Source organism: Notolepis coatsorum (genome assembly GCF_963971535.1).
Source record: "Notolepis coatsorum genome assembly, contig: SCAFFOLD_727, whole genome shotgun sequence".
NCBI classification, from domain to species: domain Eukaryota; kingdom Metazoa; phylum Chordata; class Actinopteri; order Aulopiformes; family Paralepididae; genus Notolepis; species Notolepis coatsorum.
The window spans coordinates 2,917-75,005 of NW_028174670.1; the positions used below are offsets into that span (position 1 = coordinate 2,917).

The window sequence follows — 72,089 nt, forward strand, 5'->3', positions numbered from 1 at the left end:
CCCCCACACCACACACGCACGCACGCACGCACACACACACACACACACACACACACACACACACACACACACACACACCACACACACACACACACACACACACACACACACACCACACACACACACAGGGTAGGATTAAGATATTAACAGAGGTTTAAGGCTACATTTGAGGACATGTCTTTGCTATAGTAGTCACACTGCCTGACTATTACAGCAGAGATCTTGTCAGCGGCTTGGTCCTTCTTCCTTACAGGACCTCAAACCAGTCTATAGACACGACTAAGGCTGACAAATATCGTTATATTTCGTATGGCTATCGCGTCCCGCTCTAGCCTATTGAGATATGGGTTAGAGCGGACGTGAGACCCGACAGATGTACCCCCTGAGGACCCGTAAGCCCACGACAGCTGTTCCAAGTGTAAAGTGTGTTTAGGTGTTCTAAAGTGTGTAAGTGGGTGCTGCAGTGAGTTGTTTGTTTAAAGTGAGTGTGTGCGTGTGGATGTGTGTGCTGTGTGCATTTGATGGTTGTTGCATAGTGTTTATTGTTCGTTTAACGATACGATATTAACGATACGATATTATCCGATATCACACAGTCTGCCACGATACGATACGATTCGATTCAGGTGCCTGCGATCGATATGAGACGATATTATATGCCCATTTAACACAATCAGTAACATTTAAATCAACAAAAAAAAAGGCAATGGAAATATCATTTGACATTTTTATTTTGAGCTCTTCCAGACATTTAAATGAAAAACAATATTGTTTTTAATACAAATAGACCTCCTGTTCACTGTTTTTGGTTCGTTTTTATTTTTTTTCGATATTAATATCCTATTCACTGTCAGAGCTGTATTAAGGTGCCGTACCGGCCAGATCCTGTTAGTGGGGCTATCCCCGAGAATGCACCCTCCTTCCCAATCCCCACTTCTCTCTGCCTATGGCTCTGGGTTAGCTTGTTAGCTTACGCTAAAGTAACGTTATCTTCGATCTTTAACGCGACGTGGGCATAATGGAGTGGCGAGGATTGCAAAGCAGGTTAGATACATTGGACCCGTTGCAGAATAAAACAGCAGGGACATGTTTTGGGTCACAGAATAGGCACAATAGTCTTGCTCTAGTGACGCTCTGTGTGCTGTTGATGTTAAACGGAGTTTCACAACACTGGGCGCGGGGCGATGACGTCGCCGGATTTTCAAAATAAGAGTATCACAATATGAATCGATCTTTTTACGTTTCATCGATCCTATTTGATTATTGATAATACATCGATATATCGATCTTGTAACTGAGGGGTACAATTCCCTGACTGTATTGTTAGATATGATACTTACTACCACTACCTCTTGTACTTTAGACTCTGGCCACCCAGTACTAGGCATAAATAATTATGGTAAACACTCCCACGTAGATGAAACGATCCAACACAAATGTACCAAGTCGAAAGTCTGCGTTTAATAATAATTAATACATAGCAAAAGGTATGTAGAGCAATCACTTAATTACATTTATGATTTGAAATAGGATGCACTTTTATGGCAAATGAGTATTCGTTGGTATATCAATAGAGAACGTCCAATCTCTGGTGGCGCAGGCGGTAAATATACAACCTGGAATATTTAAGGAATAATAGCAATGATACTTTAATGATTATAGAACTGGATACACTAGGGGGGAATTCCGGTCGCTTGTAAGACAACTGGAGAAGGGGGGGGGGGGTAGAGTCTGGCTGTATCCGTCTGGCCGAGGGTATCCTGGGAGAACCCACGGTTGTGCGGCTCGGTGCCTCAGCGATCCTCGATCCACAGATGAAAGCAGTTGGACTCTCTGTGGGCCGGCTTCCTCCGGTCCACGATGGAGAGACGTGAAGCGACCTCGTCGTGTAGAGCGTCTCCTCACCTGTCGTCCTCTCCGGGGGGGGGTTTCCAACACACGGCAGTGTTGGTCTTTATCCATAGAATAATCACTGTATACAAAGCATAATCCGTGCCTGGGAAGGCGGGCTGTCGTCGGTAGAATAATCCGGTATGCAGGTCCACTCGCTCGTCGGCTCTGGGGCTCCTCGGGTGCAGCCTCACATGGGGGTCGGCCACCCTGGATAAGCAGCCAGTTCTACCCGAAACGATGGGGGTACTGACTACGATAGTATTCTCACCGCACGAAGCACTACATATGAATAGACTATTATCAGCTTAATAGACTACGTCCAACTCAACGATATAGTGCCAAATATGACTATTCAAATATTAATATACACGATGTCTCAATACCGATGGTAGGCCGAACTTGGCCTTACTCCCACACGTGGCGTCGCGGGGAGGCTTTACGTCTGTCACTCTATTGGAGGGTAAGAAACTGGACTAAAAAGGAAGTCCTACTTTAGTAGCGCAGTATATATACGCACTATGAACAAATAGTACCATTAGTGGTGCGGTAGCCAGATTCCTACGCGGAACTAGGACTTGTTCGTACATGTTGAGCGGTACGTTTGAACTGGGTCTGGGGGGTATGGCAGCCTGGCACCAAGGTCTCGACCAATAGTAGAATGGAGACTATTATGGGATGTTCAGTAGGCTAGAATGGATATTCAATGCATATTGTACAAGGAATATACAAGGGATATCAGGGAATATTAGAGAATATACAAATACAATTAAATATATATATATAAATAAATATATATATTCGGTTTAATCTGGCCCTTCACAACAGCCACCCCCTGATTGGTCCCAGACCTAATCAGTTAAGCAGAGACAGATTAATCGCGTTGTCTATTTACACATAAGGGTTTGCTGTAGGGGTCAGTCAACTTCACAAAGTCATAGGGTTATAGGGTCATGGTCATCATCGATTGTGTCTGGGAGTCGGGGCAGTTCTATGAGCCTCGCCACGGGACGGGTGTAAGTGCGACCCTGGACAAGCACTTCGGCTGCTCGGACCTTGCCGTCGGCACCGGTGATCACTTTGCTTACGCGGCCGGCCGGCCACATAGCTCTGGGCAGTGATTGATCAATAATCATGACGACTGTTCCTTCTGTCAAATTGTCTCTCTCCTTTACCCACTTCTGGCGGGTCTGTAGAGACGGTAGGTAGTGCAGTAGGAATGTCCTTTGTTGTGCACTCTCTATGGTAGTGCAATCATCTATGTTGGGGTCTGCGGAGATAACAGTGCTCAATCCACAGAACATAGGTTTCTTATTCTCAGCCTCCTCTTGACTGGCTTCCCTCGGGATAGGCGTGGGCCACTCTCCTTCCGGGAGCTTTAGGAATGCTGGGCCGTCACTGTAGACATTGCGACGGGTGAGGTCATCTAGGGGCATTCCCCGGGTGATGACGTCAGCTGGGTTCTGTTTTGTATCAACGTAGCGCCACTCTGTTTCTCCGGTTAACTCTTCGGTTAAGTCTTGAATCTCGGTGACTCTGACTCCCACGAAGACTTTGTACTTGCATGAGTCCGATTTGATCCAGGCGAGTACTGTCGTGGAATCTGACCACAGGATTGTTCTAGACACCGGTATGGTGAGCTCACGTTGGATGAGCGTGGCTAGGTGCGCTCCGGCTAGGGCTGCGCAGAGCTCTAGACGTGGGATAGATTGTTGCTTGCGTGGGGCTATTCTCGAGCGGGCGAGGACAAATGCTGTGTAGATCTCTCCCCCCTCTTCTTGGGCCCGCAAGTAGGCTACTGATCCGTATGCGACCTCTGAGGCGTCACTGAAGACGTGTAAGTCCATTTTACATGTCTCTGGCCTCACCGTGGGTGGGAAGTAGCTTCGGCGCATATTAACGCCTGGGAGTGAGTGGAGCTCCATCTCCCACTCTCTCCAGGTGGATGCAAGGTGTGCGGGAATGGGGTCGTCCCAGCCCTGGTCCTTGTCCCACAATGCTCGTACAATCATTTTTGCCCTGGTGGTGTACGGTAGAATACATCCTAGCGGGTCATATTGTCGGGCGAGTGTTGTGTACACACTCCGTCTGGTGGTCGGCGCCGCCGCCGGCCTTCCCTGCTCCGTAGTCAGGGGCTTGTGTCTGTAGTGAAGCGAATCTGTTTTGAATCGCCACACCAATCCCAGGGTCATCTCCTGGGCTTCTCCCGGGATTGTAGCCATCCAGGTCTCGCTGCTGGCTGCCTTGTCCTCGGAGGAGAGGCTGCGCAGTACTTGCGGATCGCTGCTGGCCCACTGCCTGAGATCAAAGCCGCCTTTGATCAATGAGGCGCAGAGTTTAATCAGGAGAGCCTCGGCTTCTTCCTGGGTTGAAAGGCTTTGTAGACAGTTGTCTACGTAGAAGCTGTTCTTTACGCTGTGTCGGACCTCTTCGTCCGCTGCTGGGTCCTCTGCTACATGTTTCTGTAGTGCAAATGTAGCACAGCAGGGGCTGCACGTCGTTCCGAAGGGGAGGACTTCCCATTGGTAGATGGCTGGGTGCTCATCTCCTGGCTTCTCTCTCCATAGGAACCGTAACAGGGGCTTGTCCTCCTCTACTAATCTCACCTGCAGGAACATTCCTTTAATGTCCCCGCTGATGGCCACCTTTTCCTGGCGGAAGCGGAGTAGAACGCCGAGTAGGGAGGGGCCGAGTGTGGGACCGGGCAGTAACTCTTTATTCAGATTTTGGGATCCGATCTGGTAGCTGCAGTTAAATACTATGCGGTCTTTACCGTTGTGATGGACCTTGTGGTGAGGCACGTACCACGATTCAGTGGTCTGGTCAGCCTCTTTAATGTCCATCTTTGTGACGTGTCCCGCTGTGATGAGCTTCTCAATCTCGGCGCTGTATACACTCTCTTGGGCGGGGTTCTTGGCTAAGCGCCGCTCCGTGTTCAGCAGGTACCGTTCTGTGGCGTCTGTCTTGGCGTGGAAAGTAGGCATTCCTTCTCGCCGCAGGAGTGGCGTGGCGTATCTCAACACGCCGTTGACCGGGACTCTCTTGGTCCTTGTCTCGAGGAGGTGAATGGCGTAAATGTCATCTTTAGAGCGAATGTCTTTCTTTCCGTTCTTAAAGGGCATTTGTTCCAAGGTCCATAGCCGCTCTACGTGTTGCAGGAGTGCGGTTTCTCCCTCTGTGACTCGGGAGTGGAGACATCTAGTGGCTGTACTTCGGTTGAGAGATTTGGCGAGCGGGCCTTGGAGAGTCCATCCCAAATGGGTCTCGACTGCTGCAGGACAGCCTCGGGGTCCGGTATGGACCCGGTCTATCGGGACAATGAGGTCTGCATGGTCGGAGCCTATCAACAGGGTCGGCATAGCATTGTCTATGAGCGGGATCGGTAGCTTGCGCAGATGTGCATATTTCTCCATCAGCTTGGCGACGGGGTATGTGTACCGCGACAGTCCTATTTCTTGGCTGGTGAAAGCGTCTGTAATCTGGTACCGTCGCTCAGGCTGGCCGCTTGCTGCGATAGAGAATGAGACATTCTCGCCCTTTATCGTCTTCAAATCTCGTCTTATTGTCCGAATTGTCATTTGGGTTTCGCTTCCCCGCAGCCCTAGCTGGGCCGCAGCGGAGGCGAGCATAAGGGTCTTCTCTGACCCGTCATCGAGGACGGCGTAAGTGTCCAGGACTTTATTCTGGTAGCTTAGTGTCACACGCACTACTTTTAGGAGTACTCGGGCTCCACTGCTGCTGGCGGGATCGATGTACATGACGCTCGCTTTGCTGCTGGATGGTGCGGGTGAAGGGCGCCGTCTGTTACTGTCGTGAAGTATGTCCAGATGGGCTCCATCGCACTTGGTGCACCTTTTCTTTAAGCGGCATTCGGCTGCCATGTGTGAGCGCGCACAGCGAAAACAGCGCTTGTTGGACTTTATCCATTGACTTGCTTCCTCCGCGTTCAGCTTGGGGAAGGAGTCACATTGCGCTAGCCAGTGTTCTTTCTCACAGTAGGGGCACACTATCTTCCACTTCTCCGTTCTGGAGGGGGTACTGTGGCTCCTGCTGCTCGGTACTGACTCCGATTGGTGCATCACAGTCACCGATCTTCTTCCATCATTTAGTCGTCTGGTTCCTTCTCTGGAGCCAGGGGTGCTCCGTCCGAATGTATCTAGCCGTAGGCTGCTGACTTCTCTCGCCAGGAAGTCTGCTAGATCGAGGAGGTTCGGTTCGGGGCCATTCGGGTCTCGGTGGTCTCTCTGCCGCCTAAAACGCTCCTGTCGAGCGGGCGGCAGCTTCTCCAAGATCCTTTCCACATTTGAGTTGGCGTAAAGTTCATGCCTCCCCTTCTCTCTCTGCGCTCCCAACATCCCTACCAGGGACTGCACTCTGATGGACAGGTCGTCCAGTGCTCGATTGTCTATTGCTGGGGGTAAGCGGTCGATGTGTCGGATCTCCTGGATCACGTAATCCCATATGCGCCCATACCTCTGGTCCAATGCTACCAGCGCTGCTGTGTATGGGGTGGTGGAAGTCGCGTAGGCGAGCGCTATATTATGTGCGCGGGGTACCTTTAAGTGCTTCAGTAGGATGGCGTATTTATGGCGTTCATCCAATACATCCACCAACATGGTCTCCAGACACATGCGGAGTTCTGTATACTGGGCCCGGTTCTCTTGGGTGAAGTCGGGTACCATAGGCGTGCCAATGTATGACGCTGACTGTGGATACATCGGCGAGCGTTGGGGGAGAGGCCTCCTAGGCGAGTCTCCTCCCGCTCCTTGGTATGGGCTGGTACCGGCAGTGTACCATGGCTCGCTTGTCCAGGTGCTGTTCCTCGGTGCGGGTCGTGCGTCGTGCTCACCCGTGTATAGAGTCGGGGGTCTGTAGCGCAGCTCCGCGGGAGTATAGCCTGGGCTGTACCGGACCTCCTGGTCCGGTAGAGTACTGTGCTGTCGTCGGGCGCGGTTCTCCTCCTCTTCCTCTTCGTCTTCAGTTAGGTCATCCAGTGCTTGTAGTCTCTGGTTTAGCCTCTCCACAGGATATGCTGCTCCTTCCCGGTTGCTAGGTCTCGCTTGGACCGGTGGGGGGAGGTGGTCTGTGGGGGGTATAGACCTCGTCTGTTGGTCAAGTTCAGGGTTGTTTACTCGGCTAGGGGATGCCGCCCTGGAGGTGTGTCTAGACGAGTTCCTGGAGCCTCTGGCGGAGGGAGAGGGTGTTGTCCGTCTGATCAGCTGTTCTATTAGTTGCGCTTGCTGTCTGTCGCGCTCTGCGTCCCGTAGAGCACCAGCAGCTGCTCGCTGGCTGTCTGCTCGGTCTCGGGCCACATTCTCTTCCATCTGAATGCGTCTTATTTCTAGACGTATATGCTCTTCTTCGCTCCGCTGCTGGATCTGCAGTCGGTCGCGTTCAGCAGCGGCGTTCAGGCTGATGAGGAAGGCCTGCTGTAGGGTCCTCTCTGCCTTGCTGGGAGAAGGCGGTTGTATAGGGGAGCCTTCCCTCGGGGTACTCCTTGCGGAGCCTTGGAGCTCTATCTCCACGGTGCTCTCCCCGTCTTCTTCCATGCCGAGTTCTCTCTCGGTAGCGTTGTATTTCTCCCGGGACTCATCGGGGACTACTTCTTCAGTACTGGCGGGGTGTGAAGTCATGTCTGGTTCCCACTGGTCCCCACCGTGAGCTTGGTCAGTTACATTAGAACCCGTAGGGGCCTCTATGGTCGGGGTAGTCTGGGCGTTGGGGTTAGACATACTTTTACTTTCTAGTTTTACCGCGTTTACTGTTAGTAGAAGACTAGGTTGTTGACTGACAGCGTAAGCCTCTAAGTACTGAGGGAGCCGTCGTTCGCGCTGCGGGCGTTGGTTAGGAGGATCGTTTCGTGGAGTGTTCATCATAGGCCATTTCAATATTAATAACACTATATTAATATTACACTAATTACCATCCGGCTCGAAGGACCAATTGTAACTGAGGGGTACAATTCCCTGACTGTATTGTTAGATATGATACTTACTACCACTACCTCTTGTACTTTAGACTCTGGCCACCCAGTACTAGGCATAAATAATTATGGTAAACACTCCCACGTAGATGAAACGATCCAACACAAATGTACCAAGTCGAAAGTCTGCGTTTAATAATAATTAATACATAGCAAAAGGTATGTAGAGCAATCACTTAATTACATTTATGATTTGAAATAGGATGCACTTTTATGGCAAATGAGTATTCGTTGGTATATCAATAGAGAACGTCCAATCTCTGGTGGCGCAGGCGGTAAATATACAACCTGGAATATTTAAGGAATAATAGCAATGATACTTTAATGATTATAGAACTGGATACACTAGGGGGGAATTCCGGTCGCTTGTAAGACAACTGGAGAAGGGGGGGGGGGGTAGAGTCTGGCTGTATCCGTCTGGCCGAGGGTATCCTGGGAGAACCCACGGTTGTGCGGCTCGGTGCCTCAGCGATCCTCGATCCACAGATGAAAGCAGTTGGACTCTCTGTGGGCCGGCTTCCTCCGGTCCACGATGGAGAGACGTGAAGCGACCTCGTCGTGTAGAGCGTCTCCTCACCTGTCGTCCTCTCCGGGGGGGGGGTTTCCAACACACGGCAGTGTTGGTCTTTATCCATAGAATAATCACTGTATACAAAGCATAATCCGTGCCTGGGAAGGCGGGCTGTCGTCGGTAGAATAATCCGGTATGCAGGTCCACTCGCTCGTCGGCTCTGGGGCTCCTCGGGTGCAGCCTCACATGGGGGTCGGCCACCCTGGATAAGCAGCCAGTTCTACCCGAAACGATGGGGGTACTGACTACGATAGTATTCTCACCGCACGAAGCACTACATATGAATAGACTATTATCAGCTTAATAGACTACGTCCAACTCGACGATATAGTGCCAAATATGACTATTCAAATATTAATATACACAATGTCTCAATACCGATGGTAGGCCGAACTTGGCCTTACTCCCACACGTGGCGTCGCGGGGAGGCTTTACGTCTGTCACTCTATTGGAGGGTAAGAAACTGGACTAAAAAGGAAGTCCTACTTTAGTAGCGCAGTATATATACGCACTATGAACAAATAGTACCATTAGTGGTGCGGTAGCCAGATTCCTACGCGGAACTAGGACTTGTTCGTACATGTTGAGCGGTACGTTTGAACTGGGTCTGGGGGGTATGGCAGCCTGGCACCAAGGTCTCGACCAATAGTAGAATGGAGACTATTATGGGATGTTCAGTAGGCTAGAATGGATATTCAATGCATATTGTACAAGGAATATACAAGGGATATCAGGGAATATTAGAGAATATACAAATACAATTAAATATATATAAATAAATATATATATTCGGTTTAATCTGGCCCTTCACAACAGATCTGGATCGATGTATTGTCCCACCCCTAGGTGTGGGTGTATAAATTGTGTTCGTGGTGGTGTACAGTAGGTACTAGGAGATAAGGGGTATCTCAATAGGCTAGAGCGGGACGCGATAGCCATACGAAATATAACAAATGTTATTCTGTGTCCCCATAGTGTTCATTGTCAATGAAGATTTTTTTTTAAATAATCGGATTTTAAAACCAAAACTAATATATATATATACAAATAAAAAAAACACTCAAGGGGAAGCGTATGTAAGATATCGATGGCTGTTAATACCAGGTAAGAATGTTGAAATGTGAGAGGTGAAGGTAAGATCTACCAAAGTGAGATATCCCCTTGACAAGAGTTCAGACAGGGCCACTCTTACAGCAACACACTGCCCCCATGTGGACAGTTAGAAAACATACACCTCATAGGACGCATGGCATGTCCGATTAACCCCAACAAAACTCACGAACTGGGGAGCGGAGGGTGAGGACTCAGGAGGAGACGACGAATTTACCAAAATAATACATGCCCCACACGCGTGTAGCTTTATGCCCATGAGCCATGACGAGTCCCCCGCCCCATAATCTACTACTAGCAAATAAATGTGCTTTCTAAAGTGAAACGATTCAAGACACTATGTCCCTTTATTAATGTACTGTATAGCGTGTGGGACTGTGGGTGTGTAGTGAAATTATATATTCTGATTCATTGGAAGACAGCCCAGAAGACCATTCTCCTACGCGGAGAGTTGGACGACGTTCCACTGTCAAACAGGCTGTGTGACGATGACGAGTTTTGCGTAGGAGTGTGCCAGGGAGACCCTGGCTCTATGATTGGACGAGCTGCACGTCCATCATGGGGGAACGCTGCCGAGAGTCAAAAGAGAAAGGATTGATTGATTGATTGATTGATTGATTGATTGATTGATTGATTGATTGATTGATTGATTGATTGATTGAAAAGTTTATTAACAGATTGCAGAATGGGTACAGTACAGTACAGTACAGCTCAATACATACAATTGTTAAGGGGATGCAGACCAGAGAAAGACTTTCGTCTTGTTTACATCAGGGTCCCCCATTTTCAATTCATCATATGACACACACGACATACAGATAGACAGTACTGCTACGTCTATACATTTTATGACATACCATATTTGCAAATACAGTACTGTTTGTGATACAAAAAGTGTCCAGAAAAAGAGTGTATATACATTTGACGTAGAAACTGTACATTGGAGGAGGTTGGGTATTGGGTAGGGCGTTCCACATTGATGTGGCATAATTGCGAAACGTGTTTAGTCCCTTGTTTGAGCCGAATCTGGGTTTAACATGATTTGTGGAGCTCCCTCTGGTGTTGCGTGTGATTGTGGTATTCACTGACCTTTGGGAAGTATTTTGACATGTACATGGGTACCTTGGTCGTGTAGTGTATCTTGTAGACCAGGCCCATTGCAAGTTGCTGTACTCTGTCGTCTACTCTAAGCCATCCTAGGTTGTCAAAGTGGGCAGGGGTGAGGTGGGTTCTAGGAGTCAGGTCAAGGACAAGGTTGAAGAAACAGGTTGAAGTGGACAACTAGAAACAGGTTGAAGTGGACAACTAGCAGTAAAACAGATAGGATAAAGTTAATAGTTAAAGTAGCAGTAAAACACATGGTATGAAGGGGTTGACATTGGGGGAAGTAGTAAGAGAGTTAGAGAAGGGGGTGGTGAGTGATCAAGAAGGCCAGAGTCAGCCCACAGGAGGCAATGAGTGACTCATAGATTAGGTTTGGATAGGGTGGCGATGAATGAATGAATGAATGAAAACTTTATTTAACAGATTGCAGAATGGGTACAATACAGTACGGCTCAATACATACAATTGTTAAGGGGATGCAGACCTGAGAAAGACGTTTGTCTTGTTTCCATCAGGGACCCCCATTTTCAATTCATATAGACATTTATGACATACACAACATACATGACATTTATGGCATAGGGACATATAGGTATTTAGTACTGATACATTTGTGACATAAACGGTATTCAAATATACAGTAGTTACCCCTAGATCCTGACAGAGTATATACATATGATGGGGAGGGGACTGTACATTAGGAGGGGGTGGGTGGGAGGGAGAGAAATATACATACGGCGGGGAGGGAATAATATACATGCGGTGGGGAGGAGACTGTCTATTAGGAGGTGGTGGGGGTTTTGGGCCTTTTACGGTGGCCAGTTTCGAATTGCAGCCTCCCGTAGGTGCTCTTTAAGAGCGGTTTTGAATGTGGGTAGTGATTCACATTCCTTTACAGCTTTGGGTAGGGCTAGGGTGACCAGATGCAAAAAGTCCAAAAGTGGGACAACAGTAAGATTTTGGTGGGACAAAGTGGGACAACAGTAAGATTTTGGTGGGACAAAGTGGGACAAATAGATAATGTAATTTTTTTTATTAGAATAACTGCCATGGTCTTCACTGAATAGATTTAAATCAAAGGCTAAAGGTTAAATCAAAATAAATACAAATTAAATACCACCTAACATCTGTTTTAAATATTCAAACGTCATCACTTGACAGGAATGTCTTGTGTTTGATATTCCCTGTTAACACAGAACTAGGGAAAACAGTGTAGTATAATACAAAAATAATAATACAAATAAATTGTGTTTCTATATTAGAATAACTGCCATGGTCTTCACCGAATAGATTTAAATCAAAGGTTAAAGGTTACCACAGTCGGCTGACCTGTATGAATGGGAGTGTTGTACTGTGTGATAGACGCTTGTTATCTCAGCTGCAGTGACCTTGTCCGTCTGGCTATCATTGTTTGGTTTAAAAAGAAACGTATCCATAGATCTGGATGTTTCTTTTTGGTGAGCCACTTTCAAGTGAGACTCACGTCCACTGTGGCGCTTCAAGTCGTATTCTCCTCCATGCGCAATTGAAAACGAACTATGACACAAAACACAGAAAGCCTGCTGCGGATTGCCTGACATCGGCCTCACCCAGGCATGTGTCGTTTGTCAGTCTTGGTTGTAACTGCAGGTCCGTTTCTTTTTACTGCTTTCCATATTGAACTAGTTCGCTTGTAATGTTGTTGTGTTTTTTTTTACCAATCAGATTTGCGATATGAGGTAGCGTCACAAGTTCAACTCTCACGAGCAGAGCAGTGCGCTAAATTACTATAACCAATCAGATCTGCGATATGAGGTAGCGTCACGACTCAGTCTCAGTCAGGGGCTTTTAGACGCATGTTTTTTTTTGGCTTCGAAAAGAGGGACATCCTCTCAATATGAGGGACGTGGGACATTTGGTCAAATGGTGGGACAGTACAACCAAAAGGGGGACACCTGGTCACCCTAGGTAGGGCGTTCCACATTGTTGTGGCATAATTGCGAAACGTGTTTAGTCCAGACCCGGCGCCATGGGCGGGCATTGGGGGGCCTGGCCCGCCCACTGAGTCAGCTGTGCCCACCCTGAAAAAAAAAAAAAAAAAAAAACATTTTTTTTCAATCAAAGTCGACTATCCACATCCTTAGTCGGGGACAGCCCTAGTGGGCACTGATGTCAACAACAACACTACTGAAGCTAGCACGGCACTCTGTGATAATTCGTTTTCTACCCTCAAGAACATCTTTACAGAACATCGCCTTAGTATGCTTCATCGCCGCAAGGCCAATTTAATTCAGTTGGCATTTGAGAAGGACTTAACAAAAAAGTTCAGGAATGAGTGGAGGGGCAGTGTTTTAAGAAGATTTCACTCTGTCCCCAAACGCTGCTTGCCGCTCTACTAATGATGGTGAGTAGCCTGTGGAGGAATTTTGTTTGCTTTTTTATGCACCTTATTTTTGTCAGTTCAGTTCAGTTTGTCAGTGAATTCAGAAGTGTTGAATAAATGGAGACTTTTCAAAGATATAGAATAGAATAGAATAGAAATGTATTATCCTGAGGGAAATTTGACACTGCAAATCACTCAACATTAAACATTTAGACAGAACAAGTCACGAATAAGAATAACAAAACAAATGGCCTAAGAATAGAATAAAATGAAATAGAATAAAAATAGAATAAAAGATACAGTAAATAAATACAGTAAAAATATACTGAAGTCTACAGTAGGTGTAATATTGCACAGTGCTGTTTAAAAAGTAAAAGTCCAGGAAGATGGTAACTGTCACTCTGTGCTCAGTGATGCAGTGAGGCACAGTGATGCATTGTATAGTCTGATGGCTGTCGGAATGAAGGACTTCCTGTGCCGTTCAGTGCTGCATTTAGGTAGTGTGAGCCTATAACAATACATGCTCCTCCTGTCAGCCAAGTCTGTGTATAGTGGGTGGGAGGGGTTTTCCCTGATGGCCTGGAGCTTAGCAAGGCTCTTCCTCTCCGCCACCCTCGCTAGGGCGTTCAGCTACACCCTAACCACGCTACTGGCCTTCCTGACCATCTTATCCAGCCTGTCTGTGTCCCCTGCTCTCAGTCCGCTGCCCCAGCAGGTCTGTTATATATATCCGTTCAGTCTGTTTTTGTATAAGTGAATGTTCTTAAGATAGAGAAATTAGATTTTTCAATTGCCTCTCTGCTGTTTAGTTCAGCACCGTGGGCAGCGCCAAGCAAGCCACAGCGCCGTTGTCCCAGCTGAAACGTATAAAAGGGAACCTGTGTTGAAAAACCATTGTGCCCCCCCCCGAGAACATTTTATGCCCCCCCACTAATTTGTTTCTGCAGCCTGGTCTGGTTTAGTCCCTTGTTTGAGCCGAATCTGGGTTTTACATGATTTGTTGAGCTTCCTCTGGTGTAGTGGTTGTGGTATTCACTGACCTTTGGGAAGTATTTTGACATGTACAATCATCATAGATCTAGCCTCTTTATTTTGCTCTCAAAGTGCACCAGATTTATGCATTTAACTTTAAGGGATGGGTTTTTTGTTTTGTGTGTTATGGGGTTTATTGGTTTTCTTTATTGTTTTCTTTTATTTGCCGGGTCTTGTTTATCCGGCCAGTTGCTGGGATGCAGATGTACAGTAGCTGGGATTGCGACCCGACATTAATTCCAAAGAAGAAGAAGAAGACATTGTAAAATGGATTGTACAGTAGGTGGCGGTATGCGCCTTTTGTGGTCGCGATCTGCCATTAAACCCATTGAAGAAGAAGAAGAGGTTACGCTGAACTGCACAACTGTGTGAGCAGCTCGCTAAAGAACCAAATACCGTTCGCAATAGGAGGACCCAAGGACACAAACTGGTGAGCACTCCGATAATATATGTATTATTCATTGGCGAAATATTCTCGAAATAAATTCGAAATAAAGAGCTCTTTAGTTAGGCGAGAGAAGAAATCAATGCGCGAGCTAACTGTGGTCAGTTGGTGGTAACGCTCTCATGATGTAGCTGCTAGCTACTGTAGCTAACTGTATAACTGACCGGCTAACGGTTAGCTACAGTACACCACGTGATTAAACCCACTCCCCATTACACAAACCCACACATGCAGCACACGATTGACAACTGTATTTATTTACCCTTTCATGAATCTACTTAACGTCAGAGTACGTTAAGTAACGTTGAGCCATAAATGTCATGTATGTTGAGTATGTCATAAATGTCTATATGAATTGAAAATGGGGGACCCTGATGTAAACAAGACAAACGTTTTTCTCTGGTCTGCATCCCCTTAACAATTGTGTGTATTGAGCTGTACTGTATTGTACCCATTCTGCAATCTGTTAAATAAAGTTTTCATTAATTCATTCAGAGACGAGTAAGCCAGACAACTTACCAACACAGCTAATAATAATAATAATAATAATAATAATAATAATAATAATAATAATAATAACAACATTCTACCACTTGTCTGTTATGTTTTGTCCTGGCTGCCTGCAAGGTGTGTCTAAACACAACACAACTTTGGCTGTTGCCAGGGACATCTTCTTGCTAACGTTATTACGTTACCAGACACTTTTCTACAACATTTGTAGATTATTTTTAATTGTAAAAATAACTAAACAAGTGCCCACAGTGAATTGTAAAACCCACTAATGGCAATGCTGAGAAGTTGGATGAAGGTTAGCTTGTCATCATCATGCCTGTGTGGTGTTGTCTTCAACGTGGAGCTGCACGTTGTAACAACGCTCTAGTCTCCTCATCTATATCTATAGTCAACATGATGATACAGTACAAATATCTATGTTAGTTGAAAGTTATCCCCTCTCACTGTCTCTCTGGCAATAGCGATTTTGGCTTCTGTGACAGGCGTGTATTCAATACGTTGCCCAGTAATAATTAATTGATTGATTGAGATATTGATGATTTAATGGAGTAGATTTCTAGGTCAGATATTGCCCTGATACACAGGACTCTTATTTCTGGGAGAAGATCAAAGCGTCCTGTATCAGGGCTAGGTCGGCCATAGTTTGATTGGATTAGCCTAGAGAACCTAAACAAGACTGGTTGATCTTGTGTAGTCTATTTGACAGCAGTTTGTTCTTTTTACTGATACTGAGAACTGGGAGCAGCTGAAACATACACACAATTTAATAAGGGTCCTATCTCTGTTTGTATGTTTCTTTGCAGATTTAACTCGTATATCCGTTTCTTGCCTCTCCTCCATTCTGAGAAAAATGGAACAACTCAAGCAGACTCTGGTGTTCTAGTTAGAGCTGCCGCGGTATTGATATTTTCCTTACCGCACGAATTTGCGAAATATTTCCTACCGCCGCGGTTATTACCGCACAGTGCGCACAAAAAAAAAAAAAGGTAACACAGTTTCAATCAATCAATAACAACATTAACCAGACTCTTGTTGCGTCTATTCTGCCAAAGCTAACGTTACCTCTCATTGTGTATTCTACCAAGCAAACCCGGGTTTAACGTTACCTCTCGTGTATATCGGCTGACGGTGGTATTAGGCTAATAACAACAACAAACTTAACACATCAGCGATCTTGTTGTGACACTAAACTCTCCGCTCGGTGGTAAATTGGGTTGATGTCGGTTTTGTTTCATCAATAAATAAGGCAGAATACACAGTGAATCCATTCTTTTTTGTTTATTGCACTTGGTTCTGTCGCAAACAAATCCTGAATGAAATGCATCCTTAGCGAGGCAGTAAAGATGGCGGCGCGGCGTTCTGTTTTTGTTCAGAGGCTACAAAGTCAAAGTGTGACGCGTCTCTCTTCTGACCAGTCAGTGGTCTGCAATGTTTCACATGACTTTTCTGGTACCACTTCTACCCAATAGGGTCGCTTGGAACCGAGTAGGGTATATCTGCAGAGCCGCAAGCCAACTTTATTATTATGATAAAAAACAGCTGTGACGCGGTATTCAGCCTAACTCTGCGGTGAGCGTGATGCAACAGCGATACCGCGGTAATGCGGTTATCGCGGCAGCTCTAGTTCTAGTGGCTTAACATCAGGGTGGAAATAAACATGTTTCAGTCAGAAGGACCTTCATCTGGGTATTTTGTCCTTCATTATCACAGAGGGAAGCGGCTTGCTACTCTCTAAACTTAAATTAAATAATATTTGTCCTCCAAGGTAGACTCGGCATTATTTTCTGCTGTTCATTGGTTTTGAATATAGAGCACCCCTAGTGTCATAAGTATTACACACACTACTGTAATTAGGAAGTAATTTCTTGGATCTTCCCACTTAGGTTGAGAGAGTCAACAGCTTTAAGTACCTCGGAGCCTACATATCCGAGGACTTGACATGGACCACACACATTGACAGTGTTGTGAAGAAGGCACGACAACGCCTCTACTTCCTCAGGCGCCTAAGGAAGTTCCAAGTCAGTCAGAAGATCCTTAAGAACTTCTACTCATGTACAATAGAGAGCATCCGGACTGGCAACATCACCTCCTGGTTTGGGAATAGCACTGCACAAGACCGAAGCAGACTACAAAGAGTGACACGTTCAGCCGAACGCACAATTGGAGGGGGGCTCCCCACCCTCCAGAACATTTACAACAAGCGTTGCAGGGGCAAGGCTAAGAGAATCATTAAAGACTCCAGTCACCCGAACAACTGCCTCTTTGAACTGCTGCGGTCAGGCAAGCGATACCGGAGTCTCAAGGCGAGCACAGAAAGACTCAGAAGAAGCTTCTATCCCCAGGCCATCAGGCTGCTAAACGAACAATGAACACTACACAACAACAACCATCAAACGCACATAGCACACACATCCACACGCACACACTCACTTTAAACAAACACACTGTAGCAGTGTAGCACCCACTCCACACACTTTATAGCACACACCCACTTTAAACAAACACACTGTAGCACCCACTCCCCACACTTTATATTTATTGATGAAGGATTGCACTACAACTCGTACACCTTACTGTAAATTGTACCTAAATTGTACCTCATCCCATTTCTGCTTTGCACTATATAGTACTAGAGCTGCCGCGATTACCGCATTACCGCGGTATCGCTGTTACATCACGGCCACCGCAGAGTAGGCTGAATACCGCGTCACCGCTGTTTTTATAATAATAATAATAAATTACCCTCCTCTCGTTGGGCTTGCGGCTCTGCAGATATACCCTACTCCTCCATCGAGGTTCCAAGCGACCCTATTGGGTACCAGAAAAGTCACGTGAAACATTGCAGACCACTGATTGGTCAGAAGAGAGACGCGTCACACGTTTTTTACGTCCTGAATGTTAGCTCATCACAACACTGCTAATAACGTTAGCTTTAACTCTCCGCCGGAGTGGACTACCATCGCTCTTCAGGAGTACTAAACGAGACATAATGATTTTACTGTCTGCAACGAATGTTATAATAAAAGCCCTTCGTTCTATACACTTGTCTGATTGAAAACTTTATTAACAGACCGCAGAATGGGACAACTCAGCACGCTCTGAGCAAAGAAAGGAACTGAGATATGAATAGAGTATTGCTTGCCTTGATATGGTCCGGTAAATACGCTGATGTTATTGAACGTATAACTATATAATGTTAATGCCACCAAACTAATGCCTTTATTATAAAGTAGTAACTTTATAGTAATAATAATAAGAAAGGGTCGGGGGGGTTAGGGGTAACCACCCCTGCCCGCGACACCGAGTGAACTGCGCACGACCAGAGGGGAAACTTCGAATCCGTGTTTCACTTTCAATAACTAATGCGTGCTTGCCGAATCCCAAACAATATTCATGCTGCAAAGTCATCCTCTAAAGATAGACATTTAGACTAGAGGCAGGCTATATGCTATAAAGAGTAGACTACTACTAAAAAAAAAATGCATTCAAACTTTTTTTTTTAAAAGTAATAACCGCGGCGATAGGAAATATTTTGCAAATGTGTGCGGTAAGGAAAACATCAATACCGCGGCAGCTCTATATAGTACTGTACATTAGTACACTGCATAGTATTGTATATTATATGGTAACTCAGTTACGTCTATTCTGCATCGAACATTGTACATATGTCTAAGTCTGAACACTGACCTCATTTTCTACCTTTTTTTTTTTTTTTTTTTTTTTCCCTCCATTTTCCTCCAATTTTCTCCCATCCCAATGTTAGTCGTATGCCAATTCCCAGTCCCTTCCTGGTCGCTGCGCACTTACCCCCCACAGTCAGATCATCTGGGAGAGTGGAGGCTACCACGTGCTTCCTCCGACACACGTCCAGCCAATCACCGCTTCTTTTCACCTGGCAGCGCGGATTCTCATTGAGAGGGCGTAGCGTGTGGGAGGACCACACTATCCCCCTCACGTCCAATCCGCGCTTAGCAGGCGCCCCGACCGAACTGTAGGAGTCGCTGTTTACAACGACCCGGACCCACCCCGCCAGCTTCTCCCACCCTCTGATACAGCCAATTGTATCAGTGCAGACGGCCAGCCAAGCTGGTGACAACCCCGGAGCTGTGAGCTGGATTCGAACAGGCAAATCCAGCTCAGCTCCGGGGCTGGTGACGAACGCAATCTCCGCTCGGCCACCTAACCGCCTCTCTCATTTTCTACTTCTAAATTATACTATGTTATTTGATACTATCTTGTCTAGCACAGTCTCTGGAGCGTAACAGTAAGAAGCATTTTGTATGAAAGTATTCTGTACTTCTGTATGACAACTATTAAAGAAACTTGAAACTTGAGGAACATGTTGGCTATATATATGCATTTCACCATGGGGTCAGTTGTGCCTCTCAGTCATTTTAGTCTTAGTCAACTAAGGCTTTTAAAAAAATGTTTGTTAATGAGTTATTTCCATTCCAATGATAAGCACATCTCTGGTAAACACACAATTTAAAGGGGTCCTTCTGCCTTTATTCTATGTGTAGAATCTTAGTTTTACAGATGTGTTGATGGAATCAATTAATCGATTCATCGAGAAATGCCTATTGACATTCTGGCAAACCACAAGCCATGATGCCGCACCTATTAATAGCTCATTCCTATACTGAGGATATTGGCCCGGCTAAGGTTGCTCCTCCATCACCACCCCATTGTCAGATCTCAGTGGAATCAACAGACTATATAACATTAGTTACTTTTAAAGTAAACTCAATTATTTGGCTTCATCTTTCTCCTTTCTTAAAGTGTGGCTGACCTTCTTTTTTGTATGTTGTTAACTTGTTTCCCTGGCTCACCGGACCAACTAGTCGACACATTGGTGTTTTAAAAGAAGCAAAATAGTTTAAAAGTAGTTGTTGTGTCTCCTGCTCCTTTTCCTTGCCTCCACAGGAAGGGCTCAGTGCAGCGTGGGTGCCCAGGGATCCACTGCCTGAGTGTAGGAGGGGCGGCACCCGAGACCCCGCAGGCATGAACGACGACAAGGGAGGCCTGGTCATCTTCACGGCCAACTCACACCCCTCCAGCCGTGAGCTGAGCAAGAGGATCTCTGAGTGAGTACTGTTGACACACACACACACACACACACACACACACACACACACACACACACACACACACACACACACACACCAACAGATGCACAGTCATGCACAGACACACACACACACCAACAGATGCACAGTCATGTACAGACACACACACACAGACACATACACACACACAGTCAAACACAGACAGACTTGCACACACATACAAACAGATGCACACACACAAACAAACAGACACACAGACAGACGCACACAGACAGACACACACACAAACAGATGTACACACACATGCACACACACGCAAACAGATGCACGCACACAAACACAGGAGGCGTGTAAACATGCCCTTGTGCTTCAGTTTCATTGATCTATACAATCTTCCTCAAAATCAAACAAGCTAACTGCCTGTCAATCGAAAATGGACTCTGCAAAGGTTATATATGAGGTAGGAAATGTATTCAGCTTCAGCTTGTAGACTATAGAACAACAACAGGTGATATGAGGTAGGAAATGTATTCAGCTTGTAGACTATAGAACAACAACAGGTTATATGAGGTAGGAAATGTATTCAGCTTGTAGACTATAGAACAACAACAGGTTATACGAGGTAGGAAATGTATTCAGCTTGCAGACTATAGAACAACAACAGGTTATACGAGGTAGGAAATGTATTCAGCTTGCAGACTATAGAACAACAACAGGTTATACGAGGTAGGAAATGTATTCAGCTTGCAGACTATAGAACAACAACAGGTTATACAAGGGGGAAATGTATTCAGCTTGCAGACTATAGAACAACAACAGGTTATACGAGGTAGGACCTGTATTCAGCTTGTAGACTATAGAACAACAACAGAAAACTATGTCTATTTGGGTGGAAATGTGAATATAAACAAAAGTGGGCTGTTTATAAGAACCTTTTTTTAATTGGAGTGTGTTTAATGTTGAGTCTGTGTGGACTGTTTATAGAACATTATTTGGCCTTGGTTCTCAGACAGAAGCAGAGGGAACACAGAGCAAGTTATCTGACGTTAGGTATCCTATTAATGTGGCCATGAAATGTTCCTATACAGACCTTTTCCTTGGAATTGCGTTGCTAGGGAACAGCTTGAGCCCAAGTTTATTTCCTGTCAGCTATTTATATGAACAAACACTGCAACAGGAAATACACTTAGAATGTTGTCAAGTTGTAAACAGTCTCTACAGTGTCATTACACGTACTTGCAATGGACCTGTCTCAAACCCTGCCCTCTTTTCTTGATCCTCCAATCACAACTGTCGCTTACCTCGGACAAACCAAGTTTGTCCGAGGTAAGCGACAGTTGTGATTGGAGGATCAAGAAAAGAGGGCAGGGTTTGAGACAGGTCAATTACAGAAAGAAATGGGAACGCTGGATGGGTTGACCGGACCGACAGAGGTTCTACAGTTGCTTCTAGAATACTAGATAGTGATGAGGGAGGGAGACGGAAGACAGTGTGACAACAGGAGAGGGAGGAGACAGACCTGATCCAGCTTAGCAAGAGTATATAGTAGGTTTTCCCAAGCAAGCATACGCATAATCTATAGCAGACAGATGGGACTCTTCTTTTTACTTTTTTCTTAGTTTCTCTCTCTCTCTCTCTCTCTCTCTCTCTCTCTCTCTCTCTCTCTCTCTCTCTCTCTCTCTCTCTCTCTCTCTCTCTCTCTCTCTCTCTCTCCCCCTTTGTCTCTGTCTTTCTCTCTCTCTCCCCTCTCCCTCCCCCTCACTCTCTCTCTCTCACTCTCCCCCACTCTCTTTCTCTCCCTTTATCTTTCTCAGACGGCTAGGGGTGGAGCTTGGCAAGGTACAGGTGTACCAGGAAGATAACAGAGGTAAGATCAACCTTGACCCCTCTCAGGGTTCCTACATAGGTATGGAAAAGCATGAAAACCATGTGATATGTATTAGGGCTGTCACTAACGATTATTTTGTTTTAGATTAATCTGTTGATTATTTTATCGATTTAGTCTATTCATCTAAACGATTACAACAATAATTGATTCTATTTGCAATTGAATATTTCAAAATGTTTAATGAGTATCCTCATCCTTTTTAGCTAAAAAACGACCAGCCAGAGAGATTCTTTACTGGCCAAAAATTATAAATGGCTTTTTAGTACATTCCATGAATTATTATAATGTATTGTGTGTTATCTCTCCACTCCACGCCATGGTAGTGCTTGTGCCAGCACAGGAGATACGATTAAAATAAAAAAAATTATATATAGGCTATATACATATTTAAATCAATATCTTCCTTTTGAATAAAATAGGCTCAGGAATCAGCATAAAGCTAATTAGCCTAATCCATGTCAAAAAGAGTAGCCTATAGTAAATGTACACACACACACACACACACACACACACACACACACACACACACACACACACACACACACGAGAGAGGGAGAGTAGCTTATAGCAGACTTAATGATTTTACAATATTTTTTCGAATGAAGTGAAATACATCCACCCACCCATACGGATCACTCTTATAATAAATAAATACATAATAAATACAAATCTTTATCATTTGTATCTTTATAATGCAAATGACAATGATACATCACTGCTATCACAGACTGAACAGTAGGGCTCGGTATTGTTTGGATTAGTCAGATTCTGACAATCATATAAAAAAAACATAATTTCCAAAAACCATCATTTAAAACAACACCGTTTCCTAAACCATGTCAAAATCAATACTTCCCTTTACTTTTCTTTACCATGCAAACAATGAATAAAGATGGGCGAGATACATGGTATCAATAAATGGGAAAGTACTGTTAATACGTTTGCTTTATCAATTTGGGGATTCCATTTGTGGGTACCGCTGGTCCGGTGCTAATCTGGCTGGTGAAAGAGTCCTTTGATCTTTGTCTGCAAATCCATTCTACTACACTAGCGGCCGTTGTGCTCGGCCCTGCGCCACACGCGGGACACGGTCACGAGACGGAGATAGGTAGCAGCGTGCCGGCTGGTCAGCACGAGGCTATTCCACTTCCTCGCTTCCCCCCGTTAGGGGCTTTTTGCAGTTCTCTCCACTCCTGGCTTTTTAACTAGCACCTCTCTCTTCCTCTAATCCTGATATTATCCAGCCAACTCCTGTCATGTGAGAACCTTGTATGGCGTGAGCTGTGAGCGATAAGGGGGAGGGGGGCGGTTCAATATGCAAAATGTATGTTTTGCAAGTGGTAACCAAATAACATCCCTGCCCAGTTTCTCGGGGGGAATTATTTGTACTTCTATACGGCCGCCCTTACAGAGTAGCGCATGCCAGGGTGGTTCCATACAGCCCTGCTCCTGAAGAGCTTCCCCTGAACAGATGGCAGCATTGTGCTCCTGACTGACTCTGCTGTGCTACCTGGTCTCTAGTGTCTCCTGCACACTGTATATTTGGACTCTACCTCTAAACAGCTTTACCTGAACAGACACTTGAGTTGACGGCAGCACTGTGTTACTGACTGACTCAGCTGCTTGCTTTTTTGCTTTCTCTACTGTATATTTTGGAACCAGCGTTTCTCTACTGTATATTTTGGCACCAGCATTTCTCTACTACTGTATATTTGGACCCAGCCCTACTCCGTAAACAGCTAGGAAAAAATACTAGGATTTCTTAACACAAGCGTGGCAACCCTGTTGACTTTCTTACTATGTTAAAGCATTACTGTGGCTCAGACGTCACAAGTTGCTGCTACTGTAACTACATTAAAGCGTACTGTGGCTCAGAGGTCACAAGCTACTGCTAACTATGTTAAAGCCAACTGTGGCTCAGAAAAGCTAACTGAACAGACATTACAGCAGAGGTTGACCGCAGTAGAGCTCTATTGCTTGACTAATGTCTAATTTGGCTCTGGGCATTTTGTTTTCTACCGGTAATAGCTCTTTTATGTCGGAGGCTCATTGTTGGGATGTCTCGTGCTATAGTTACAGAGGGAGGGAGAGAGAGGGAGAGAGGGAGGGGGAGAGAGGGAGAGAGGGAGGGAGAGAGAGAGAGAGAGCGATCTCTCTCTCTGTTGCTCTCTGGTTCTCACGTCCGGTCCCCTTTGTTTCCATAGAAACGCGGGTGCAGATCCAGGAGTCAGTGCGAGGCAAAGATGTCTTTATTATCCAGACTGTGGCCAAGTATGAACACACGCACACACACACACACACACACACACACACATACACACACACACACACACACACACACACACACACACACACACGCACACACACAAACACAGTTGAAGATTACAAGTAATCATTTTATGCTACTCCCTTATAATTTCTGTCTCTCCTTTTACCAATCCCTCTCAACATTCCTTTTCTCTCTCTCCCTCTCCCTTCCTCCTTCTTTTCTTCTCTACTCCTCCCTCCCTTGCATCGTCAAACCTATTTATTTTCCTCCCTCTCATCTCACCTTGCTCTCTCACTTCCTCTCTGCTTTCTCCTCCCCTCTATCTCTCCCTCCTGCCTCCTCCCTCCCTTCTCTCTCTCCTCTATTCCTCCTCCGTCACCCTCCTCCCCCCCTTCTCTCCTCTATTCCTCCACTCCGTCTTCATCCTCCTCCCACTCATCCTTTTCCCCGTGTTCCCTTTTCTCGTCCTCATTCTCTTCCCCCATTCTCCTCCTCTGCCCTCCTTTCACTCCTTTCACTGGCCCGCTTCCTTATCCCCTTCACTGCCTCTCCTTCCTCCTCCATTCCCTCCTACCCTCCTCACCTCTCTCCCACCGTCCTCTGAGCTTCCCTCTCCTCTCCTGCTTCTCTTTTCTCCTCTCCACTCTCTTTCTCCTTCCTCCTTCCTCTCCTGCCCACTCCCTCCCCTTCTCCCTCCCTCCCTTCTTCCTCTGCCCCCCCCCCCCTGCTCTCTAACAGGGATGTCAACACTACCATCATGGAGATGTTGATCATGGTATACGCGTGCAGGACGTCCTGTGCCAGGAGCATCACAGGGGTGCTGCCTTACTTCCCCTACAGCAAGCAGTGCAAGATGAGGAAGAGGGGCTCCATCGTCTCTAAGCTCATCGCCTCCATGATGTGCAAAGCTGGTGAGACACACACACACACACACACACACACACACACACACACACACACACACACACACACACACACACACACATTCATCTGACTCCACAATATATATCTGGGGGTGACAGTTGCCTTAGAGGTCAGAGAAGTGAGCTTGTTGCTGAAATGTTTTCCAATTAAAATTCCCTGAAGGCTGGAAAAAAAATCTATGCCTGCTCCAGAGGAGAAAGACACTTAACTCCACCTGCTGTAGAGGAGAAAGACACTTAACTCCACCTGCTATAGAGGAGAAAGACACTTAACTCCACCTGCTGTAGAGGAGAAAGACACTTAACTCCACCTGCTGTAGAGGAGAAAGACACTTAACTCCACCTGCTGTAGAGGAGAAAGACACTTAACTCCACCTGCTGTAGAGGAGAAAGACACTTACCTCCACCTGCTGTAGAGGAGAAAGACACTTAACTCCACCTGCTGTAGAGGAGAAAGACACTTAACTCCACCTGCTGTAGAGGAGAAAGACACTTAACTCCACCTGCTGTAGAGGAGAAAGACACTTAACTCCACCTGCTGTAGAGGAGAAAGACACTTACCTCCACCTGCTGTAGAGGAGAAAGACACTTACCTCCACCTGCTGTAGAGGAGAAAGACACTTAACTCCACCTGCTGTAGAGGAGAAAGACACTTAACTCCACCTGCTGTAGAGGAGAAAGACACTTAACTCCACCTGCTGTAGAGGAGAAAGACACTTACCTCCACCTGCTGTAGAGGAGAAAGACACTTACCTCCACCTGCTGTAGAGGAGAAAGACACTTACCTCCACCTGCTGTAGAGGAGAAAGACACTTACCTCCACCTGCTGTAGAGGAGAAAGACACTTAACCCACACTTGAGTTTCATTTGTCACGGCATACAAGTATAGAGTGAAATGCGGGGGGTCTCGCCCGCAACGATTGTGCATAATACAATAATAAGAATCCAATAGGATGAGAATACGACATTTGTGCAATAATACAAGTAATCAAAGTAGGGCATATCAGGTATATGTACATGAGTTTTACAAGAGCATGGTAAGACATGCTAGGTCCTGTGATTAGCTACGGATTAGCTATGGATGAGGCACTTGGTCTTTATGTACACTGCAGTGCTATACAATCAGGGTTCCCACGGTACCACAGGCCTATAGATCATCACTTAATATGGTACCTGGAAAATCAGGAGGTAGTATGGAAAAAAATTTCAAGGCAAGCGTGGGAACCCTGACAATGCTATATTATACAATCTCAAGTTATACTATTTTTTAAAGTGACCTTTCATTTTGTAAAGTGACCATAAGTGTGAGTGTGTGCAGCATGAGTGTGTGTGTGTTCATGTTAAAGTGGCTGCTAGTGTGTGCGCGTGTACAGTGTGTGTGTTGTGTGTGTGCTCATGTGTGCTTGTGTGTGGAGAGTTCAGTGTTCAAGACTCTGATGGTCTGGGGGAAGAAGCTGAGCCGAAGTCTCTCTGTCCTAGTTGCTGGTGTTCGCAGGCGTTTGCCTGACCGCAGCAACTTGAACAGGCTGTTGTTGGTACAATGCTGTACTGATCTGCTGAGCTGACCGCTTTCTAATCTAAACTTGCCCCTGTCCTTACTGTTAATGTAGCTGATTATGTTAATGATATTTTGTGTGTATAATACAAATGGATAGAACCATCGTACAGTGAGCAAGCTCTAGTGAGGGCTTAGGCCAGATCCATCAGTTTAGCTTTATGATCTTTGCAAAAAGAAACTTGTAAAATGTAAGAGCTACCTTTTTCTGGGATGAGCTACCTTTTTCTATCATACATTTGAGATGTTTGCCTTTTGCAGCACTCCTCATAGACCTTTTTTCACAGTGGCTATTTCGACATGTCATAGCAGAGTAAACTAATAACGTTTATTAGGGTTCTGTTCCATGTAGGTGTTCCAGAGCCGTTCCAACACCTGGGCCCCGGGACTGGAACACCTAAATGGATCAAACCCCTAATTAATGTAGTTGGTTATGCCCGTTTACCCTGCTATGATGCGTCAAAATGGCCACTGTGAAAAGGGTTTGTTGGAATCCGCTTTTGTTGAAGTGCATTGTTCTTATCTCTCCGATGATGTGTGTGTGTGTGTGTGTGTGTGTGTGTGTGTGTGTGTGTGTGTGTGTGTGTGTGTGTGTGTGTGCAGGTCTGACCCACCTGATCACTATGGATCTACATCAGAAAGAGATCCAAGGCTTCTTTAACATCCCAGTGGACAATCTGAGAGCATCTCCCTTCCTACTGCAGTACATACAGGAGGAGGTGAACACACACACACACACACACACACACACACTCTCACTTGCACACATACACACACACACATACACACACACACACACACACACACACACACACACACACACACTCTCTCTCTCACTAGCACACATGCACACACACTCAGTCACGCACACAAACACACTTGCACGTTTACTTGCCACTTTTGGGGACATTGCCTTTACTTGCATTAATTCCCTAGCCCCTAACCTAACCCAGTACCTAACCTAACCCTAACAATAACCACTTACCCCAAAATCTAATATTTCCAAACTGGGGACACTGCTTTTGTCCACAAATGGATGTTGTCCCCATTGCAGGCTTGGCATCATTAAAGGTTATTAAGGAGAAAGTGAATCTGTCCATTGATCTGTAGTTTTCTTCTTTGTGGACCAGATCCCGGACTATAGAAACGCTGTGATTGTGGCCAAATCTCCAGCCTCTGCCAGAAGGTAGGCTCTCCTCTAGCAGTGATGCCCAGGAGGGGCTTGTTTGCTGTGATTATGGGTTCTACAGTGATGCTGCCAGGTAGAGGTCTTCATGGGTCTGGTGGTCGTACCCAAACCCCAAAAGACCTGGAATTGCACTTTGTGGATCCGAACCAGACCCGTCGGAAACCCCTGACACAAACCCAGGAAAAACCAGCCCCAGATCCGTTTGGCCAGATTGGTCGGACCCAAGTATCCCCGGTTTAGAGTGGTGTGTGGGGATGGTCGCTATAGGAAGTGGTCATAAGAACACTTTCATCTTACCTGGTAACGTTAGCCTTCTTCTGGCTTTTCCCCTGGTGACATTAGCCTTTCCCCTGGGGCTGCCTGGTGACATTAGCCTTTCCCCTGGGGCTGCCTGGTGACATTAGCCTTTCCCCTGGGGCTGCCTGGTGACATAAGCCTTTCCCCTGGGGCTGCCTGGTGACATTAGCCTTTCCCCTGGGGCTGCCTGGTAACACTAGCCTTTCCCCTGGGGCTGCCTGGTGACATTAGCCTTTCCCCTGGGGCTGCCTGGTGACATTAGTCTTTCCCCTGGGGCTGCCTGGTGACATTAGTCTTTCCTGGCCCTGGGGCTGCCTGGTGACATTAGCCTTTCCCCTGGGGCTGCCTGGTGACATTAGCCTTTCCCCTGGGGCTGCCTGGTAACATTAGCCTTTCCCCTGGGGCTGCCTGGTAACATTAGCCTTTCCCCTGGGGCTGCCTGGTAACATTAGCCTTTCCCCTGGGGCTGCCTGGTAACATTAGCCTTTCCCCTGGGGCTGCCTGGTAACATTAGCCTTTCCCCTGGGGCTGCCTGGTAACATTAGCCTTTCCCCTGGGGCTGCCTGGTAACGAGATATTACGAGGAGTCGCACACACGCTACCAATTTTATTATGTCTCACTCTGTGGACATAACGATGCACAGCAATATGCCTGATGCTTAATGTGTATTGTCAGTCAAAACAGACATTACCTCCGCTCTATCTGCAGCAGGTATCCCCGCTCATGGAAGGGCATGTCCCTAATAGTCTATGAACGCTACGCAAAGTAAGCGACATGTTGTTGGCACAATTTGGAAATGCACAAACACGAACCGCTGTTATTATCTTTTAGATGACGCAAAGCGAAGAAACCTTTTGCGGTAATGTTAAGTGTACTATCCATGCTCCACAGCTTCCAACATCCAGCTTCCTGCAACAACTCACGGGATTTCAGAGCACTTTTGGCGGACGTGTTTAGTGGTAACCAAAAGATTAATAAAAAACTAGCACCCTCAAAAAACACTTGAGTTCAGTTGAAACGGGCGAGTAATCGTGAATTTGTGAACATTTCTATGACAACAATGACCCATCCTCTTCCTATTGCCCTTCAACTGGAACAGGTTGCACACTCAAGTCATCCACTGTTCCATTACCTAGTGCCACCTTGTGGCAACAGATGCACATCACAGTACAACGGTATTACACATAACGACAGACCGGAGACTTGGGTCCTCGCGGCCCTGGGTCTGGTGTCGGCTAATAGGACCTGTGAAGACCTACTGCGTCACCAGAGTTCCCATAACCATGCCCTTTGACCACATTCAGATGTCAGCCATTTTGCTGTTATGTTATGCTCCGTTTGGGATTCCAATCGATCTGAAATCTGAAAAGAGCAAAATGCCCCGCCGTGTGAACATGGTCAATAACTGGCTATTATGGCTCGTATGCAATGGTTAGACAACCCAGCACATGAGAAGATGATGTGTGTAGTTTTTACATAATGGTTACCAACACGTGTACTACCTGAGAAGTCTATAATAATCTTTTGAACATAGTGAACTCCAGGAGAAAACATAAACACACGTTGGTTACCACACGTGGGTTGCTTAGCAACCAGTATCTTTCTTTGCATAGGATACACCACGTCTGAAATGACTATTTAACTAATCGGATTAACTAAACTACCTGTTCATATAGCATCAGCTACAACTTAAAAGACTAAAACTAGCGCTCTCTCTGTGGGAACGCGATGGGATTCATCTGGTGTTAGCAGCACTTAATATTGTTGATTTGACAAATGAAGAAGGTAGTAGTTTTGGAGCTAGTAGTACAACTTATTTTCCGTTTATATATTTATTCCTTTATTTTTTCTTCTTCAATATGTCTCTTTCAAGTCATTTTAATTTTAATTTCATTGTGCTATATTGACATGAATGTTTAAAAATAAACAGGATTGCCAAAACCAATCTCTCTCTCTCGCTGTCTTTCTCTTTGTGTGTTTGTGTATAATGTGTGTGTGTGTGTATATCTGTGTGTGTGTGTGTGTGTAGGGCCCAGTCGTTCGCTGAGCGTCTCCGTCTGGGCATAGCGGTAATCCACGGCGAGGCTCAGGATGCCGAGTCAGACATGGTCGACGGCCGACACTCTCCCCCCACCGTCAAGACCACCGGAGCCATTCACCCCAGCATGGACATACCATGTAATATAGACACACACACACACACACACACATACACATACACATACACATACACACACACACACACTGTACATCGAAATAATGTGACCCTCAGACCAGTGGTTTGAATGTGTATTGCTCAGTATCTATATACTTCTTATGAAGACCAAACCTTAGAATGATCCCCACTGGATTCCTGACCGTGTGAAAATGTGTTCTTCTTAAAAACCTCTTAACCCATTGACACCTAAATCCGCCTAGTAAAAAGGCCCTATAAAACTGCATTAAAACCCCCAGAATCTAAGCTGTTTTTTTTGAAAAATGTCAAATAATTGTCAACACCTACTAAAAAATCTTTTTCTCAGGCTCTGAAGTAGATATAAACATGGGATAAAAAACATTTGATAGCTTACAAGTGTGGCTTTTATTTACAGTTGATTGCTTTAAAATAAAATAGTATTCAACTAGAATAAAGTCAAAATCAATGAATAACAAAATATCTGAAATGTAAATAAACTAGAGGTGGGCATAGATTAATGTTTTTAATCTAGATTAATCTATCTGCAATCCTGGATTTAATCTAGATTAATCTAGATTAAAATGGCTCAAAAAAAAAAAAAAAAAACCTGCCGAAGGCATTCAAAATATGTGTGTTCTACCCAAATAATGACCAGAAGTAAGTCCTTACTTTTTCTTTCCTCCTTATGTTTCTCAGGCCAGGTGGCCCATTACACCATGAGCCCATCTCCCATTTCCAAAATGCATTACAGACTGTTTGAAAAAGCTGTTTTGATAATTGGTAATGAAATATCAAAATAATGTTCAATAAGATGTACTTGTGTTTAATAAGTTGTTTTATTCAGAAGTTAACACAAATAAATAATATTACCAGTACAGTACAGTATCTAGCACTCTCAGGAGCAAAACAGAAAGAATAATTTCAAACTTGAACTATGTTCAAGCGTGGGAACCCTGACAATGCTATATTATACAATCTCAAGTTATACTATTTTTTAAAGTGACCTTTCATTTTGTAAAGTGACCATAAGTGTGAGTGTGTGCAGCATGAGTGTGTGTGTGTTCATGTTAAAGTGGCTGCTAGTGTGTGCGCGTGTACAGTGTGTGTGTTGTGTGTGTGCTCATGTGTCAAGCCAGAAGTGGCTTGAATCAACTGCTCCAGTGGAGTTGCTCAGTGGCCAATGGTGTCAACTGTGGTTGTACTGGGCAGCTCCCAGGTGTGAATGGAACTGTGTGAATGTGAAGCAGGGTGTTCCTGAAAAAGAGCATCTGTGCTCAGCGAACCTACCCTGGGTAAATAAATGTAAAAAAAAAAAAAGGATTAATGCGTTAATTATATTATCGCGCGATACTAGTATAGCGTTAACGCAGCACGTTAACGCCGTTAACGGCCCAGCTCTAAAATAAACGTATAATAAATGTTGAATAAAAACTATTCAGAACACATTCATCACCAGGTAACATGTGAGAAACAATAAGAAGTGACAGAGAGCCCTGGTGGGGAGATCAGGGGGCTCTCTGTCACTACTAGCTGGTGTGGCTACTAGCTGGTGTGGCTAGCAGCTGGTGTGGCTAGCAGCTGGTGTGGCTAGCAGCTGGTTTGGCTAGCAGCTGGTGTGGCTAGCTGGTGTGGCTAGCAGCTGGCGTGGCTAGCTGGTGTGGCTAGCAGCTGGTGTGGCTAGCAGCTGGTGTGGCTAGCAGCTGGTGTGGCTAGTAGCTGGTGTGGCTAGCTGGTGTGGCTAGCAGCTGGTGTGGCTAGCTGGTGTGGCTAGCAGCTGGTGTGACTAGTAGCTGGTGTGGCTAGCAGCTGGTGTGGCTAGCTAGCTGGTGTGGCTAGCAGCTGGTGTGGCTAGCAGCTGGTGTGGCTAGTAGCCTGGTGTGGCTAGCAGCTGGTGTGGCTAGCTAGCTGGTGTGGCTAGCAGCTGGTGTGGCTAGCTAGCTGGTGTGGCTAGCTAGCTGGTGTGGATAGCTAACTGGTGTGGCTAGCAGCTGGTGTGGCTAGTAGCTGGTGTGGCTAGCAGCTGGTGTGGCTAGCAGCTGGTTTGGCTAGCAGCTGGTGTAGCTAGTAGCTGGTGTGGCTAGCTGGTGTGGCTAGCAGCTGGTGTGGCTAGCTGGTGTGGCTAGCTAGCTGGTGTGGCTAGCAGCTGGTGTGGCTAGTAGCTGGTGTGGCTAGCAGCTGGTGTGGCTAGTAGCTGGTGTGGCTAGCAGCTGGTTTGGCTAGCAGCTGGTGTAGCTAGTAGCTGGTGTAGCTAGTAGCTGGTGTGGCTAGTAGCTGGTGTGGCTAGTAGCTGGTGTGGCTAGCTAGCTGGTGTGGCTAGTAGCTGGTGTGGCTAGTAGCTGGTGTGGCTAGTAGCTGGTGTGGCTAGCAGCTGGTGTAGCTAGTAGCTGGTGTAGCTAGCTGGTGTGGCTAGTAGCTGGTGTGGCTAGTAGCGGGTGTAGCTAGTAGCTGGTGTGGCTAGTAGCTGGTGTGGCTAGTAGCTGGTGTGGCTACTGTAGCAGCTGGTGTGCCTACAGTAGCTGGTGTGGCTAGCAGCTGGTGTGGCTAGCAGCTCAAAGTTCACTCGTGCTCAACCAATAAGGGAGCATAAATTATAATTTTTTAATCTATGACCATATATGGACCCCCCTCTCACTTACCCGCGTGGGGTTTCAGCCAATGAAGGCGCATATCATTGGTTACTGGCCTTGAAAATGAGTCACGCTGAAAGACGCAATAATGTGTATTCAGCTGGGAACCACCTACGCACGAATGCGCATCCAGTTGTTAAAGGTATATACACACCAATGTGTATCCTGATGTCAATGGTTTAAGCTGCGACAGCTCATATCAGGGCAGATTTTCGGACTTTTTGCAACCGGCACTTTGGCGATAGTGACAAAATCCGACAAAATTCGTTCAGCGGTTCTCGAGTTGCATGCCGGTATTTGAGGCTTGTGCAAAGTACACGGTATTGCGCAAAATACCACTCCTGACTCAGGCTGCAGTAGTTATAATATAATTAGTTCCGTCAATCTAGATCCGATCTCGAAAATTATTGTGGATCGTTGTAGCCAATGAGTGTGGCTTCCAATGATACCCCATGTGGGGATGTGTGAATCAGGGATCTAGGTGAACAACTAAATTATTTAACAGGAAGCCAAATTAATTGAAGTCTAGGGCTGTCTTAAATACTTTGAAGCTTCGAAGCTTCGTTCGATGGCACAACCTTCGAACATAAAAAAAAATCGAAGTTAAAAGAAAATAAAAAATCATTTAAATCTTTTTTTTTTTTGCCTCAAATCTTGCGCCTCCATTCCAATGAAACGAAAGTAAGCGACGCCTTCCGCCTCCATTCCAATGAAACGAAAGTAAGCGGCACCTCGACTCCACCTCTCTACAACAAGCACGTGGAGATTATCTGTGTTGAAAACAACAAGGACATGTGCAGCAGACATGTCGAAGAAGCGAAGCAATGCCGTTTGTTATTTAAGACTGTCGGACAGATTTGTGTTCATTGTGCTGCTTTTTTAAAGTGTCCCGACCCATATAAAAATATGTCTTAATAAAACGTGCTTAATTAAGTCGAATTCTGCCTTTGTCTCTATCAACTACATATAAATATTTATATAATTGTTTGCTTCATAGACGAAGGTTGCAACATAATTATGTAATGTCATGTCGTTGGCTGTGAGAGCAGCCCCCACTGCACCCAGGCAGCGCAGCCGAGTGAAACCTTGTTGGCTGCGTCACAGTCACGAAAGGGGCTACTTAATTAATTAATCCAATCCACTTTATTTATAGAGCACATTTAAAAACAACAAAGTTTACCAAAGTGCTGTACAAGTCCCACAACATAAGATTAAAAATATAAAAAAAAACATATTATTATTTTTTTTTTTCGAAGCTTCGAATTAAAATCGAAGCTCGGCCCCGAAGCTTCGATTGCCAAAAAAAGCTTCGAAGGTCAGTCCTATGAAGTCTGAGAAAACTGAGTTTTTCTTTGTACACAGATTACCAAAATCACTCATCACTCATTTCTGAATGGATCTTTATGAAATTTGGATATGTATTACATAAGGCTTCAAGCTATGGCTCCGTCTGGATTTGTAAGCCATACCACCTTCTGGGGAAATACTACCTCTGGACTACTAACTACAACAGAAAAACTTGAGTAACAAGTTTTTTTAAAACTAAAGTTCAGACTCTATTACGTTAGCACTAAAAGTGATTTTTTTCTGGAATCAGAAACTTCAGAATGTCATCTTTCAAAAGAGACCATGCATGTGGTATAAGTATAAAGTATGTTGTTTTGGTTTGCAAAAAAAGTATGCAGTCCTCAAGTTCAAGTTAAAAAATGGCCACTTTTCTGCCCGCCTGTTAAGTGTTCTCAGCGGCACTCCCCCCAAATGAGGAATGTCACTGCTTGTTCTCGTACACCTAAATTTGCATACATAGATGCCCCGTCAGCTCCTTTTATAAGGGCATGCAACCACAGGACCGTGTGCACACAGAATCCACAGGCAACACGAAAGCAATTAGCCACTGATCAAAATTTGATTAGATTAAAATGTATTGTTGTCACTATACAGCACACGTAAAATACAATGAAAATAAGTTGTACACTCTGGCATCCAACTAGAGTGTAAATGTAACATATAGCCTACCTACATGAAAGCAATGTTGGATATTCACATGTTTATTTACAGAATGTAGATGTGTCCAACTGTCCATTGTATTCCACTATGGTTATATTGACGTGATTGAGTTTAGTGCTTATTTATGTATTCACTGCCATATGCAGTGTTTGTGTAGTGCTTTTATTTATTATAGGACACCATGATTCCTCGTAGAATAATGAATATAAATGTGAAACATAATTGTTAATAATACAAATATTCTTTATTATTATTATTTAAATCCGAGGATGTCTACTCTGTAGAATCGATGTCAATGCAATCACCAATGATTTCTCACAAATGAAACCCTTAAGAACACAAGCGCACACCAATCTGGCCTATCTATGACTGCTTTTCCACGTTCTTGAATCCTGTTCTTAGCTAAGAACGAATCCCAGATAAGAAACTGTTCAGGAATGCCAGAATTGTCCTGGGACCTTTGTAAGTGGAGTTACGAAGACATTTCTTCTTGACTTTTTCGTAAGCGCATTCGAGAATAAGGTCCAATGTGATTTGCCAATACTGTATAGAATACTCAGGATTGGAAATTGGCAATGAAAAAGTGGTATCGGTGTATCCCTACAAAACTGTATGCAGATGATATTGCTTTGTATATCAAAGCATGTACAAAGTGTAATATTACTGTAATAACTTGTGTGTTCTAGTGTTGATTCCTAAAGAGAAGCCGCCAATCACTGTAGTGGGAGATGTGGGAGGACGCATCGCCATCATAGTGGTGAGACACACACACATACACATAGTTACACTTAACTATGAGGGAGGTGAGATGTCTTCATATGTTCTACTGAGGAAATGGTTACAAATTGTACATCGCATCAAACAATGACTTTCACAGGACTTGTGCTATCTAAGTTCCCTAGTTACATGCGGAACTGGCCTATGAAACTTATTATAACTTTTATACAATGGTTTGTAACTATTTCCTCGGTAGAAACATGTGACTTTACTGTCAGCCCCATATGAAAATACTGACTGACTCATTATAATACTGTGTAGACACAGTAAGGCTGAGCCCGAATGTTCGAACGTTCGTTCGTTACGTTAACATTCGAATTCTAAATCAAAGTTCAAATTTTAAATTTTTTATTAAAAAAAAATAAGTATATTTCTTTTGTGTCTATTCATTCTGTTTAAACCAATGGGGTTTTTCTTCACAGTTGCAGATAAAGATTAGGCTACACTAATATTATAGTATTAAAAAAAACTGCTAAGTTATATTCATTAAAGAAAGTTGATTTAATAAAAAAAGACTAATTTAATCCGATTAATCACTTTATTCAAATTGAGGATTTAGTTTGAGGATATTTATAAATATATATATATATATTTAAATTTTTTATTTTATTAATTTGATAAATTTTTATTAAAAACGAAGGTTCGAACATTCGTTCTAAAAACCCTGACGAAGTACGAATCCCAAAAACAGGCTTCGGGGACAGCCTTAAGACACAGCTCGTCTCCCCGCGCAGGGGACATCTTCCCCGTCGCCATCTTTGGTAGCTTACCATAAAAGAAGACCTGTGTTCTGTTTGTCCTCCAGGATGACATCATCGACGAGGTAGACAGTTTTGTTGCGGCGGCAGAGACGCTGAAGGAGAGAGGGGCGTACAAGATATTTGTCATGGTAACGCACGGCATCCTGTCCTGCGACGCCCCCAGGTTAATAGAGGAGTCCGCCATCGACGAGGTGTGTTTGCTCATTTCTGTCCTTCTGGCTTACAAAGCCAGATCTCCTCAATACATAGTAATGAGACTTCAGTACATAGTAATGAGACTTCAGTACATAGTAATGAGACTTCAGTACATAGTAATGAGACTTCAGTACATAGTAATGAGACTTCAGTACATAGTAATGAGACTTTAGTACATAGTAATGAGACTTCAGTACATAGTAATGAGACTTCAGTACATAGTAATTGGACTTCAGTACATAGTAATGGGAGTTGATTTAATAGGACTTGAATATTGAAGCACAGTATGGGCTACAGAATAAATCCAATCTCTGAGGTTGAAAAAGATGGAGAAATCATCGCCGTTCCTCTCTTCCCTATCCTCTCTCTTCATATCCTTCTCCCCTCACTCACTCACTCTCTCTCTGTCTCTCTCTCCCTCCCCATCCTTTCTCTCCCCCCCCTATCTCGCTCCCCCTCTCTCTCTCTCCCTCCCCCCTCTCTCTTTCTAGGTGATAGTGACTAACACCATCCCTCATGAGCTCCAGAAGCTGCAGTGTCCTAAGATCAAGACAGTGGACATCAGTATGATCCTGTCGGAGGCCATCAGACGCATCCACAACGGAGAGTCCATGTCCTACCTGTTCCAGAACATAGGAGTGGACGACTGAACCCCCCCCACACACACACACACTAAGTACATTAATACACACAAGCACACACACAGACATGTAGTCTCCATGTCCTACGTGTTCTGCAACATGGGTGTCATCAATTTAACACACACACACACACACGCACACACACACACACACACACACACACAGACACAGAAAACACCCATACCAACCTCCATGCTCTACTGGCAGCTATGACTGAACAAAACACCAAAACACTGAAGCTAATGCATACCACACACACACACAAACAAACAAAGCTTACATGCCAATCTCCATGTCATGTGACAAACAATCTCAATGACCTACCTTTGTTTTTATGGGTACTGATCTCTCAGCATTGATATGGATGACTGAAGACACACGCATACACCAGGGATGCAAACTTGTCACCTTTCAGCGTTTTTGAATTTGGGTGCGGGGTCATTCATCCCTCTGATCGTTCTCAACTCTTTCTTGTGACTGTGATGCTGGTGGCATTTCCCTGCGGACCAGCGTACACTCTTAACTCATTGAACGCCAAAAACTAGTATACTTGTTTTTGGCTCCCATGCGTTCACCGCCAAAAACAAGTATTTTTTTTTAATTATGGCGATCGCCTAGAGCGAACTATTGGAGATTATTAGTTGTAATTAGTAGTTAATAAATATAACCATAAAATAATTTAAAAATAATAATAATTAATAAACATGTCTTCTGCTTTGTCACCTTTTTCAACCCTGATGAGTTTGCATCCCTGACACACAGGAACACACACACTATATATACTATATCACACAAAGTGATAATCTTGTTCTACACCTGTAACTAAACATAAAGAAGGATGAGTGAAACACACACATGCTAATTTTGCCATATACCTCTAGGCTCTAGCTAATTACATGCAGAACAAACACACACACACACTCTGATCTACCTGTTAACCCACTTCCATCTGCATGGACTCATCACTCACCCATGAACCCCCTTCCCCCAGCTAAACAGCCGATGGCTGCCCCTGCCCCCCCCCCCCCTCCTCTCCCTTTCCTCGATTGGAGAAGTAATTTTTTTTTTTTTTTTTACTTCCTCCATATATTATATGGGTCGTGTTGAAATGCAATCACTCAAAGTGTGTTGAAATATTATGTCTGTTTGGGCAAAACAGGCCATAGAAATATTAGAATGTCTCTTTTTAGATGGATATACAAGTGCCAGTGCCTTCTGAACACACACACACACGGCTGGGTATCACACAGCGATACATACATACATACATCTCAGGTTCTCAGTCGTTTATGGGCGTCTTCACCAAGCAAGTCAACCGAATTAGTCAATTTGCTTTTCAAGAAGAGGGTAACATGTAAAGATGTCACTGAAGAAAATAATTGACTCAATCACCCTGACAGAAACGTACCTTCTTGGAACCGGCATCAAACTTCAACCATTAGGACTTGTATCGGCACATTGGAGAGAATGTGTATAGAATACGAAGCCCAGCACTACACACTTAACCTACAGACCTTCTCCACTCCTACATACACACTCACAGCTCAACAGAAACTAACTCATAGTGACCATAGCAACTAATATGCAGGTTTTTTAAACTAATTATGTGAATGACTTGGCGTGACTGGGTACGTGCGAATGCATGTTTTACGCATATGTGTAGTATTAAGTTAATGGGGGGGGGGGGGGGGGGGGGCGCTCAGTTTCACTAGGCTCTGTCTGAAATGTGCTACTGATATAAAACGCTGTATTGTAGGCCTCTTAGGCAGCTAGCCTTATATGTCTGTGTGGTTGCCATAGCGATGCCAGGAGACACGGATTAGAGTAAAGTTCCCTTGGAATGCTGATCCGAGGTCAGCCCTGCAACATTCCTTGCTAATGTTAAAATTGGAATTCCTCCAAAATTGCACATTTTGAACATGTATGTTACTATAATTTCCATTCAGCCCTGTGCAGGGAATTCAATTTAATATAATAATATTGCATTTCCCTTGATACTGAGATACAGGGATGTTAGAATACTGAAAACATCTGAATCGCTGAATAGCAGCGGACCAATGTAATTTTGATGGAATTCTCCTTCAAGCTTTAGGACAGGAAGCTTGAGACGAGGGCAGATTGATCCTGGATTATTACACACAGTATATCGGGCCATAAACAGACTAGTCTGCGGGAGATATAGCTGAGTTATAAGAACCTGCCGTAGAAGCAGGACCGCTGACTTGAAACGGCGTCTGCATTGAGATCAGAACTTGACTGAAGCAGGTCTTTGTCGTCATGGTACCAAAATGTGTTTCCAAAAAAAAATGTATTGTATTTATTTTCAGCACTGAATGAATAAATGATGTATGAAAGAATAAACTTGTGGTTTGTTTTTATTGATGGGGTGTGGGTAATTTGCAGTGATAATGTATGACATTTTGGATTACTCTTGTAGTCTGCAACACTTTGCAGTAGACTAGTTTGCAGTGATGAGATACTTAGTCTAATGATGGAAAGGTCAGAATCGTACAGTGCAAGTCCTATGAGACCAGAAAATGATGCAACATGTATTAATCCCATAGGATTCAATTGCAAAGATATGATCAGCGCGACTAGCAAAAACAAGAAAGTGAAATGAATAGCTATGAGCAACAGCTGTTGAATGAGGATGATTGTCTCTAGCACCTAGTAAATACTAAGAAATACATGTTAAAACATCATGCATATTACCTCTACATTGAGGTCCATAATTATGTTTTGCCACTATTCCTATCGCATTAAATATGAAATGCCAGGGTTATTATGAGTGAAAAGTGAATGATATGTATAGTTGAATACTCGACTACATGTCCATGACATGAGATGGCCTGCAGATGGAGCTACAATATAGGGTTGTAGTGTAGTTTCAAGTAGTGCTCTGCAAGTAAGAGTTTGTGTGTGTGCATGCAGGCACCATGACTGAGTGCACCTTAGTATTGAGTCATTGGCTCATTGACAGGTTGTCCTACAGGAAGTCAGAGGTCATTGTTGTGTGTCCTGTCTTTGTCTCACGTGCCGGTCTGCTTCAGTCTCAGGCTGCAGATGTTAAGGGACTTTGAAAGCCACAAACACTGAGTTATAATAATATAGCTCATATCTTACATACAACAAGAGATAACACACTGAGTTATAATAATATAGCTCATATCTTACATACAACAAGAGATAACACACTTGAGTTATAATAATATAGCTCATATCTGACACATCCGGCGCAGTCATGAGCAGTCACTGTCGCATTACAGAGAGCTCTCACCATCGATCCAAAACAACAAGGTTTTGTGCACATTTTCTCCTCCTCATAATATGGATTACGGATTTATACCTCAATTCATCAATGAAGCAACATCAAACAGAAGTGGAGAGAAGTGAAAACGGATTTAACGAGACCCACAGTGACTTCTACCTTCTCAATGGCTCTGAAAAGAAACATCTACACGTCGGAACGGCGGCTATACACACGCTACTAACAGCGAGCCCGGCACGTAAGAACTTACCCCCGAATGGCAGATTGGACCGTAGGACCATGATCATCCTGGTTCTACTACTTTCGGGAGACATTCATTTAAACCCAGGCCCGGTCTTGACCAGAACTCAGGCGAGAAGACTTGGTCTGGCAGCGCAAGAAGCGAAGGTGGTTTCCATCGCGACCAACAGCAACATCAACAACTCGACCCGTGGCAACATCCACTGCGCGGACGGCAACTGTTCCCCAATGACGCCGCAGCAGACGAGCACACGTGAGGCAGAGACGAGAGGAGGTGAACCGAGGGTCGAAACCATGACGACCAACTCGACGCGGGATTTAAACATCTCGACGCCCGATAGCCGGCTAGCTAGCAGAGCTAACAACGGAAACATCCAGGAACGAGTCCTTTGTTGTTCCAGCACGGCGCGGGACCCGACCCCCCCTCCCCCCTTCTTTGTTGTTCCAGCACGGAGCGGGACCCGACCCCCCCCTCCCCCCTTCCCACCCTCAACAACAAAGCCCCCCAGCCCCACACAGAGGAAGAGATCACAAACGAACAATACTTCGAACCTGCCAACATCAATGAAATAACCAACGCCAATGGACTGAACATTTTTCACATTAACATTAACAGCTTAAAAAACAAATTGGATGAAATCAAACAATTATTCATAAATGGTAAGGCAAACATACTGTGCTTCTCAGAAACTAAGCTTGACGATTCTGTAAAAGATCCAGAGATAGAGATTGAGAACTACTCAATAATTAGGAATGATAGGAACAAACATGGAGGTGGTGTCTGTATGTACATACACAAGGACACCAAATTCATCAACAGAAATGACCTGAATCATAAATCAATTGAAACTGTATGGGTGGAAATCCTATTCGAAAGGGCGAAATCCCTACTGGTTGGCACAGTCTACAGGCCGCCAGATCATAGTGACTTTTATGATACACTGGATGGGTGTTTAGCTGGAGTTGAGGATGTAGACAAAATTCTTATTGGAGACTGGAACACGGATATGCAACGAAAAGATGCACCCGTCTTCAAGTCATTCAGTAGGTTTTGTGATCTGCACGGCCTCAGCCAGCTAATCACCCAACCCACACGTGTATGTGAATCAACTCAGACTACCATTGACCTCATTCTGACCTCCGACAAGTCCAAGATCTCCAATAAAGGGGTTATAGCATGCGGGTTAAGTGATCATTATATGATATTCTGTACCCGCAAAAAACTAAAACAAAAGGCTGGCTGCCACAAAACAGTCACATCTAGAGACCTCAAAACCTACTCTAGCGAGGCCTTTAACCTTGAACTGGAGAGCCTGGACTGGTCAGATGAACTCAATGGTACACTGGTTGAAGAAACATGGCTTGGTTTCAAAACCAAATTCTCAACAATACTAAACGACATGGCCCCCCTAAGAACCACCAGGGTAAAAAATCGCGCTGAGCCGTGGATGCACTCCGAAATACTGGCCGCTATGAAAACCAGAGACAAAAAATGCTCTGAGTTTCGTAAAAGTCAGTCAAAGCTTACTAAAAGCACGAGCAGTGAACTCCAAGCCCACGTGACTGAACTCAAACTAGAAAGAAACAGACTAAGAAACGACGTAAACTCCATGATCAAAACTGCAAAAAAGAATTTCATCAATGACAAAACTGAGGAAAACAAAAACAAACCATGTGAACTTTGGAAATTACTCAATAATCAACTAGGATGCAGTAAAAAACTTAAAACCAGATTCTCAAACATAAACATAAAAACGGACAACACGCTCATCACAGACAAGCTGGATGTAGCCAATTACTTAAACATTTTCTTCACAAACATAGCCACAACACTGGTAAACAAACTACCCTCCCACTCAGGGCTTTATGGGGTAGAACACATAGTAGCTTACTACAAAAACCTAGGGGTCCGCAAGGACGACTTCAAGCTGGAAATGGTAACAACAGATGAGGTACTCAATAAACTGAGCGCCCTCCAACCTAACAAGGCCACTGGCCATGACAACATCCCCTCCAAATTCCTCAGAGACTCAGCAGCCGCCATCACCCCAATCATCACACACATAATAAACCTCTCCATAAAACAGGGACACGTCCCCAAGGACTTCAAAATTGCGAGGGTGACCCCTCTGCACAAAAAGGGCAGCAAATTAGACCCAGGCAACTACCGCCCTGTTTCTATTCTCACCTCCATCTCGAAAGTCATGGAAAAAATAGTCTACGAACAGGTCGAAAAGTACCTAGCGGAAAAAAATCTAATCTACGAATTCCAATCTGGTTTCAGAACATCCCACTCCACTGACACATGCCTTCTCTATTTGAATGACCACATCAAACAAGAGGTGGACGCAGGCAAATACTGCGGCATGGTCATGCTGGACCTACAAAAGGCCTTTGACACGGTCAATCACTCCATTCTGATTGACAAGCTAAAAGCAATTGGTTTTGATAGTCTATCAGTGAGCTGGATGCAATCCTACCTTGAGGGGAGGGAACAGATGGTGGAGGTAAACGGTACCCTATCCCCCCCTCTCACAGTGAGCTGTGGTGTTCCACAAGGAAGCATACTAGGACCGCTACTGTTCCTAATTTATGCAAATGACATGTCGTCAGCTTGTGACTGCAACTTGTTCCTGTTTGCGGACGACTCAGCCCTGCTGGTCTCTGACAAGAACAAGTTACAGGTTGAAAAAACCCTCAGCTCGGAACTAGGCAGAATCTGCATATGGCTCGCTGATAACAAACTATCATTACACATGGGCAAAACAGAGTCCATTCTCTTCGGTTCAAATAACAAACTCAGCAAGACCGACGGCTTCTCAGTTACAGTGGGTGACAATATTGTCACAAGGAAAGATGAAATTACCTACCTGGGTTCCATCCTAGAGGCTAATCTCTCCTGTGACAAAATGGCATCCAATGTAATAAAAAAAGTCAACCAACGAACTCGATTCTTGTACCGGATCTCCTCTCTGGTAAACAAGAATACCCTGAAGACTCTGGCAGGAGCACTCATTCAGGGGTACTACGACTATGCTTGCACCTCATGGTACCAAAGCACCTCAAAGGCGCTAAAAACAAAATTACAAACATCTCAAAACAAACTGGTCAGACTACTGCTTGACCTTACTCCTAGAACCCACCTCACCCCTGCCCACTTTGACAACCTAGGATGGCTTAGAGTAGATGACAGAGTACAGCAACTTGCAATGGGCCTGGTCTACAAGATACACTACACGACCAAGGTACCCATGTACATGGCAAAATACTTCCCAAAGGTCAGTGAATACCACGATCACAACACCAGAGGGAGCTCCACAAATCATGTTAAACCCAGATTCGGCTCAAATAAGGGACTAAACACGTTTCGCAATTATGCCACATCAATGTGGAACGCCCTACCCAAAGCTGTAAAGGAATGTGGATCACTACCCACTTTCAAAACCTCTCTCAAGAGACACCTACGGGAGACTGCAATTCAACACTGGCCCCTGTAAATATCCTAACCCAACCCCCTCCAATGTACAGTCATTTACCTAGTATGGTTTTGTCAATAGTCCAATGTACAATTTTGTTCGTTTGTACAGAGTCCCCCCCCCCCCCCCCCCCTCAATGTACAGTTTTGCTTGTTTATACAGTGTGCCCCCCCCCCCCCCCCAACCACCTCCAATGTAAATTACCCAGTATGGTTGTCAATATCCCAGTGTACCCAACCCCCCCCCACCCAACCTCCTCCAATGTACAGTTTCTATGTCAAATGTATATACTCCCTTTTCTTGACTCCTTCTGTATCACAAACAGTACTGTATTTGCAAATCTGGTATGTCATAAATGTATAGATGTAGCAGTACTGACTATCTGTATGTCATGTATGTCATATATGTCCTGATGAATTGAAAATGGGGGACCCTGATGTAAACAAGACGGAAGTCTTTCTCTGGTCTGCATCCCCTTAACAATTGTGTGTATTGAGCTGTACTGTATTGTACCCATTCTGCAATCTGTTAATAAAGTTTTCAATCAATCAATCAATCAATCTTACATACAACAAGAGATAACACTGAATTATAATAGAGCTCATATCTGACTACATACAACCAGAGATAACACACTGAGTTATAATAGAGCTCATATCTTACATACAACAAGAGATAACACACTAAATTACTTATAATAGAGCTCATATCTTACATACAACAAGAGATAACACTAAATTACTTATAATAGAGCTCATATCTGACTACATACAACAAGAGAACAATAAATTAATTATAATAGAGTGCATATCTGACTGTACATACAACAAGAGATAACACACTGACTTATAATAGAGCTCATATCTTACTGTACACACAACACGAGATAGCACACTGAACACACTATAATGTGTAATGAATAGAGCCATCAGGGTATATGAATAAAGCTCTCAGGGTATATGAATAAAGCCCTCAGGGTATATGAATACAGCCCTCAGGGTATATGAATAGAGCCATCAGGGTATATGAATAAAGCTCTCAGGGTATATGAATACAGCCCTCAGGGTATACAGTATGAATAAAGCCCTCAGTGTGGGAATGGGATTTGTCGGAGCCCAATAGCAAAACACAGGAGGAGAGAGAATGGAACGTTTAGGGTATTTTAATGTAGTTTCCCCAAGCAGACAGTTTGACAAATGGAATGTGCGACAGACAGGTATATAGGAATGTTCTTGGGGTTAGTACAGGTGCACTCCTTGTGCAGTACGGGAGAATGTTCTTGGGGTTAGGACAGGTGCACTCCGTGTGCAGTACGGGAGAATGTTCTTGGGGTTAGGACAGGTGCACTCCTTGTGCAGTACGGGAGAATGTTCTTGGGGTTAGGACAGGTGCACTCGTTGTGCAGTACGGGAGAATGTTCTTGTGGTTAGGACAGGTGCACTCCTTGTGCAGTACGGGAGAATGTTCTTGGGGTTAGGACAGGTGCACTCCTTGTGCAGTACGGGAGAATGTTCTTGAGGTTAGGACAGGTGCACTCCTTGTGCAGTACGGGAGAATGTTCTTGAGGTTAGGACAGGTGCACTCCTTGTGCAGTACGGGAGAATGTTCTTGAGGTTAGGACAGGTGCACTCCTTGTGCAGTACGGGAGAATGTTCTTGGGGTTAGGACAGGTGCACTCCTTGTGCAGTACGGGAGAATGTTCTTGAGGTTAGGACAGGTGCACTCCTTGTGCAGCACGAGGCAGGTAGACACAGGGCTGTGTCGTGGGTGAGAGCAGGGGCACTCCTTGTGCAGTATCAGCACGGGATGTCCAGGTAGGAGGGACACTGGAGCGGAGGTCCTGGGCACACAGAGAACAAAGGTTAGGTCAGGGAATATAAATGAGTACAGGTAGCAAGGCTTAGGTTCAGTCTTCTTACTTAGGAAGGTAGTTTAACACTCCCACGACGATGGAACAGGATCTGCCAGCTGAAGTACCTTCTGGTTGATGAGGGGATGAGTGACAGCTGTGTTGAGTGGAGAGCTGGCAGCGTGTGAACCCGGGGGACGGATGCTGCCCATATAAGGAAGTGAGGCTTCTGTTGTGAGTATGGGAGAGGATGAGGAGGAGTGAAGAAGGTGTGTGGAGAATGTGGAGGGAGGATGAGGAGGAGTGAAGAAGGGCTTGCTGTGATTATGACACTCAGGGTATATGAATAAAGCCCTCAGGGTATACAGTATGAATACAGCCCTCAGGGTATATGAATACAGCCCTCAGGGTATACAGTATGAATACAGCCCTCAGGGTATATGAATACAGCCCTCAGGGTATACAGTATGAATACAGCCCTCAGGGTATATGAATACAGCCCTCAGGGTATACAGTATGAATACAGCCCTCAGGGTATATGAATACAGCCCTCAGTTATTATGAATAAAGCCCTCAGGGTTACAATCAGGGCTTGACATTAGCACCCGCCAAATGCGGGTAGAATTTGGCTGTGGCGGGTAACTGCGTCAATCTACCCGCCACAGTGGCCGGTGACTTTTTTTCGATAAAAAAAAACATTGTAGTCTACAAAAGGCATCGGCAATAATTAAGTCAATCCAAGTGATACTACATAATACTACAACTCCCACAACAATTCGGAAAAGTGCATTACCGGCCAGATCCTGGTAGTGGTGCTGTCTCGAGAATGGAGTACTCCTTGTTTTCAGACCGGATGTAAAAAAAATTCATTCAGGCCTACTTTTTCTGTTAGCGTGAAGCTATGCCTTCATTAGATCGCATGGAATACCTTTTGCGACGCCAAATTCAGTATGCAGTAAAGGAATATAGCATCGGCCAATGGACATATCGATCTACCAGATGGCGATCAATAACTGGGAAATCCTTTTTGGGATCCAACCGGCCACAGGTAAGAACGATTTCACGTAGATTTCATGCTGATTAGGCCTTGTTAGCATAGCCAACCAGCCGATGAATGAATGAATGAAAACTTTATTTAACAGATTGCAGAATGGGTACAATACAGTACGGCTCAATACACACAATTGTTAAGGGGATTCAGACCAGAGAAAGACGTTTGTCTTGTTTACATCAGGGTCCCCCATTTTCAATTCATAGTGAGATCAGTGTATGATGCTAAAATGACGAATGCCGTTATTGGTAATAATCAATAATCAGAAACGACGTCCCCCGCCCCCCCCCCCCCCCCTCTTTCATGCATTCATGGTGGAACATACCGATCATATGCATTTTGATTTTAAACATATTCATCACGCTATAAAATGGGAACGTATTGATGAAAAAACTATTTAGTGTGGTGATTTTTGGCTGGTGAAAATGCTGAGTGGCTAGTGACTTTGGAAAACCACTAAAAAAGTTAATGTCAAGCCCTGGTTACAGTCATAAGGGTGTACAGTAATTGGAATTTTGAGAACTGAACACTGTAATGATGACACATAACAATAATTACCGGTAAGCGAGAGTTCTAGAGTTGTAAAAGTCAAATCCCTGGCAGCTGGAAGGTGTGTTCTGCTGTGCTGAGCTCTGCTGTGCACACGTATATATCACAGGCTTTGTGCAGCTCCTGTGAGCACCTTGGGGAACAGATGGAACATGTGACAGTCTCTTGTTGGTTTCTTTAATTTCTCTCTCCCTTCTCTCTGTATTTGATTTTTTTCTAAACCTTTTCTAACATGATTTATGAGATGCCACACAACAGTCAACGACATGCCAGAAGAGGGTGTGGGCTGGCAGTTATGTGTGTATGTACGTACTGTACATGTGCGTGTGTGTGTGTATATTTGCACATTTGCACATACATAGATGCAGGCCCATGTATGAGCAGGATGTCGGTCTGCATTAATTAATGCATAGTATGTTTATGTTTGTTTGTCAGAATATATAGCTTACATGCTTGTATAGACAACATTGATTTGTGTGTGTGTGCGTGTGTGTGTGCGTGTGTGTGTGTGTGTGTCAGGTGTCCAGTATCTCTCAGTGAGGAGAGATGGTAGCCTCCACATAGAGTGATCTGCAATCTGCTTGGGTTGGGGGTGTAAGTACTCATATTATGTGCATTACACAAACTAAAAACAGATATTGTCGGAATTACTAGAAGAAAGAAACGTCACCACCTTTGGCTGAGTCATTTATAAATTTCTTAGGATTTATTTTGGACTGGTCTAATAAATGTTTAAAGGAACACTCCAACATTTAACGAACTAAAAACAGATATTACATTACACAAACTAAAAACAGATATTGTCGGAATTACTAGAAGAAAGAAACGTCACCACCTTTGGCTGATAGTCATTTATTAATTTCTTAGGATTTATTTTGGACTGGTCTAATAAATGTTTAAAGGAACACTCCAACATTTAACGAACTAAAAACAGATATTACATTACACAAACTAAAAACAGATATTGTCGGAATTACTAGAAGAAAGAAACGTCACCACCTTTGGCTGATAGTCATTTATTAATTTCTTAGGATTTCTTTTGGTCTAATAAATGTTTAAGGTTCTTAGATGGATCCCCCCGCTGTCTCCTCCTCCTCCTCCCTCTCCTCCTCCTCCTCCCTCTCCTCCTCCTCCTCCTCCCTCTCCTCCTCCTCCTCCTCCTCCTCCTCCTCCTCCTCCCTCTCCTCCCCCTCCTCCTCCTCCTCCTCCTCCTCCTCCCTCTCCTCCTCCTGCTCCCTCTCCTCCTCCTTCTCCTCCTCCTCCTGCTCCTCCTCCTCCTCCTCCAGGGGTCACTGCAGGGTGCCACGGGGAGCAGCGTACTGGCTCATGTTAGGCAGGCCATGCATTATGCAGCAGCTTAGGCCACTGCGCTGGATCTTCATGTCCTCGGCTACAGTCCACCTGTCGCTGCTCTGGTCGTAGCGCTCCACGTTGGAGATGGTGGTGAAGCCATTGAAGCCTCCGACCACGAAGAGCAGGTCGTCCAGCACCCCGATGCCAAAGTGGCTGCGGGGGGTGAGCATGTCGGGCAGGGCCCGCCAGGAGTCAGTCAAGGGGCTGTAGGCCTCCGCGCTACGCAGTTCGGTTACTCCTTCAAACCCTCCCACCTGAGGACAGGACACATGAGAGGAATGTTTTAGTGTGTAGTTAAGGCCGGCAGGCAGGCAGACACTGTATTAATCCACTTAGGGAAATTAGGGTGTCACAGCAGCATTGCAAGTGAAGTAGATTCTTTGAGTATCAGTGCTGGTTTCAAGAAGAATTCAGACTGGAGATGGTTTTCAGAGGCAATGACTCAGTTGGTGAAAAAGGTGATTTAATGCAGCATACAAGCATAGGTTTCCACAGCATAGTAACAAAACGTCCATCCTTGACCCAGTCTCGACTAGACTGAGTCCTCTACTGTTCTCAACAAGTTGTTTAAATCCTATCTCCAATACACAAGTGGGTCTGGTCCTCCCCTGCCAATAGTTGGTAAACTGGTTTGGTCGCTGTCTGCGTGAGGTTCTAATGGGTGTGTGTGAGTCTCTGGGATGGGGGTTTCTGTCACTCAAATATTAACAACATTATACCTGATGTGTGAGTCTTAATCTCTGTCACATGGATTAGTGTGTGTCTGTCTCGTTCATCAGGTTTACAGCAAAACTGGTTCCTGGGTGGGGGTGAGATAGAGTGTGGGTGTGTGTGTGTGTGTGTGTGTGTGTGTGTGCCAACTTAATCAGGTCTGCAAAGGTCAAGCCAAACTGTGGTCAACTAGCCATTCTGAATAATGCTATAATACTGTTGAAATAATTATTACTAATCAATCAAAAATACACTAATATCAAATCTATTGGCCATATGAACATAAATTGTTACGTCATTCCTCTCTTGTGGATCAATAGGATCCACACAAGCAGAATTATTTATGTTTTAATCTCATATCCTAATTTGTATTTTTCCATATTGGTTACCGTTATTTTTAAGTTATTCCTATATTTAGCTTAACTAAATTAAACCATTAATATCTTTCAATGTATGTAACCTATCAATAGTAAGATAACATTTATATTCAGTTTTCCTAGACATTTTATTATTATTTTTTTTATTGACCTTTTTCCCCCTCCTTTTTCCTCCGATTTTCTCCCATCCCAATGTTAGTCGTTATGCCAATTCCCAATCCCCTTCCCGGTCGCTGCGCACTTACCCCCAACAGTCGGTCTGGGAGAGTGGAGGCTATCATGTGCTTCCTCCGACACACGTCTAGCCAATCAACCGCTTATTTTCACCTGGCAGCGTGGACTCTCACTGAGAGGGTGTAACATGTGGAAGGATCACACTACCCCCCTTAGATCCTATCCGCGCTGAGCAGGCGCCCCGACCGAACTGTAGGAGTCGTGTTTACAACGACCCGGACCCACCCCGCCAGCTTTCCCACCCTCTAATACAGCCAATTGTATTAGTGTGAACGGCCAGCCAAGCTGGTGACAACGCCGGAGCTGTGAGCTGGATTCGAACAGGCGAATCCAGCGTATCCGGTGTTGGTGACGAACGCAATCTCCGCTACGCCACCTGACCGCTTTCCTAGAAATTTTTTAAATGAAAATTAATATTAATCAGAAGAGTAATTTCTAAAATTCATAATAACAGAAATAATAATAATAAAAAATAAACAGAAGGAACTACCAATCAAGTTAATAATACTAAGAATAATATCGGGAAAGATAATAAAGAAAGGAAATAAAGAAAGAATGTTAACATTATTAATACAAGAAATAATAATAATCCAAGAAATTAGTAAACGAATTATAGTCCATTTGTCATACATTGAATCTGTAAAAAAAAAAAAAAAAAATTGGTGGTCGATCTTTGTCGTTGGTCTTCTTCCACGATCTGGTCTTGCTGGTCATCTGTCGTTCATTTTGTAGTGTTTGTAGTCCATCTGTCCATCTCCTCTCTTTAAGAGAAATATAGTATTTTGTTTCTCTTACATTGTGTTTTGCCATGCTGGCACACAAACGTCCTCCTCTCTTGGGGCCTCGCTGTATCTTCTTGGTCTAGTTTTCATTCTTTGTGGCCTATGGCCTCTCGATGTCTTTGCACTCTGACAGGTGTGTCGTCAGAATCCAATGTAGTGAAGCCCTCGTTTTCCGTCTGCGTCCTCCTCTCTTTCTCCCGACAGCTGTCGGTCAGGTGTCTCCTCTCTGCCATGCCCTCGATCTCCACCGTTGTTCTCCGCCGATGGTCTTTCTGGCTGAGGGCTGCTCCCAATGACAGCCTCTTTGCTGTCATCCGTCGTCTGGTGCAGTGTGCCACCCTGGGACCACCTCCTGCAGTGTGCCACCCTGGGACCACGTGGGCGATCGTACCAATTGTTGCAGGATCACCAGGTCGTCTCGGCCTGGTATATAGCTCCTGGTATATAGCTCCACCTCTCTCGACACTGTTCCACCTCTCTTGACACACTTTTGTCATCCCCTGTTGGCGTGTTGGGTCATTGAACCTGTGCATGGTCGGCTTCTGGGTGAATCGCCTTCTCTCTGCTCTGTGTAGTCTCCTTGTGGACACATAATTTGTAGAGACTCCTTGGCCATGTTAGTTGTTCCCTACTCTATCTACTCTCACTCTATGTTCATAAAAACAATACTTAACTAACTATAGTACAGCTAATTTCATATTCTGATTCAACCTTGTGTGTGTGCTTTTTCTTAATGTGTTTTTCCTTTCTTAAATATTTAGTTTTATAATTTACCCTTTTTATTCCAGATTGTTTCTGTTACGGACGGTGTCCTTATGTCTGTATATAGAGGGAGTAATGTATGTTATCTGTTGTATATATAGGCATGTTTTGTTTGTTGTTGTGTCTCCCTCCTGTGTAACATATCCCACTCTTGAGGTGTCTCCCAGTCCCAGTTGCAGCAGCAGCTGGTCAATCAGCAACTCACCCCAGTGCAACGGCAGGTGAAGCTGATTCTGCAATCAACATTCTCTCTCCCTTCATATACCCATTTTGTTTCAGTGTTAGTGAGCTCCCTGGTTCGTTTGGTTGTGGTAACTATACTTGGTCTGTGCGGGAGCTCTTTGTGTGTCTTTGGTATAGAGCTGGTGAAGGCTCTGGCACTTTGTGCTGTTAGTTAGTTTAGGAGTTATCTTTAGTGTTGTGCATCTTTATTATAGAAACTGTCTGTAGTGTTATCTTGTGTAGAGCTGTGGTCTGTTTGGCATCAGTTTGATATTTGTACATTTCTGTTTTGTTTCTAACGTGTATATTTATTCCTCGTCACCCAGCCTATGGTGATTGTTTTTCTTCATCTTTTGTTTCGCACACAGGGACATTGAGGACAGGAAGATACCCTGGGTCTACATTTTGCATCACGTAGGTGACCTACTGTTAAAGACACCAGCCTTAGAAGTGAGCACCACCACCTGTACTTTTGGGCGTCCGTGCCTGTAAGGGGGGGTGGGCTTTAATTTGCTTTTGATATTTAATTTGGTGCTCACTGGTAAGTCCTCCTTGCTCTGTGTTGCTTTGTGTTTTGTAAAATAAATATTATTATTTTGCAAATTGTCTCTTGAGTTTTTTGTCACTGCACCCTCACCTACCCTGTCTGTGGCCTTGTGTTGCGTCTCCCTACTGGGGTGCGTAACAGTTTCTCTTATCCGACAACATAGTCTGATAATTCAGCCCTGTTTAACTATTTATTTAGCTAATTAATCTTATTTCCTACTTATTGTTTCTAAAATTAATTGTACACGTTTTCACCAATACATGGTCCATCTGTTAACCCACCCATCTTGGACGCTGACTCCCACTGTAGTGTTATTTTATTCTGATTAGTGTATTCTAGTGTCTGTTTGATTACCTCAGCTCAGTTGCACAGACCTGGCCTATTACTAATTCTATGCTATTTTGAATTGTATACTATGTCTATTGTGCTTTTTATTTAAGTTGGTTTATATTTCCTAATTTACTTTACCTTGTCTTAATTTTCTATTTCACTTTCGTTCTACTTACCTCTCTTGTCCTGTGCACTCTTTCCATCAGCTCCCACCAGGCAAACGGGGTCCATGACAAATATCCTTGATTTGTTTTATTCCATTAACTTATATGTTCACTTTGTTTTTTTATATCAACTCTCACTGTGTCCTGTTTCTAGTCTTACTTTATTTGTGCCCTACTCTCAAGTGGCCTTACTCTCTGTGTGTTGTGTGTTTATTTTTTCTCTCCTGCCATTAAACATTTTCAGTCAATATGATTATAGTTCGCCAGTTTTCGGCTAACCTAATTGCAGAAAGGCTTTTTGCATTTTACATCCCACAAGCTTTTTTGAATTCGTATTCCCTTTGTCTGGTGGATTATTAGTCCAGAGCTATGAGTCTGGAGATGTCACTATTCAGTGTTGATAGTGTCCTCAACGCCTATTGCAATTTCTGTGTTTCACTCTCTTCACCTCCCCTTCTCTGTGTTGACTCTTTCAGTGAGTCTTTGCTCGCAGTGATTTTTACGGCTCCTGTAATTGTGAATGTGCCTGCCTTAGGTTGCCGCTGGTTTCTCTCCGTGCAGTCTTACCCGTCTTTGGCTATAATGAATTAATTCATTATCATTCTTCCAAACCGGCCTGTTTTCAGCGTACCCGTTGGGACCGCGTTGCTTGTTGAGGGGAGGCCTAATGGCCTGCTTTGTTATTGTCTGGTTTGAGATTTCTTAACATTTTCCTTTTTACTCCACAATTGTGATGTAGTCGCTAAGTAGGCTTCTCCTATTTCCTTTTCAAATTACTGTTCAGATTGTTTTTCAGAGACTTCCTTTGTAATTCGGCAGAAGAAAAAATGTAACTCCTAATTTGTCTGTGGTGTATATGTACGTGTGTATGTATGCATGTTTTTATATTGCTTCTAATATAGTTCTTGTGTCTCTTACACAAGCCTTCAGTTAGGTGACCTTGTTGTTGCCTGTATTCCCTGTCTCTTGATCCGTTATATATATATATTTTTACTTTTTTTTTTTACTTTATGGACGTTTGTCACAGACTCCGTTCCCCCGGCGAGAGGCTGCAAAACAGTGCAAGATCAAAAGAGACATGTTTTACTATACAACTGTAATTTCAGATACAATTTCTTCAAAATTTAGCATAATTGTTTTTCTTTTAACATTAATTTGATTGAGATCATTTGTGATAGGAATATAAAGATACTGTTTTGTTTTCGTTGTCGTTTTCTCGTTCATACAGCATACTGGTTCGTCCTGCACCTGGATTTCGTTCCCTATTTTCTAAACTAATCCATATTTCTAGCCCACTGGCCACTTCCACCTATATTTTCTCAGAAAAAGAACAAATTACTCATGTTTTGGTTATTCATAACATTCACTTCATATAGTTGTTTGAATTTGCCTAATATAGTCTCTGCCCCTTTTCCATGCAATTCTGCATTGTTGCCGTAACGTTGGCTCTCCTTCCCCTGTTTCAGAACCCATTTACTGACTTCTTCAAGGTTAGAATGATTTAGCATAAAATATTTGGACTACTTCTGCATTTCTTCTGTGTCTTTTAGTTGTCATAATTTTGACAGGTTGTAAGCATCCGGATTAATCAACCGTCCATTTTGATATCCTCTCTTTGACTCTGTCTAGTTCAGAGTCCACATGACCACAAAAGCCATTGCGGTGACAATTTTCCTCTCTCCCATCTGTGCAGCTTGGCCAGGCTGTACAGGTGGGAGACATCAAAATTGTCCACCATACCATCCTCTCTTTCCTTACCGCCACAGTAAGAGTTGATCAAAAACACTGTAGCGTAAAGGGAAATCCATGATTGGTAGTTTGCACAACGGGCTGCTACCTTACATAATTATCTATATTTCCCTACTGGGAATATTTGATCTTATCTTAATATTCAGTGAGAAAAAATTGTCAGGGTCTACACCTGGTTGACTTCAAGTCGATGTCAGAACCACTCATCAATTTATCAACCCAACATACCTGAACAAATTTACCTGGAAACATAGCATTGATCATAATATTAGCATAATATCATTTTACAAAACAAGAACAGTCATCCCATAGGACCATTACCCCCATTTTTTGTTGAATACTATAATCCAGTATTAACAACATATCTAAAATCAAATAACACTAAATTAGTTTAACTGTTAACTCCCATTCCCCATAACCAATCCCATTACAACATAACATACTAAAAACGACTTACTGGGATTTACTATTACCTTTAAAGAGAACAACCAGAATATAGAATCCCGTAAATGTTATCATTTACACAACAACACAGTCAAACAACAAGAGCACACATTATCTAAACCATCAATAAAAACAAATAGAATATATTCAATGTGTTCTGGTTCCTACCCAAATGCCACCCATTTATACTTTATAAAATCACACGTTTTAGTCATTCAAACAGTATCATTAATTTCCTATGGGTATTAAACTGTGTTCAAATATAATCTTCTTCTCTTTTCAGACCTTTGTGTCTTCCTGTTGCCACAACCGTAAAAGGTTATAAGCCTCCATTAATTTGATGTCTCACTTTCCTGTATCACAGAACCCTGTCGTCTGGTCCAGCCAAATTCTTGGATTTTATGTTAGGAATCTGTGACATCAATTATAATAGTTTTTAATCAACCGCCAGCCTAAAAGTGATTTCTTCATATTCTGCGCTGAATATGAAAAATCTATCTCAGCTCCATTTCCTAATTCGCTTCCAAGATTTATATTTGAATACATTTTATTCTAGTCTTGTCTACTTCTATATTTTCCTTGTTGGAAAAGGATTCAGCTTGTTTTTGCATTTTAAATTAATAATTGATTCTCTATATCCTCTCTTTTGACCGTGTCCTTAGTACAGGATCAAAATGTTAATACTGTTTGGTGTCAAGATTCAAGATTCAAGATTCAAGAGTTTTAATTGTCACGGCATACAGGTATACAATGAAATGCGGCTGGTCTTGCCCGCGACGATGTGCAATACAGTGGTACAACATATTATAGAATCCAATAAAAATACAGTGGTACAACATATTAATAGAATCCAATAAAACAGTGCAATAAACAGGTACATGGTGTGCCATCTCGGTATCTGTACATTAGTATTTACAGAGCATATAGGACATGCTAGTTAGCTTTAGTAGTGCAATACACTGTTCCTGATGTAATACTACTTTAAGTGGCCTTTCCTCTGGCCATAAGTGTGCGTGTGTGCGGCATGAGTGTTAAAGTGGCTGCTAGTGTGTGAGCGTGCTCAGCGTGCGTGTCGTGTATGTACTTGTGTGTGGATAGTTCAGTTTCTGTGTCTCTCAATGTTCATTGTTCAAGGCTCTGATGGCCTGGGGGAAGAAGCTTAGCCTAAGCCTCTCCGTCTTAGTCTCTAGAATTCGCAGGCGTCTGCCTGACCTCAGCAGCTGGAACAGGCTGTTATTGGGGTGGTGGGGGTCTTTCATTATCCTGCAGGCTCTGGATTTGCACCTCTTGTTGTATAGAGCCTGCAGGGGAGGTAGCGCAATACCCGTGGTACGTTCGGCTGAGCGCACCACTCTCTGTAGGGCCTTCTTGTCCTGTGCCGTGCTGTTCCCATACCAGGCAGTGATGTTTCCGGTCAAGATGCTCTCTACAGCTCCTGAGTAGAAGGACTGGAGTATCTTCCCCGATACTCTGAACTTCCTTAACTGTCTCAGGTGGTAGAGGCGCTGCTTCGCTTTCTTTACTACTGTGACTATGTGTGTTGACCATGTCAGGTCCTCTGAGATGTGGACCCCCAGGTACTTGAAGCTGCTCACCCTGTCCACGGTAGCCCCGTTAATCCTCAGTGGTGTGTGTGTCTCCCGCTGTCCTCTCCTATAATCCACGATCAGCTCCTTGGTTTTACCAATGTTCAGGAGCAGGCTGTTGTCCTGGCACCAACGTTCCAGTACCTCAACCTCCTCCCGGTAGGCCTTCTCGTCGTTGTCCGAGATCAGCCCCACCACCACCGTGTCGTCGGCGAACTTCACAATGGAGTTGGAGCTGAACTTGGCCACACAGTCGTGTGTGTAGAGTGAGTACAGCAGGGGGCTTAGAACACAGCCCTGGGGGGACCCGATGCTCAGGGTGATGGTGTTGGAGGTCTGACCCCCCACCCTGACCGCCTGGGGTCTTTCACTCAGAAAGTCCAGTACCCAGGCGCTCAGGGCGGAGCTCAGGCCTAGCTCGATCAGCTTGTCCACCAGTCTGGTGGGGACTATGGTGTTGAACGCTGAGCTGTAGTCAATGAACAACAGTCTCACATAGCCCCCCTTCTGACGGTCAAGGTGGGAGAGAGTGCTGTGCAGTACCTGGGAGACCGCGTCATCAGTGGACCTGTTTGTCCTGTATGCAAATTGCATAGGGTCCATATCACTGGGGAGAGAGGCACAAATGTGGTCCTTGACCAGCCTCTCGAAACATTTCATGACCACAGAGGTGAGTGCCACCGGTCTGTAATCATTTGGACATGTTGGGGAGGGTTTCTTCGGTACAGGGATGATGGTAGACATCTTGAAGCAGGCAGGGACTACTGACTCCGCCAGGGATTGATTAAATATGGCGGTGAACACCGGGGCAAGCTGGTTTGCACAGGACTTAAGTATGCGTCCTGTTATACCATCTGGGCCTGCAGCCTTCCTGGTGTTCACCTGCATAAATGCTCTTCTCACACTGTGTTCCGACAACGAGAGAGCGCCCCCGCCCCCCCGCGGTTGCCCCCCCCCCCTCCACAACAGCCGGTGCGCCAGTGACGTCACTAGCCAGAGGGCTAGCGGCGACACTGTCTACACCGAACCGAGCGTAGAAGGAGTTGAGTTTGTCCGCTAGAGAGGCGTCGTCGCTCCCCATTGAGGGGGCGCTGACTTTGTAGTCAGTTATTGTCTTCAGTCCCCTCCACAAGCCTCTTGTGTCGTTTTGTGCCATTTGTGTCTCCAGTTTCTCAGCATATGTCCTCTTAGCAAGTTTAACAGCCTTGCGCAGAGTGTAGACTGAAGCCTTGTATTCTTCCATATTTCCTGACTCTCTGCCCAGGTTATAAGCCGTGGTGCGTGAGTTTAGGGCTGTTCTTATAGTGCTGTCCACCCAAGGTTTCTGGTTTGGGAAAACCCGCGCCGTCTTTGTGAGGACAATGCCGTCTGCCACTGTAGTTATGTAGCTTACAACGGTATCAGCATACTCGCTGACGTCACTGGCGCTTCTTTCAAACATGTCCCAGTCTGTATCCTTGAACGCGTCACGGAGCTCGGCCTCTGATTCGTCAGACCACTTTTTTGTCTCACGTGACACGACGACTTCGCGTGATCTCTGTTTGTATGCTGGGATTAAAAAGATGGAGTCGTGATCGCTCGCGCTTACAGAGCCCATCAGTGGCGGAGCCGCTACAGCCTTGTAGGCAGCTCTGAACGGGGTGTAGCAGTGGTCGAGTGTGTTCCCCCCTCTTGTGGAGCAGGCGATGTGCTGAAAAAAGGTCGGCATCACTTTTTTCAGGTTTGCCTGGTTGAAATCACCAGTCACTATCGTCGCGGCTTCCGGGTGCTTGATCTGCTGTTTGTTGATGTGGTCGTGTAATTCCCCCAGCGCTTTGCCGGTATTTGCCTGTGGATGAATATACACAACGGATATAATGACCGCGGTAAATTCACGGGGTAGGTGGTACGGCCTGCACAGGATTTGGAGATGTTCCATATCTGGGGAGCATGAACTTGAGAGGACATGTACTTCCTTGGGATTAACCCAGAGATTGTTCGTGAGGATGCAGACCCCACCTCCGACGCTCTTCCCAGAGGATGCCGTGCGATCTGCTCTCAGGACGGTGAAATTGTCCGATGGAGAGACGCTGTTGTCCGGCGTCGCTGGCTTGAGCCATGTCTCAGTGAAACACATGATATTAACGTCTCTCATCTCCCGTTGGAATCGGACCCTCGCTCTCAAGTCGTCCATCCTTCCCTCCAACGAACGTGCATTCGCCAGAAAGATGGATGGAATTGCTGGACGGTAAGCAGATCTTTTTAATCTAAGTCTGATACCGCCTCGTCTACCTCTATGTTTCTTTCTGCCGTTTCCTTTGTTGTTGTCGTTCTCCCGCTTGATTTCTGTTAGCCCTTCTGGGCATAAAGTGTCTCCCAACTCCAATTTGAGTCCGGAGTTTAGGTCCATAAGTGTCTGGCGGTCGTATGACATACCCGCCAGTGATGTTTTAATAAAAAAAGTCGAAAAAACAAACATAATAGCTAAAAATGTGCACAATCGTCGCGGAGCTAAACCAAAGGCGACTGACCGGGGTCGCGCCATAGTCAGTCACGCATTCTCATTCACTCATTATCACATACTTTGAAACATATCATTGATTATTGTACCATACCATCAACAACAGGGAAATCACCCCATATGTGGTCTCCTACATTTGCATTAAATGTATTCAAAATATTCCCTTAAAGGGGACATGCATTGCTATTCCTAGCACTATTTGGGCAACTTTACACAATTCCTGTGAGTCTATTGAAGACATCTGTAAGGTTTTTTTTTTTTTTTTAAATGCATTGTTTTATATTTCTAATCAAGTACTCAAAACCCCCCCAAACCATAATTTTTCAGCCTCAAGATTTCAGGCTGTTATGGCCTGGCTCCGCCCATAAGCACTTTGAGTGACAGTCAGTCCACACAGTCTGCGACTGGTAGACAGAGAGAGATAGAGAGAGAGAGAGAGAGAGAGAGGGGGGGGGGGGGGTGGGAGAGAGAGAGAGAGTTAGAGAGAGAGAGAGAGAGAGAGAGAGAGAGAGAGAGAGAGAGAGAGAGAGAGAGAGAGAGAGAGAGAGAGAGAGAGAGAGAGAGAGAGAGAGAGAGAGAGAGAGAGAGAAAAAAAAAGACAGGCCGTTATTGATAAGGCCCCCTCTCTCCCTCCCTCCCTCTCTCCCTTTTTCTCTCTCTCTCTCTCTCTCTCTCTCTCTCTCTCTCTCTCTCTCTCTCTCTCTCTCTCTCTCTCTCTCTCTCTCTCTCCCTCTCTCTCTGTCTCTCCCTCCCTCTCTCTCTACCTATCTATCTCTCTCTCTCTCTCTCCCTCCAGAGTGCATGCAGAGGTGGGTTTCACTCTGCCACAGTATGAGGAAGTGGTTTCCACTCGCGGTGTAGTCAGTCTAGGTAGATTGTGGGCGGGCATTAGCTACAACCACAGAGCCAATCACATCACTGTCCGCTACCCAGAGCCTGAGTGACGTCACTCAGGCCTTCAAATCAGGATGGCCTAATTTACTGGAGCAGGAAATGATCTGAGCTGAATCAGAGCAATCCACCAATATGGTATTTAGACACAAAAACACATTGATACTAACTCCTATTACTATAATACAATGCTAGAGACTGAAAAATGACATTTATAATGCATGTCACCTTTAATATATAATTTTCAAAAAACGTGTAGTCTTAACTAGCATACTGGTATAAACCATTGTCTCTCATTAAAACATTAATCGATTTCACTCACAGAATCATTTCTTCCTTCATTATTCACTTATTGAATCTAAACACATCTAAACACATCAGTATTCTTTTCTGTTAGCGCCTGCATCCTCAACAGGTCATACCTCCCGCAGTCATTCATAAGTATGCAAGTTGCCCCATTCTTCCGTTCTCACCTTACTTAACATATAAGCTTAGTAACCACTCACAAATCCTTCTTCGCCCCACCCCTAAACTCTGAGACTGGACCTTAAAAACACTTCTAACCATATAATATAAACCAATCTAAGTCTTTGTTGAAGCTATGGAATTCAAACACACTTCTAAACACTTGATTTTCATAAAAGCAACCATTTTATTTTACTAAATCCCCAAAGTTCCTCCTACTAGTACAATATCCTACCCTACCCTACCAGCAGACGTTGCTAACAATCTTTTCCCTATTTCTGTTAAATTGTAGTAAAGGCCTCTATGAGCTGAAGTGCACTTTCATTTCATATTTTCCAAACGTGTGTATTTAACAGCAAAGGAATTTATTTATAAGCAAAAATCTACATAGTTCTAAAGAGCTAATGCCCCCTTTGATACAGTAAAAATATCAATAAAAAACAATAAAATATACATTCAACACTTGTCCCATACATTTTCACACTTCAATCATAGTTCTCTAATTTAAATGTATTTTCTGATGTCTAAAACAACTAATCTCTCCCAACATCAAGTGTCTTCTATGTGTTAGCTGTGTGAGTTTTAACCTGATACTTTGTGTATGTATATATCCGATATTTGTCTACTAAATGTGATCAATCAGGATGCAATTTCTACTGAAATGCAGCGTTTCAACAGCTCAAAAATGTCCTGTGAAGCTGTTTTCTAGTTTCTCTAACCATATCTATTTATTTATCTTGTCATAATCACAGCACGGGCATACTTCACTCCCCCTACTTTTCCCCTCACGTTCTCCACACGCTCCTCTTCATCCCCCTCTCCATCCACTACACATTCCTCCTCATCCTCTCCTTCTCCATCCACCCCTCCCTTTACCCTTATACGTCCAGCATCACTTAACTTCACGCCACCTAGCCCAGCTGCACTCCATCCCCCTAATTCACACGCGGTCAGGCACCTCACTCTTCACAGCTGCACTCAACCCTCCCCTGATGGAATGCCTACTTCTACTCCTCGACGCTGACCAGAAGCTGTCGTGGTATTAATTACCACTACCCAGGTACGACGTCTCTGCCTAAAGCTCTGCTGGATTCCATCCTTGTATTGCCTACTCTAACCTGTTCTCTCCTGTGCCCCAAAGGACCGCCGTCCCTGCCTGGATGTCTCCTGTCCCCGAAGAGGAACACTTGCTCACCCGCTGCAGCCCAGCAGCTCCCAAGACAAGAACAAGGACCACTTGCTCGCTCGCTGCCGCCACGGCAGCCACAAGACAGAACATAACCCTGTTCTATTCCCCCCAATTCCTGTGTTGCTCATTTCATTAAACACCCTTGAAACCGCTCCTATCTCCTCTCCTGTGTATTCAGCAATTGGGCTGTGTTCCAGACCACAATCTCACAGAATACCACGACCAAAATGTCAGCACCAGCTGCACTCGAGACCGAGGAGGGGGATACACATCCATCACGTAAAAGGAAGTTTCAAAGGGAGCCCGTGAGTATTATCGACAACCAGAATGCTCGGGTAGACCAACTCGCTCATTCGTTGGATGAAATCATTGCTCAGCTTACCGCTCTCGCACACGGCTCTGCAGAGCGAGACAGACTATACGGCCGTTTCGAGGCATATGTAACGGCTCAGCAAGCTCCACCAGCCTCTTCCCCCGTTGCGGCGATACCCCCGCATAGGGAACCCCCTGTCCCCACACCAGAACGCTACGACGGAAGCGTCTCTAAGTGCCGAGCTTTTTTATTCCAGTGCTCATTGGTGTTCGAACAGCAACCATACACGTTTCACAACAATAGGTCTAAAGTAGCTTACCTGTCGGCTCTGCTCACGGGCGCGGCGTTGAGATGGGCCACCGCTCTCCACTTTAATAATTCCTTCCTCTGCAATTCGTACTCCGAGTACGTCGTCGACATGCGTAAAGTATTCGACCACCCTCCAGATGGCTCAGAGGGGGCCTCCGGCTTGTTTTCGATCCGCCAGGGAGGTCGCAGTGTAAGCGAATACGCTATCGAGTTCGACATCCTCGCCGCCGGCTCCGACTGGGGGGACACACCATTGCGAGGCGCAATAAAGGACGAGCTCGCGTCCAAAGAAAAACCCACCTCCCTTGGCAAGTTAATCCATTTGGCCAGGGAACTGGACATGCGTCTTCGGGAACGTCGTCGAGAGAAAGCTAGCACCACTCGTTCGCCTATACCCGGTCCGCCTCGTTGCGCCGCCCGCGCTCCGAGCACATGGATCTCGACCGCTCACGTCTTCCCCCCAGCGAACGCCAACACAGGCTCGCCACAGGAGCATGCCTGTACTGCGGCCAAACAGGTCACTTCGCCCCAAACGACAAGGCTCGACAGTAGCACTGGGCGTCTGTTCGAGTCTTGATATCACTCCTAGCTCTGGCCATAACATGCTATTCCGCGCCACGCTGTGTCTAAATAACCAATCACTCCCGTTATCCGCCCTGGTTGACTCAGGGGCCGACGAGAACCTCATCGACGCCGGAGTAGTCTCCCGTTACAACATCGCTACTGACGCCTTGCCGATACCCCGTGATGCCAGGGGGTTAAACGGGAAACTTCCGGCCTACCGGCCTAGTGACCAGCTGGAGCGCCCACTGTCACGTCGCATGTCTGCAATCGGCTCGGCTGCCACTAGAGGGCGCCGGTTCGCACCCCCCCAATGAGAACATTGATCTGTCTGCAATTCCACCTGCCTACCATGATTTAAAAGCGGTTTTTAGCAAGCAACAGGCTTTCTCCCTGCCTCCTCATCGCCAATATGACTGTGCCATTTACTCCCTGGAGCGCCACTCCCCGATAGTCGCCTGTTCAACCTCTCACGCCCAGAGAGAGAATCAATGGAGAAGTACGTCCACGAATCCTTGGCCTCGGGCATAATCACCCCCTCCTCCTCTCCTGTCGGCGCAGGATTCTTCTTCGTTTCCAAGAAGGATCGTTCCCTTCGCCCCTGTATCGACTACCGGGGCCTCAACAACATCACAGTAAAAAACAAGTACCCCCTGCCTTTAATCGACTCTGCTTTTGAGCCCCTGCAAGGTGCCACCATCTTCACAAAACTGGACCTCAGGAACGCCTATCACCTTGTCCGCATGCGGGAGGGAGACGAGTGGAAGACGGCCTTCAAGACACCACTCGGCCACTTCGAGTACAAGGTAATGCCCTTTGGACTGACCAATGCCCCTGCTGTCTTCCAGGCCCTCGTCAATGACGTTCTTCGTGACGTACTCCACCGCTCCGTTTTCGTCTATTTAGACGACATTCTGATCTTCTCCCGCTCCATGGAGGAGCATGTCCAGCACATCCGCCGGGTCCTCCAGCGTCTTCTGGAGAACAAGCTGTTCGTCAAGGTGGAGAAGTGTGAGTTCCACGTCTCCTCCATCGGCTTCCTCGGCTACATCATTGAGGGCGGCAAGATCCGGGCGGACCCCGAGAAGATCAGAGCGGTGTCCGACTGGCCCCGTCCCACCAACGTCAAGCAGCTCCAACGCTTCCTGGGGTTTGCCAACTTTTATCAGCGCTTCATCAGGGACTACAGCCTGGTCGCGGCACCCCTCACCCAACTCACCTCGCCTTCCGTGCCCTTCGTCTGGTCCGACGCAGTGGACTCCGCCTTCACCGAGCTGCACCGGCGCTTCATCACCGCACCCATCCTCGTCCAGCCGGACACGTGCCGCCAGTTCGTGGTGGAGGTGGACGCCTCCTGCACCGGAGTAGGGGCGGTTCTTTCCCAACGCTCCGTCACCGACCAGAAGCTGCACCCCTGCGCCTTCTTCTCACGCCGCCTAACCCCAGCCGAGGTCAACTACGACATCGGGAACCTGGAGCTCCTGGCGGTCAAGCTAGCCCTGGAGGAATGGAGGCACTGGCTGGAGGGATCGGAGGTCCCCTTCCTGGTTTGGACGGACCACAAGAACCTCGCCTACGTCTCAACGGCCAATCGCTTGAACTCTTGCCAGGCTCGCTGGGCGCTGTTCTTCGCCAGGTTTAATTTTACCCTGACCTACAGGCCTGGTTCCAAGAACACCAAGCCAGACGCCCTCTCCTGGCAGTTTGTCCCCGAGGAGGGTCCCACACACCCCGACACCATCCTCTCCACATCCTGTCTGGTGGCCACCGCCACCTGGGAGATCCAGTCCATCGTCAGGAAGGCACAGCGTGCCCAGCCGGACCCAGGTAACGGTCCACCTAACCGGCTTTTTGTCCCTGACCTTGTCCGCTCCCAGGTGCTCGAGTGGGTTCACGCTTCCCGGTTCGCGTGCCACCCTGGGATCGACCGGACACTATCCCTGCTGAAAAGGCACTTCTGGTGGGTCACCAGAACACAGCCATCCTCACCATTGTTGACCGTTTCTCAAAGGCTGTGCACTTTGTTGCTCTTCCCAAACTCCCCTCTGCTGCAGAGACCGCTGACCTGATGGTGCTCCACGTCTTCCGACTCCATGGGATCCCGGCAGACATTGTCTCCGACAGGGGCCCTCAATTCATATCCCAGGTCTGGAGGGCTTTCTGTCGGGCTCTGGGGGCCACGGTCAGCCTCTCCTCCGGGTTCCACCCACAGACCAACGGCCAGTCGGAGCGGGCCAACCAGGACCTGGGATCCGCACTCCGCTGCGTGACAGCCCGGGACCCATCCGGCTGGAGCGCCTTCCTGCCGTGGGTCGAATACGCCCACAATTCTCTGTCTTCGGCGGCCACAGGTCAATCCCCCTTCGAGTCATCTTTGGGCTACCAACCCCCGCTGTTCCCTGCCCAGGAAGAGGAGATCACCGTGCCGTCGGTGCAAGACCATCTCCGCCGCTGCAGGACGATCTGGGAGGAGACAAGGGCTGCGCTGCTCCGCACTACGGACCAGAACCGGCGCTTCGCTGACCGCCTATGTAACAGGTCAGATGGTATGGCTCTCATCTCGAGACCTGCCACTCAAATCCGTCTCACGGAAACTAACCCCCCGTTTCGTGGGGCTCTACAAGATCCTGTCCCTCATAAGTCCCTCTGTTGTCAAGCTCCAGCTCCCCCCCAATTTGCGCATTCACCCTTCCTTCCATGTCTCCCAGCTCAAACCGGTGGTCTCCAGTCCCCTGTCTCCCCCTGCTCCAGAGCCCCCTCCTCCGCTGGTGATAGACGACCACCCGGCCTACGTGGTCCGGGAGTTGCTGGGCGTGCGGCGACGCGGCCGCGGCTTCCAGTACCTGGTCGACTGGGAGGGCTACGGCCCGGAGGAGCGGAGCTGGATCTCCCGGCCGATGATCCTGGACCCGGGTCTCATCCGGGACTTTCATTGGGCTCACCCTGACAAGCCTGGGCCGCCGGGAGGCGCCCGTAGAGGGGGGGTCCTGTCATAATCACAGCATGGGCATACTTCACTCCCCCTCCTTTTCCCCGCACGTTCTCCACACGCTCCTCTTCATCCCCCTCTCCATCCACTACACACTCCTCCTCATCCTCTCCTTCTCCATCCACCCCTCCCTTTACCCTTATACGTCCAGCATCACTTAACTTCACGCCACCTAGCCCAGCTGCACTCCATCCCCCTAATTCACACGCGGTCAGGCACCTCACTCTGCACAGCTGCACTCAATCCTCCCCTGATGGAATGCCTACTTCTACTCCTCGACGCTGACCAGAAGCTGTCGTGGTATTAATTACCACTACCCAGGTACGACGTCTCTGCCTAAAGCTCTGCTGGATTCCATCCTTGTATTGCCTACTCTAACCTGTTCTCTCCTGTGCCTCAAAGGACCGCTGTCCCTGCCTGGACGTCTCCTGTCCCCGAAGAGGAACACTTGCTCACCCGCTGCAGCCCAGCAGCTCCCAAGACAAGAACAAGGACCACTTGCTCGCTCGCTGCTGCCACGGCAGCCACAAGATAGAACATAACCCTGTTATATTCCCCCCAATTCCTGTGTTGCTCATTTCATTAAACACCCTTGAAACCGCTCCTATCTCCTCTCCTGTGTATTCAGCAATTGGGCTGTGTTCCAGACCACAATCTCACATATCTGTAACTATTTTTTACTTCCATATAATTTAACATGTAGAGTAATGTTCTATTGGACAGATCTATTTGCTTTGTAGCATAGGCAGCGTATTTACCTTATAAAATCAAGCCATTGTATTGGATTAAAAATGACTTGTTGTGATTCGTTACCACCTTGTGGTGAAAAACGAAATTTCCTCAATGATTTTGAGCAGCATTTTCAGTGTGGCGGCTCTCTAGCAACTCTTGTAATTAACTGCCGTCTCTACACATTGTTCTCACATACACACAACAAATTGCAATTTAGTCCTTCACTCTATTTCACACACATAGAACTCCTATTCGGTCCGCCCACATTTATACATATAATCATTGTCTTTTCACAAAGAAGTGTATCTATTTCTAATCAAAACTTCAGTTTTGCAACTGAAGTCCGTTAGTAAAACCTCTCCCCCATTTGCCAAATGAGAAACGTTCCGCTTCCCTGTAATGTATATTCGTTTGAACCAATGAGAATTCACTTTGCATTCACACAACAAATTTAACCAATGGTAGGTGGCGAAAATTCAAAACACTTTTTCCGTTGTCCGCGATACCGGAAGTAGCTCTTAACCAATGGTAGGTGTTGAAATTCAAAACACTTTCTCCGTTGTCCGCGATACTGGAAGAGTTTGGAAATACGTCTTATCAGACCGTCAACGTCATTGTTTCTGGGACTCTGAATATATCTTTTTTCTTATAATAGTCTTCGTCCACTTTTTAACAGCATGGGATCTACCAATTTCATCCTATAGTAATAATTTGTACTTCGTTACCTGTTAATCAGTGCAGGATCTTCCAATTAACCTAGGATTATAATTTTTTATTAAATAATTCTATATTATTCATAGTATTCAGTAACCATAACTTTGAGAACCTTTACCTCAAAACAGACAAAACGTTCCCCACCCAGGCGCGACCATAGAATTCAAATGATTTGGCAAGTTTAGCAGGTTTTTTAAACATCTATTCCTAATGAATTATGCCAATAGCTCTTAATTAAACAACTCATCGTCCCCAACGTCGAGTTGGCGCATTTCCACCTCTGGCACTATTTTACCACAATGTTCTCTCTTTATCAATAGTAAGATTATAATTGTCATCACATCTCTAATAGTGTGGGATCTTTCAATTAACCTATTTAATAATAAATTGTCTTCGTCCACTTTTTAACAGCACGGGATCTGCCAATTTCATCCTATATTAATCATTTGTACTTTGTTAACTGTTAATCAGTGTGGGATCTTCCAATTAACCTATATCTAAACTCCTACTATTTGGCAATTCGCCTGATAATGAGAGACCTTAAGATAGACTTTTACTGTGCTTTTCAACTCATTCTGTCTGCTTTTAAATACACCAACCTTTTTCCTCCGGTTTTTCTTTCTTGAAATCAGCGCTTTTCCTCCATTTTCTGATTGTCCCTGACTCACGCAAACATCTCCTGTTTAACATAATTTCTTTACTTACCCTCTCAAGTTTGTGAAGAAAAAAGTTAACTAGGATTTGTTTTTTGCGTCCCTGGAATTTCGGGACCATTGTGAAGTAGATTCTTTGAGTGTGAGCGCTGGTTTCAAGAAGAATTCAGACTGGAGATGGTTTTCAGAGGCAATGGCTCGGTTGGTGAAAAAGGTGATTTAATGCAGCATACAAGCATAAGTTTCCACAGCATAGTAACAAAACATCCATCCTTGACCCAGCCTTGACTAGACTGAGTCCTCTACTGTTCTCAACAAGTTATTTAAATTAGGGATGCTCGATATTGGCTTTTTTACCGATACCGATATTCCGATATTGTCCAACTCTTAATTTCGATACCGATACCGATATCAACCGATACCGATATATGCAGGGTTTCCCCCCAAAAAAACTGAATAATTTCAGGTAATTAATAATTTCACTGGATGCATTCAAAAGGCTTTCTAAATGTAAGCATTATCTGTGCAAAATATGATAATTAAAAAAGTAAAAATTAACATTACATATCTCTTGTTGTTGAATTAAACCAACATGCATACTTTTGACAATAAATAAAATAAGAATTGGTTCTTACTTGCTTGCCTGGGTAAATAAAGGTTAAATAAATGTAAAAAAAAAAAAAAAAAAAAAAAAAAACGATACCGATATTTTCCGATATCACATTTTACTGCCGATATCGGCCGATAATATCGGTCGGCCGATAATATCGGACATCCCTAATTTAAATCCTATCTCCAATACACAAGTGGGTCTGGTCCTCCCCTGCCAATAGTTGGTAAACTGGTTTGGTCTCTGTCTGCGTGAGGTTCTAATGGGTGTGTGTGAGTCTCTGGGATGGGGGTTTCTGTCACTCAAATATTAACGACATTATACCTGGTGTGTGAGTCTTAATCTCTGTCACATGGATTAGTGTGTGTCTCTCTCATTCATCAGGTTTACAGCAAAACTGGTTCCTGGGTGGGGGTGAGATAGAGTGTGGGTGTGTGTGTGTGTGTGCCAACTTAATCAGGTTTGCAAAGGTCAAGCCAAACTGTGGTCAACTAGCCATTCTGAATAATGCTATAATACTGTTGAAATAACTATTACTAATCAATCAAAAATACACTATAATATCAAATCTATTGTTCCATATGAACATAAATTGTTACTTCACAAGTCAAATGATACATATCTATAAAAATATCTAGTATAAAGCATTTGTCTCCCTGTGCACCTACCACATAGACTTGTCCTCCGTACGCAGCCACTCCCACTCCGCCACGCCTGCTGCTCATGGGGGCGATCAGAGTCCACTGGTCGGTGTCTGGGCTGTAGCACTCAGCTGTGAGCAGACACCAGATTCTGTTGTTGAAGCCACCACAGATGTAAACCTGTAATAAGAAAGAATATTCTAATTTAGTTTATATATTCCATTTTATTTCATTCTACTTTAATTGTCTGTTAATGTTGATGCACCAAAGGACCCAGACACATTTTTTGTTTGTGCAAGCTTACTTGGCAATAAAGACATTTATGATTTCTGATCTAACGTTCCTTGGGTTCATCTACCACCTTGTGTTCCTCAGTTCCACCCACCTTGTCGTGGAGGGCTGCTGCCCCGGCGGAGCTCCTATGCTCCAGCATGGGTGAAATCACTGTCCACTGGTTGGTTTCAGGCTCGTAGCGTTCGGCGGTGTTCAGTACCACATGTCCGTCGTCCCCTCCCATGGCGTAGATACAGCCGTCCAACACGACCACACTGACGTCACCGCGGCGTGAGTGCATGGGAGCCGCCTGCAGCCAGCTGCGAGTGACGGGGTTTAACCTGCGCACGCTGCTGAGAGGCTCTATGCTGTCCCAGCCACCGACGCAGTAGACCAGACCGTGCAGATAAGCGCTGCCGTGGTGGATCCGGGGACTCTCCGGCTCAACGCTCACATCCATCCATCCACCGGCTCGGATATCGTAAGCCTCCATGACACCACTGCATCCGATGGCCAATAGGACCTCCTGGGGCAGGCGTGGGCGGGTCAGGGAGTTTGGGAGCCTGTTCAGGACGCTGAGGATGAGGGGCCTGCAGTCGTGGCTGTCCCTCACCAAAGGGTTGTTCTGGACGTTGTTCAGGAAGTAGTCAGGCCTCATCAAGCCCATGCGAACCTGGGAAGAGACAAGCAGACGGCGGGTACAACTTAGACAGCGGTTGTAGACGGTTTCACTGGAATTCTGTTTCTAGGGAACAGTTTGGACCCAAATGTTTGAGAACCACTGTATTGATTGTTTGATTGATTGAAAACTTTATTAACAGATTGCAGAATGGGTAGAATACAGTACGGCTCAATACAAACAATTGTAATGATTTGAAATGACCAGAAAAAGACTTGTCTTGTTTACATCAGCGTCTCCCATTTTCAATTCATCAAGACATGTATGACATACATGACATACAGATATACAGTGATACAATTAGTTACCTTGAGCAGCAGCAAAGGGACGTGTGTTTTACGCTCCTCACGGGAGTGGTCGATCCAATGGAGGACGGCCTCGAACACTGTCTCCTCGTTCTTCACGTTCAGGTCATCCCTCTTGATGATGTCCACCAGTTGCTGCAGGGACAGCTCCACAAACTCCTGTGAGACGCGCAGCATCTCCTCAAAGTGGCACACGATGAAGAGATGGGCCTTGCGCTTCAGGTCAGGGCAGCAGTAGATGTCCGCAAACCTCCAGATGCCGACACAGTTTTCCAGAGACAGCTGGCCTTCTTGGAAGTCAGAGCACGCTCTTACTATGCCAGTGACGAGAAGCTGGTCTGCAGCCACCAGAAGCTCTTCCACGTTCTCTGCTGTCACCGGCACAAAGCGTGTGTAGGCGTACTCTATGATGAGCTGCATCATACCCGGGGACACCCCAGGGATACAGTAGACTGCTTTATTTGAGTTGCTCCAGCGACGGAAGAGGCTTCTGTGGGATGCAGAATATAGAGATATCTGTTGAGTAAACAGTAAGCAACATTCTGTCCTGTGTACTAATATATTTTCACTGTAGAAGTATAGGGTCTTAGCACAGTAGAAGTATAATATTTTGTTTACAGTAGATGTACAGTATAGTATATGTTTACAGTAGAAGTACAGTATAGGGTATTTTCACAGAAGCATAAGGTCTTTTCACAGTAGAAGTATAGTATATTTTCATAGTAGAAGTACAGTATAGTATCCGTTTACAGTAGCAGTACAGTATAGTATCTTTCTACAGGAGAAGTACAGTATAGGGTCTTAGCACAGTCAAAGTAAATGATTCAAATCAAATTAATTCATTGAAGCGTCTAGATCAGTGGTTCTCAACTGGTGGGTCGCGACCCAAAAGTGGGTCGCGGGGGCCATTTTGAGTGGGTCGCGGATGTGTGTGTAAATTTTCTTTTTTCTTTTTTAATGCTGCGCTTTTATTTTGAAGGACATTCGTTTCCCATGACGCAGCGCACATGCAGTAGCCGTCAGTGATGCCAGTAACGCGTTACTAAGTAACGCGTTATTGTAATCTGATTACTTTTCCCCGAAAATAGTAATCTAACGCGTTAATCTTTAAAAGCCAGTAATCTGATTGCAGTTACTTGTCCAAGTGGCTGTGCGTTACTATTTCGTTACTATCTCATCATAAATTCAT

The 72,089-nt window shown here is 45.2% G+C and overlaps 1 protein-coding gene across 1 annotated transcript; it reads left to right on the forward strand.

Annotated features, from left to right (window-relative positions):
• The first annotated feature begins 14,385 nt into the window (after nt 1–14,385).
• On the forward strand, nt 14,386–39,715 carry prpsap2 (phosphoribosyl pyrophosphate synthetase-associated protein 2). Its single transcript, XM_084338547.1, has 11 exons — nt 14,386–14,482; nt 19,934–20,094; nt 21,891–21,943; nt 24,169–24,235; nt 24,972–25,144; nt 27,315–27,430; nt 27,842–27,897; nt 30,228–30,376; nt 35,695–35,765; nt 36,591–36,737; nt 37,233–39,715. Exons 2-11 carry the CDS (start codon nt 20,012–20,014, stop codon nt 37,389–37,391), a joined length of 1,074 nt encoding a protein of 357 aa, XP_084194673.1. The 5' UTR covers nt 14,386–14,482; nt 19,934–20,011; the 3' UTR covers nt 37,392–39,715.
• The last annotated feature ends 32,374 nt before the right edge of the window (nt 39,716–72,089 follow it).

Excerpts from the sequence above, each read along its gene's own strand:
- prpsap2 (XM_084338547.1), top strand. The coding sequence starts at position 20,012 with ATGAACGACGACAAGGGAGGCCTGGTCATCTTCACGGCCAACTCACAC. Across the intron at positions 30,377-35,694 it reads CCCCAGCATGGACATACCAT|TGTTGATTCCTAAAGAGAAG; the intron begins GTAATATAGACA and ends TGTGTGTTCTAG. Across the intron at positions 35,766-36,590 it reads GACGCATCGCCATCATAGTG|GATGACATCATCGACGAGGT; the intron begins GTGAGACACACA and ends TTTGTCCTCCAG.